Source organism: Triticum aestivum, chromosome 1D, assembly GCF_018294505.1.
Source record: "Triticum aestivum cultivar Chinese Spring chromosome 1D, IWGSC CS RefSeq v2.1, whole genome shotgun sequence".
Taxonomy (NCBI): Eukaryota; Viridiplantae; Streptophyta; class Magnoliopsida; order Poales; family Poaceae; genus Triticum; species Triticum aestivum.
In genome coordinates this window covers 278855047-278927135 of record NC_057796.1, presented here as the reverse complement: position 1 = coordinate 278927135, position 72089 = coordinate 278855047, and the positions used below count along the sequence as shown (strand labels likewise).

At 46.4% G+C, this 72089-nt stretch overlaps 1 long non-coding RNA gene across 1 annotated transcript; it reads left to right on the top strand.

Moving 5' to 3' along the window:
• Positions 1–31546: 31546 nt before the first annotated feature.
• Positions 31547–34970, top strand: LOC123181463 (uncharacterized). Its single transcript, XR_006491739.1, has 3 exons — positions 31547–31989; positions 32394–34024; positions 34124–34970. It is a non-coding gene; the product is annotated as an uncharacterized lncRNA (long non-coding RNA).
• The last annotated feature ends 37119 nt before the right edge of the window (positions 34971–72089 follow it).

Genomic DNA, 72089 nt, shown 5'->3' with positions numbered 1-72089 from the left:
ATTTTGGTGAAACTGCACAAAATGATCCGATGGTCAAAGGGTTGCAAACTTCATTTCTTTGGAACCTCCAATGTTGCCAGCAAATTAAAGCCTGGTTAGGGTTTACGGTTCAAGGGCTAGGGACTGCATGGATCATTTTTTTCTTTAGCTGTCTTTGTTCGAAAATAAGTGTCAACTTTAGTAGTACTACAACTTTGTACTAAAGTTTGCATAAAGTTGAGACACTTATTATGGAATGGAGGGAGTACATGTTGGCTATGATCTGTCAATCATTGAGATGCAATAGCATGCATGTTAGTCTCCTTTGTATTTGATGAAATGTTGCAAGGGGTAACCTTGGACGCAAGATACATGAAACAGAAGCTGGAAGCTTCATAGCATTGTACAAATTTATCTTGCTGATAAATTACAGTACGTACTATACTAGTACTATGTAAAGAGTTAGGTGTCGCACGGTGTCCAGAAAATATGGTGATAGTGTGAGGTGGGCCACGTAATCACTGAGCCTGCGTGTTCTCTCGCACTCCTTCGCTGAGAATGGAGAAAATTGTAATCTAGTAGTACCTCCTTTCGCCGACAGCGTGGGACATCCAGCAGTCCTACCACTTCAGTAATAATGACCAATGAGCCGTCAAATCACATAGACCCAGCAAGTTGGACGGACGAAGCAACCATCACTCTTGAATCCGCTTCTCCCTTCAACGCAGGCGCCAGTGAGAGGTCGCGTCCGCTCTGCCCGGGCATGAATGTGGCACCGATTCTTTGGAGCGGTGCTGGCCGTTTCGGGCGGGAAGCGCGCGCGGGCAATGGATGGGCTTTGGGTGGGCTAGGCTGGTCAGGAGCAGTCGTGGCAGCTGTCCCGCCTGTCCCGTCCGGACGCCCGGAAACGAGAGGATGCACCGACTCTCGCGGCTAAATCGTACACTACACACCATCTCTCTGTAGAAGTAGGTCGATGTGTCGCTCTCTCTAACACACACATGCTGTTAAGCACACACACACACATGCCGAGGTAAAATGAGTCTATATCTCAATTAATGAAGACTTGCATGTTACCATCCATATGTTACTACCTACTATGAAAGTACTATGACCAGCCTAGCAATGGCCAGCCCGGAAACGAGAGTAGTAACATAGACTAGTAACATATGCATGTTACTAGTCCAAGTTACTCACCACTATGACCAGCCTAGCAATGTAACCAAACGCTCCTTAATTACTCTGCCTTGTTATCTTCCCCGAAAACCCAATGCATGGAGCACAACTACGCATTGATGCATGTGAGTTAATACGTGGCCCTGCATGGTAGCTAAAATGGCATCTCTTAGTTGTTGTGATTAATTGTTGCGTTTAGAGACAGAAATCAGGGCTTTGATTGGAGGAAGGACCGGTCAAGTTTCTCCTTCTCCTCCAATTTGCTTGCACCTCGTTTCAAAAAAAATATGCTTGCACCTTGGTCCCGCTGCACCTTCTAACGTGACTTATTACACCTAGACGGAGGGAGTAGTACGAGATACGGTGGCACACTGACTTAGGTCGAATACAAGTGCCCAAAATTGTGTGCATGTTATAATATAGATTCACTTAAAATAGTACGTGAGCGAACAGAGGGATCAATTGGAGAGTGTTCACGAGCAGTAGCGAGATGTGTGAGGTAAGATACACCGCTGGCGCTTTTAATTTTTCTTATTAATTTGTTTGTTTCACCCTTTGACTGGTGGGACCCAACGTACTACGTGGAGAAAAGTAACGTGACTAAGGCTGCAATATTTCTATACTACCAACACTGCTTTGAATCCCAAAAGACCTTACCACCAAAGCCACATGACACGATTATGATTTAAATCCCAATGACTCCCACTCAAAAAAACACGGCATGCTTGTCACACGAATGCAGGAATGTATTAAAGGTTCTTTTCCTCTCGTTAAACATAACGTGGGGGTGGTGTAACGTCTCGGGTTCGATAACTACACTTGAGCATAATTTTGTTTTTGTTTGACTTCTTTCTTCCACCCAATGACAGGTAGGCCCTGCATGACGAGAGAGAAAGTGATATGGGGCGGTGCCAGGAGGATTCTTTGACTAGTCAAAATGGATGGATACGGAGCTATACGATCTCGTAATGACTGTATAATCACCTCATCACGTATACGCTGCAGCCTCGGCGCTTGTTTTCTAGGGTTTGCACTCTTCACACTCTCTCTCCAGTATATATACACGCTGGAGCCTCAGCGCTTGTAGTTGCTCTCTTCACACTCTCACACCCTCTTCAGATTTAAACAAGACTTCATTGGCCTCTCTCTCTCCCCTCACTGCTGGTCAAAGAGCCGGCGGGATCCGTCCGCCAGGAAGGGAAGGAGGCTTAACGCTGTCGCCGTCGGCGAGGGAGGGAATCCACTACCGGCGCAGCTGTTCTCTTTCACCAAGCGACGGCGCGGGAGGGCCTCCGACCCCTTCTTCCTCGCCGCCGTACATAGTGTGGGCCGAACGGCCTCCGGTCGCCCACCGAACCACGCCCCAAGAACCTTAAGGTATAATTTACTTATTCCACATGCATTGCTCTAGCTGCATGTGGGCTTTTTCTGCTTCTGCACTCGAATCTAGGTGTTGGATCAAACAGGAAAGTAGTGGGGAAAGTTGTATAGAACGAATCTAGGACGTGGTTCAAAGAGGAAAGGAAGGGGGAAAGTACTAGTACAGACTGGCTATCCAGCACCTACATTGGTCGAAAAGGGGAAACAATGACAAACGCAGTACGCACATCTGTAACGAACTGATCTTTTGTTTTGGGGGACAAGGCTGTAGAGTTTGAGCGGGACTAGATTTGCTGCGCTCACATAGGGAAAGGTGTCTAAAGATAACAAAACTGGGACCAACACAAATATGCTCCTTGGTTGTTTTTGTTCTTTGTTGCAACAGACTGTGCATCACCCCTTCATACATCGGTAGATGCACATGGTGCTGGTGCGTCCACTGTCCCGTGCAACTCTTTAGCTGTTGTTAATCTAAGGCCCTGTTTGGTTAAAAACTCCCTAGTCCCTACCTGCTTGGTTCCAGGGACTAAACATGGACTAGAGGTTATTAAATGACATGCTAAAAGACCATGTTACCCCTAGTAATGAACTAATAGAGACAAGCTGCGATGCGGGGCAGGGGCAACTGTTGGAAAAAGTCCCAAAAAGACTCTCCCTCGGGGTCTTCTTTCTTTAGTCCCTAAAAGTCCCTCCTGTTTGGTTTAGATGGGACTGACACGGACTTTTTTAGTCCCTACACCAAAATGTCCCTGTAAACAAACACCCTCTAATAATGCCGCTGGAAAATTGATGCAATGCCACAGTTAAAAGCAAATTACATGTTTAACGAATTTTATTGTTAATATAATCTCTCTGTTAATATTAATCAATGCCACCGTTTGAGAAATGCTACTGTCTTGCTTTCTTTCCCATTTAGATAAGTTAGATGCTTCTTTTTGTTGGCTTCTGTGTCATCCACCGTTATTGACCACTAGTTGTTTCCTTTGCACCTCTGTGTAAACAGGGTTATCTACTTCACCTCGTTGCTATTGTGACCTTTTGTTGCACTGCACAAAACACTTTTGTTTTAAGAGTGTTTTGTGCAGTTCAACCAAAATGTCACACCGACAATGTTGCTTGATTGCTTGATCTTAGTGGAACTGCACAAGAGGAGATCTTACTTCCTATCCGTGTTGGCAAATTTGGTTCAGATCTTCTTCTTGTGAGTTGTTTGAATTCCGCGTCATGAGAGGTCAGTACTAGCCTTCTTTCACATGATTGTGCAGTGTGCTTTCATATGTTGTGCTACTTGTACGCTAATGTTGCTTGATTTTAGGGAACTGCACAAATGGAGACAAGACTTCCAATCTGTATGTGCACCGTAATATCCCATTGAGGTAAGATAAGGATATTTCACAACTGTTGGCCTGTATTTTGCCACTTTCATCTGAAAATTAACGTCGTTGTTTAGTGCTATACTTGTGCTCCCTAATTGACATGCCAAATCTTACATTGAAGGCGAAGCTTGTCTGTTATTGAACCAAGTGATGAAGGGGAAGAACAAGCGGAAGAAAAACAAAAATCAACTCCCGGTGCTGTAATGAAGCACTGGAACTGTGATGACACAAGTAATGATATAGTTTTGCATCTTAATTTATTGCTATGGCTGGAACGAGCAATTGTTTTGCCACTGATTTGATGCCACTCTTAATGTAATATGTAATTATCTCTACTTGTGCAAACAGGGATCTTCTTTGAAGATACCATATATTTTAGTGGAACTGCACAAGAAGATGTTGGAAACATTAAACTAATTGAGGAGTATATAGTAAGCATGGCAACCACAGTAGATAACAACAGATGGTTCCGGAGAAGTGCTTGATCTGTATGCTCTACACAATAAGCCTCCTGACAAAGGTTGGTACTCGCCCACGGATTTCATCCATATGATTGAGCTTTGTCATCTCTATTGGTGTTGTGCTACTGTTTAGATACTGTCATGAGAAAGTGGTATTGTCCTTGAGAAGTGCTTCATCTGTGTTGTTTTAAATATTTCCTTTCCTTTTTTTCGAGCACACAGGGATGCTAGCATTTAGTTGTCCTCTTGTTTTTGCACAACAGGATCATCCTCCTCTAAAGAAGAATATGGAGTACGTGAAGTGCCTAGTTCCGATTATGCCAGGATAAAGAAGCCAAGCCTCTCTTCTTAAGAAGGGAGCAGTTGAAGGATGGTTACATTATTGCCCACAAGAACAAACTAACTTCAGCTCAGAAGGACTCACGGATCTCCATCTTTGTTGCTGTGATGGCCAGTACAATGTTGTTTTACAATTCCTTGCGGTGAGTTCCATTTTTCTAAATGTGTGCTCTGCTTGGATCATGTAGGTTGACTGTTTAAACTGTCAATTCATAGTATAGTTTGCTTTATACTAATCACTTTTTTGTATTGATGCAAACAGGGGTGCTCAGCTTGATTTCAATGGGAACTGCACAAAATGTTCACGAATACATCGAATATTCTTGAATCATTCATTTCCACCACAAGAAAGGAGGTGCCGATATGTTCAAGGTGTTTCAACATATAAAGGCGAAATCATACAAGCTACTCACGAATTTGGTTGATTTTGGTGGAACTGCACAAAAAGAACAGCTGGTTTATTTAGAACGAGGTGCCATGTCAATGTCCGAACTGATGGCAAACCCTGCCCATTCCACAATCGTAGGCATTTGATATTTTGGAATGGGAAAACCTTGTCAAAGTTTGCTCATTGATGTACACAAAACAACACGCATTTGACATTTTGGAATGGGGCAACCTTGTCAAATTTTGCTCATTGATGTTAGCAAGAAGACATGCGTTTGATATTTTCGAATGGGACGCCCTTTGTTGTTAGCAGCATCGATCAATTTTTCTTTATTCTTTAGTTGTGAAGTAAATATTGGCTCTGACATGTGAATCGCTGAGATGCATAATCATCGATTGTTTTGAATGTTCTCTATGAATTGCCAGGACGCTAAATTTTGTACTTCCTCTGTTCCTTTTTACTTCACATATTAGATTTCTTTCAAGTCAGTTGATTTTACATTGTGAATGTTGATACTTTTTTCTATAAGATTGGTCAAAGTAGAGATACTTTGACTTCAGACAAAACTTATATGCAGACTAAAAAGGACCGGAGGGAGTACATGTGAAACTGCTGCAAACGAGGTGATCTCCCTCGAAATAATGCTAGTATGTATTGTTTTGCATGTTTATCCAATGCCAGTGATACAAGAATTCAAACAAATCGAACTAAATTCATTCATACACTACCATGTTCTACTCTTCCTCGTTTTCTGTGTGGCGTGGCCTCGTTGGCAGCGGGGCGGTGCCTCGACGGAGCCGGCGATGTCCTCTGTCTCATTGCCGGCGGGGCGGCGCCTCGGCGGAGCGGGGGAAATCCTCCCCCTCGTTGCCGGCAGGGTGGGGCCTCGGCTGAGCCGGTGATGTCCTCTGCCTCATTGTTGGCGGGGCGGGGCCTCGGCGGAACCGGCGGTGTCCTCTGCCTCGTTGTTGGCGCCGCGGGGCCTTGGCAGAGCCGGCGGTGTCCTCTGCCTCGTTGTTGGCGCCACGGGGCCTCGACGGAGCAGGGTCTCGTCGACGCCAGCGGAGCGGGGACTCGTCGGAGCCGGCACTCTCCTCTGCCTCGTTGTTGGCGCCATGGGGCCTCAGCGGAGTAGGGCCTCGTCGACGCCAGGGGAGCGGGGACTCGTCGGAGCTGGCATTGTCCTCTGCCTCGTCCTCGGTCTCGCCAAACAGCGCCTCGCCCGCTTCAGCGCCCTCTTTGTAGGCGGCCGCAGCCTCCGCCACCCGCATGCGGTACCGCCAGCGCTCGAGGCGGCCCTCGCGGGCGGAGCGGTACGAGTCGAGCAGCGCCTCCTGCTCCGCCCGCTCCGCGGCGATCTGCTCCGCCGCCTGCAGGTGCTCCTGGAGGAGATGGTGGTTGTAGGCGGCGTCGGCCTGCGCCTCCCGGAACTGCTCCTGACGCTCCTGCCTTACCGCGTCCATGTATTGGGCACGGGCCTCGTCGATGGTCATGGTGCAATGCACCGGGGAGGATGGCGCGGAGGAGGGGGTTGGCGCCGGATCGTCGACTACCATGTTCTCCATTGGGACTCGTCGTCCTCCGGCTGCCTGCCGGCCAACCAGTCGGCAGCAATGGCTGCCATCTCCTTGTGGTCCGTCGTCCGCGCGTCCCGAAGAGCGCTGGAGCGCGAGGAAGCCATGGTGGGAGTAGTGGTGTGGACAGGAGAAAGGGAACGGAGGCGGATGACTGCGACTATGGCCGGCGCATCAGTTTATATAGCAATGGTGGGCGGCAGAGGGACGGACGTGTGGTGCCGGAGTAGCCGCCTCGGCAACCGCATATCATTAATGTGGGCGGCAGACGGACGGACGACACTTGTGTCATTTGAAGGCGGAGCAATCGCCTGCACCGGGAAGCGGGGCGGGCGGTGCTGACCGTTTCAGGCGGAAAGCGCGCGCGAGCGAGGGAGGCGGCCTGGGTGGGCCAGGGCAGTCAGACTCGTGCTTGGCAGCGGGTCGGTCCAGCAGCCAGACATGCTGGCTTGCCAGCGAGCTCGCCGAGCTGAGCGACGACAATCAGACGATGGACGTAGCTTCCGACCAGGAGCCGGCGCCACTGTCCAAGACGGTTCATGCCGTGTTCACCATAGAGCAGGTGCGGCCCACTTCGATGCCCTAATGGTGGAAGAGCTACCAGCGCAGGAGGACCTGTGCTGCAACCTTCGTCTCCTCAACGAGCACCGGTGAACAAGCGAACGACAATGCCGTCGCGGACTGTGGCCCTATGATCCTGGCTTCCCGAATGAGCAGCGGGCGTTGTATCATACCATCCGTAGGGCCCGCGAGGCCCTCTCCGTCGTCCTTCGAGTTGTTGCGCTCGCCGTGGCGCCGCTGTCTCGTGTTGTCAACATGGTCAACGACATGAGGAGTGAGGAGATGACTCTACTTGGAGAGGATGACAGTGGGGACCCACCAGGTCCATAGCCGCACGTACACAAGTGCCTCCTTATTATATACAACTGAAATATTTTTTGCTTCCTCCTGGTTTCCTGACATCGCGGTCCCACACCATTGTCAACCTATGTAGTCAATAAACGAGAGAATTGCACAAGGAGCGGCTGACAGCTAGGACCAAGCAGCTCGGGCAGTATTTGTCTTCTTGAGCGATGTTTTCGTTGTTGTTCAGAGGAGAGCAGGGTATTAACTGGGCGGGCTGTGGCCCGTCTAGCCCAGGCAGATATCCAGCCCAGATATTATTATTTTTTCAAGCTGAAAATGGCTAGCCGATCTATACTTTTTTTGAGGAATACCCAGGCAAGGTCAACTTGTTATTCTCCGCCCCGCTGGGCTGCAAATCTTTCCTAGGAGGGATGCATTAGGCTTAACAAGAAAATGGGCTTTAAGAAATAATAAATAGGATGTAATTATAAAAACTGGGCAGTAACTATAAAAAAATGCACCAAATACGTAATTACTTTATAAAATATTATTTCTGGGTTTTGAAAATTTTAATTTCATTAATTGTTGCGCGCTCAATGTTTCGTTGGATTTTTACGTAATACAAATTTATATTGAAATTGTATTTTGACTAGAAATTTCAGGATAAAAATATTTCGGATCCCATCAAAATGTGGGAAATTTTATTGAATTCTGTTTTGAACGGTTGGTTGAAATTATTAATCGTTGTCCTATCTAGAAAATGGGATGTACTTTTAACAAACTGTAAATGGGCTGTAGTAAATTCCATTAGAATTAAAAAATGGGATGTACATTCTTAAAAATCGCAAATGGGCTATAAGTTCTCTGCCACACACTTGTGAGCCTACTAAGTTGACGCGTATGCAAGGCTTTGTCAACTTATAGTCAACACACGGTTCTAGCAGCAGTGTCCGTTGGATGTCCATCCAACGGATGTCGTGCTTCTTCTTCAATCTCGGATATTCTAGCTTCGGCCGCCCAAAAAATGATTCCTCCCCCTGACATCTGGGGCACACCGTTTCGGAGGCTGACCTGTGGGCTACTAAGTTGACGCGTACCAAGGGCTTTGTCAACTTAGTCAATATAAACGATTCTAGCTGCAGTGACCGTACGATGCCCATCCAACGACCGTTGTGATTCTTCAACCTCTGGTCTTCTTGCTCCAGCCGCCCAAAGCAGCGCCAGTCGTGTCGCCTACTCCTGCCTCCCGTGGCCGGCTGTGCTGCCGCGGAGGCCTCACCTCCCCCTACCACTCCCACCGCTGGCTAGGCCCTGCGGCGACGGCATCCTCACACCAGAGCCGAACCAGTGAACCCTCGTACTCCTCTCCGCGTGGGCATCCACTGCCGCGTCTTCCCTGGCTCCACGTCGTCCCCTTCCTAGGCCTCGCCGTCGTCCACCGCCTTGGTGCTCTCGGCGCGGCGTGGTCAATGTGGTCAACGACCGACTTCCATCGAAAGAGTACTGTACGTGAAGAGGCTGACAGCTGGGTCCACGGCCGCAGCAAGGAAATGCCTCCTTATTACGCGCAAAATAATTATTCCTCCACCTGACAGCAGGGACCCACCGGACGGGCCACAGTATTTTGCGAAAAAAATATGTTTCCCCCTGACTGCTGGGACCCAGCAGCTACATCTTCGCACGCAAGGAATTGCGTCCATATTGCGGGCAAAAAAATGATTAGCCCCTGACTTCTGGGACCCACCAGCTACATCTTCGCACGCAAAGAAGAGCCTGACAGTCGGGACCCACCCGGTCGAAGCGTACGTAGCATTGTCATTCTAGTCGCGAACGTGTACGTACATACTGGTCGATCGGTCTGTCTGCAGGCTGCAGCAATGAACCGTGGCCGTGTAAGGAAGGGCACGTGTGGTAGTAGAGGCGTGCACGTGTGGTAGTAGAGGTGCGCACGTAGCATGTACACGTACGTACAGCGGCCAGGCTGCAAGAAAGAAAATACGGCCACGTACGTACATACGGGCGGGGTCTCGAACGCCTACTCGCGCATACGTACGGACATGGCTTGTGTACATGGCTGGGTCGGAACGGAGAAACTGCGTCGTCGTCGTGTTCATGGTGAGGCAACGGAATGCATCGTGTTCATCGGGAGGCAACGGAACGCGTGCTGTTCATCGGGAGCCAACCGGCTTGGACGGAACAGGCGATGGAAACGAGGCCTGGCGTACCGCAGAACGGAGGAAACGGCCTTGTGTTTGACGGGCCACGATGGAAACGGGATCCTGTTCATCGGGAGTGGTCTGGCGTACCGCAAAACGGAGGAAACGGACCTCCTACGGTCGAAACGGGGTCCTGTTTATCGGGAGGGGTGTGGCGTACCGCAAAACGGAGGAAACGGACTTGTGTTGGAGCGCTACGGTCGAAACAGGGGTCCTGTTCATCGGGAGGGGTGTGGCGTACCGCAAAATGGGACTCCACGGGATACTGTTCATCTCCACCGTCAACCTCCTCCAGCCTCCATGGGCTACTGTTCATCCACCGTCGACCTCCTCCAGCCTCCACCTGCGACTGTTCATCCACGGGCTTCTGTTCATCCAGCCTCCACCGCGCGCTCCTCCACCGGCTACTGTTCAACCAGCCCTCTCCACGGGGGTCCTGTTCAACCACCCCTCCACGGGCTACTGTTCATCCAGCCCTCCACCGGCTACTGTTCAACTAGCCCTCCACCAGCTACTGTTCAACCAGCCCTCCACGGGGTCCTGTTCAACCAGCCCTCCATGGGGTCCTGTTCATCCACCGGCTCGATCGATCGGGGTACTGTTCATCCAGCGGCAATGGCCTCTACTACCACGGGTTCCTGTTCATCCAACCCCCACCGGGAACTGTTCATCCAAACCCCCCAACAACACTCACTGTTCATCCAGAGGTAGCATCGACCGGCTTCAGTTAGCAGCAGTAGCGAAGGAATCGCGGTCGTAACAGGGATCGATCATCGGTTAGTAACGCGTAGCCTGCAGTGCAATCGCTCGGGTTTAGTTAGAGCCCAACGCCTCGCTCGGGTTCAGTTAGAGCGCAACGCCTTGCACACACGCGCGTATGCACGAGAGAAACGTGCATCGCTCAGCCCCCGACCACCCACCGTAACCGGGAACTCCCCGATATTTTCCTCGCCCTCGCTTCTACCACGGTTTTTTCCGTCATGGACGGCCCAAAGAATGTCATGCAGCTACGTCTCCGGCCCGCCCAGGACGAAAAGCCCATTTTTTGTCATGATTTTTTGTCATAGAAGTAGGACCCCACCACATCTATGATTATACCGGGTTTTGTCACAATTATCGTCATAGAAGTGTCATAAGTATGACAGAACATTTTTTCGTTCGGCCCAAAATGTCACGGATGTGTCTTTTTTTGTAGTGTATATGTGAAGTCATCACTCTCCATAAGATCATTATATAATATTTTTACTTCTTTTATTCTTTTTCTTTTTCTCAAGATCATAGCAAGAAAGCAAAGCCCTCAGATCAAAATTAATCTTTATTATATAACTCACGGACTCGATTACATAGATAGATCACAAAGCAAAACTCAAAGACTAAATCATACTAAAACTTTATTCTACTAAACCGAGATGTAACCAAAAGGATTGAACTTAGAAAAACGATAAAGGTAAAGGTGTGATGATGATACGATACCGCGACACCTCCCCCAAGCTTGGCAGTTTCCATGGGGAGCGCCCATACCCATGTATTTATATCTCTTTCTTCGGAGGTGGTGATGGTGGAGTTTATTTCGTATCCGTCAGCTTCATTAAGGCACCTCTCAGGACTTGTAATTCTTGGAGCACACGTTGGAGCATATTTGCATTCCTCTGGATTTCCTCCAAAAGATGCTTATTTTCAGGCCACCAAGAACCTTTTCCTGCATTGCTCTCACTTGGACGGGATACCTCCCAATTGGAGGGTATATGTGCACGAGGGGTGTTCTCCACCCCGTAATTATGAACCAAATTACGAAAGTTGTTCCGATGTAACCTGTGTAAGGGCCTCCTAGGGGGAAGACCTTATTGAACCTCTTTGCCTTCATGGTTGCTTGTAGTCCCTATTGCTTGGTGGGGGTTTGGAATAGTAGAGATGCCCACCAGAGTGCCTCTTTCCGAAGCCGGAGGCTGAACCTCAAGCGAATCTCCTTCATCCTCCTCCATTGTGACTCCCTCGGGATCCTCCCTCCTAAGTTCCATCTGCATCAACCAAGCGTCGTCGTCCACATTGTTGGAGGAGGGGGATGACATGATGCCTTGAAAACTCTGGCAGAAAATAGCTCAAAACAAAAACAGGGGATATTGCCGTGACACGGTGGTCAAAACCTTTGGGAGATTATATAATGAATTATTATCAACCAAAAGAAGTATTCTACAAGAAAACGGAGTCCGGAGGGCACACGAGGTGGCCACAAGCTAGGGAGGCGCGCCCGTAGAGCTTGTCGCCTCCTCGTGCACTTTCGGACTACTTTTAATTTTCCTAATTTTTTAAATATTCCAAATCGGAGTAAAGTTGCCATTGGAAAAGTTTTGGAGTCGTTTACTTACCGTACCACATACATATTCCTTTTCGGAGTCTGAAACGTTCTGGAAAGTGTCCCTTATGTACTCCTCCGGTGTTATGGTATTAATAATATTGGTTTCAACATTTATGGAGTACCTGAGATGTCATGTTTGACTCTTTGCCCGTTTACCACCTTCGGGTTTGTGCCTTCGGCATTGTTGATCTTGATATCACCGGAACGGTAAACCTCCTCGATAATGTAGGGTCCTTCCCATTTGGAGAAAAAATTTCCTACAAAAATCTTAAATGAGAATTGTATAACAAGACCTCGTCACCTACATTAAATTCACGCTTTTGAATCCTTTTATCATGCCATCTTTTAACCTTTTCTTTGAACAACTTGGCATTTTCATAGGCTCGGGTTCTCCATTCATCAAGTGAGTAATGTCAAATAACCTCTTCTCACCAGCAAGTTTGAAATCATAGTTGAGCTACTTAATTGCCCAATAAGCCTTATGTTCTAGTTCTAGAGGTAAGTGACATGCTTTTCCATAAACCATTTTATAGAGACATACCCATATGGTTTTTATAAGCAACTCTATAAGCCCATAATGCATCACCAAGTTTCTTAGACCAATTCTTTCTAGATCTATTGACAGTCTTTTGCAAAATCAACTTTATTTCTCTATTACTCAATTCTACTTGACCACTAGACTGAGGATGATAAGGAGATGCAATTCTATGATTAACATCATACTTAGCAAGAAATTTACGGAAAGCACCATGAATAAAATGTGAACCACCATCAGTCAATAAATATCTAGGGACTCCAAACCTCGGGAAAATAACTTCTTTAAGCATTTTAATAGAAGTGTTATGATCAGCACTACAAGTTGGAGTAGCTTCTACCCGCTTAGTAACGTAATCAATAGCAACTAAAATATGTGTATACCCATTAGAGGAAGGAAAAGGTCCCATATAATCAAAACCCCAAACATCGAATGGTTCAGTAACAAGTGAATAATTCCATAGGCATTTCCTAAAGTCTACTAATATTACCAATTCTTTGACATTCATCACAAGAGAAAACAAACTTACGAGCATCTTTGAAGAGAGTAGGCCAATAAAAACCAGATTGTAATACCTTGTGTGCAGTTCTATCTCCAGCATGGTGTCCTCCGTAGGCCTCGTAGTGACACTTGCGGAGGATCTGTTCTTGTTCATGCTCAGGTACACAATGTCTAATAACACCATCTACTCCTTCTTTATAAAGGTGTGGGTCATCCCAAAAGTAATGTCTTAAATCATAGAAAAACTTTTTCTTTTGCTGGTATGTGAAACTAGGTGGTATAAATTTAGCAACAATGTAATTAGCATAATCAGCATACCATGGAGCACTACGAGAAGCATTTATGACAGCTAATTGTTCATCAGGAAAGCTATCATCAATAGGTAGTGGGTCATCAAGAATATTTTCTAACCTAGACAAGTTGTCTGCTACGGGGTTCTCAGCACCCTCTCTATCAATAATATGCAAATCAAATTCTTGCAGCAAGAGAACCCATCTAATAAGTCTAGGTTTAGAATCTTTCTTTTCCATAAGATATTTAATAGCAGCATAATCGGTGTGAACAGTTACTTTGGAATCAACAATATAAGATCTGAACTTACCACAAGCAAAGACAACCGCTAAAAATTCTTTTTCAGTAGTAGCATAATTTCTTTGATCACTGTCTAGAGTTTTACTAGCATAATGAATAACATTCAACTTCTTATCAACTCTTTGTCCTAGAACAACACCAAAAGCATAACCACTAGCATAACACGTAATTTCAAAGGGTAGGTTCCAATCAGGCGATTGAAAAATAGGTGCAGAAATTAAGGCTTTCTTGAGTATTTCAAAGGCTTCTCCACAATCATCATCAAAAACAAATGGAACATCTTTTTGCAAGAGATTAGTAAGAGGCCTAGAAATTTTATAGAAGTCTTTAAAAAATCTCCTATAGAAACCAGCATGACCAAGGAAACTTCTTATAACTTTGATATCTTTAGGACACGGCATCTTTTCAAGAGCATCTACTTTAGCTTTATCAACTTCAATACATCTTTCGGAGATTTTATGCCCCAAGACAATACCTTCATTAACCATAAAGTGGCACTTCTCCTAATTCAAGACAAGATTAGTTTCTTTACATCTCTGCAAAACTTGATCAAGGTTGCTTAAGCGGTCATCAGAAGAACTACCATAAACGGAGAAATCATCCATGAAAACCTCAACAATATTTTCACAAAAGTCAGAGAATATAGCAGTCATACATCTTTGAAAGGTAGCAGGTGCATTACATAAACCAAAAGGCATACGTCTATAAGCAAAAGTACCGAAAGGGCAAGTAAAAGTAGTTTTTTATTGATTCTCTTGTGACACAGGTATTTCAGAAAAACCAGAATAACCATCTAGAAAGAAAAAGTGTGTATGTTTGGATAATCTTTCTAACATTTGATCAATAAAAGGGAGAGAGTAATGATCTTCCCTGGTAGCTTTGTTCAATTTTCTAAAATCAATTACCATCCTATAACCTGGAACAATTCTTTGTGGGATCAATTCATTCTTATCATCAGGAACAACAGTAATACCTCCCTTCTTAGGAACACAATGAACATGAATTACCCATCTACTATCAGCAACAGGATAAATTATACCTGCTTCCAGAAGCTTTAATATTTCATTTCTTACCACTTCTTTCATTAGGATTTAACCGTCGTTGGTGATCAACAACTGGTTTAGCATTAGGCTCCATATTAATTTTATGCTAACATAGAGTGGGACTAATGCCCTTAAGATCATCAAGAGTATATCCAATAGCGGCACGGTGCTTCTTCAGAGTTTTCAATAATTTCTTTTCTTCATGCTCTGAAGGGTTAGCACTAATAATAATAGGATATATCTTTTTCTCATCGAGATAAGCATATTTCAAAGTATTAGGTAATTGTTTAAGATCAAACATAGGATCACTCTTGGGTGGTAGAGGATCTCCAAGAGTCTCAACAGGCAAATTGTGTTTCAAGACAAGCATTTGTTTAAAGAATATCTTGTCGGCGTTCTGGGAACGGGGGTCCCCAGACTTGCCTGCCTGCGGCCCACGGCATGGCTCCACCCGCGGCCCAGTACGGCCCGTCTTCACCAGCAAACGCTCAAGACCCTCGCGAGGCGGACGACACAAGACCTCCTCGGGGGCAGCCTCACCAGGCTGGCTCGCGAGGGGCGGAGAGATCAAGACAAGGCGAACCTCGCGAGGTTCCAATGACGTAAGCCGTGACGACCAAGGCCAGGCGGGCGCCAGGCAGGCGCCAGCGCGCGCAGTGTCCTCGTTTCCTCTTTGGTGCCAAGGAGGCAAGCGCAGGCGAGGAGTACCGAGGCATCAGGCAAAGGTTTCCATATCGGTGCAACGAGACAAAGACCAGCAGGACGGCATGATGAAGGTCACTGTGGAGCCCAAGACAGCGTCACCACCAGAGCCTTTGGCAGGTGAAGACCACCTTTAGTCAGGATAGCTTGTACTAGCTGTCCCCCTTCAAATTGGTCGTTGTTGGCTCCCTTCCCGCTCAATATTTGGGGAGAAGACCAGGGCCTCTATAAATAGGACTAGCCACCACAGTAGGAGAAAAGGATCTGAACGGAGCCTCAACCCAACTCATCTTGAGAGAGATCATCCTCACCCACACAAGTTCACCAAGCACAAGAACACCTCTCCTCAGGAGGCTGTTCTTCCCGTAGTACTGTTCATCCTCCGCCCAAGAGGCAATCCACCATACCACACTGGAGTAGGGTATTACACCACAACGATGGCCCGAACTAGTATAAATCTCGTGTCTCTTGTGTTGTGAGTTCGTCGGGCTAGGCTTTGAGATCGCGGTGAGGCTGAGGGCGTGATTAGGTAGGGGAAATCTTTGTGCGCACCCCAGTGTTCAAACCTCAAGGGTTTTGCCGGAACCCGAAATCCGACATATCTCATCTAATTCCCTTCTTTCATTCATAAACATATCATTTTCATGGTCAAGCAAATATTGTTCTAAAGGATCAGTAGGGGGCACGACAATAGAAGCAAGACCAACAATTTCATCCTTACTAGGTAATTCTTTATCATGAGGTTGTCTACAAAATTTGGAGAAATTAAACTCGTTAGACACATCCTCAAAGCTTACACTAACAGTTTCTTTCTCACAATCTATCTTAGCATTGACAGTGTTCAAGAAGGGTCTCCCAAATATAATGGGACAAAAATCATCATGTGGGGAACCAAGAACAAGAAAATCATTAGGATATTTTATTTCCCACACAAGACTTCAACATCTCTAACAATCCCAATTGGTGAGATAGTATCTCTATTTGCAAGCTTAATAGTAACATCAATATCTTCTATCTCAGCAGGTGCAATATCATTCATAATTTCTTGATATAAGGTAAAAGCAATTGCATTCACACTAGCACCCAAATCACATAAGCCATGATAACAATGATCTCCTATCTTAACAGAAATAACAGGCATGCCAACAACAGGTCTATGTTTATCTTTATTATCGGGTCTAGCAATTCTAGCAGCTCCATCACATAAATAAATAACATGCCCATCAATATTATCAACCAAGAGATCTTTAACCATAGCAATACTAGGTTCAACTTTGATTTGTTCAGGGGGTGTAGGTGTTCTAGTATAACTCTTACGAACCACAACTGAAGCTTTAGCATGATCTTTTATCCTAACAGAGAAAGGTGGTTTCTCAATATAAGCACTAGGAATAACATGATCAACATTGTAAGTAATAGTTTCTTCCTCAGCTTTAATAGGTTCTACTACTTTCACTTCAATGGGAGGATGATATTTAAACCACTTCTCCTTGGGGAGATCAACATGAGTAGCAAATGATTCATAGAAAGAAGCTACTATCTCAGAGTCAAGTCCATATTTAGTGCTAAATTCACGAAAAGCATCGGTATCCATAAAAGATTTAACACAATCAAACTTAAGATTTATACTTGACTCCTTACCTTCGTCGAGCTCCCAATCTTCAGAGTTGCATTTAATTCTTTCCAATAAATCCCATTTGAATTAAATAGTCTTCTTCATAAAAGAACCAGTACAAGAAGTATCGAGCATGAATTGATCATTACGAGAAAGCCGAGCATAAAAATTCTGAATAATAACTTCTCTTGAGAGATCATGATTGGGGCATGAATATAACATTGACTTAAGCCTCCCTAAGATTGAGCGATACTTTCTCCTTCACGAGGCCAAATATTTTAAATATAATTCCGATCACAATGAACCAGATGCATAGGATAAAACTTCTAATGAAATTCCAATTTCAGTCGGTTATAATCCCAAGTCTCGATATCGTCGGATAGCCTATACCATGTCAATGCATTCTCCTTCAAAGATAAAGGGAAGAACTTCTTCTTGACTTCATCCTCGGTCAAACCTTCAACCTTAAATAATCGACAAACTTCATCCACATAGATTAGATGCATATCAGGATGTAATGTTCCATCTCTTGCATAAGGATTAGCTAGTAGTTTCTCTATCATACCGGAAGGAATTTCATAATAAATATTTTCAGTAGGTTCAGTAGGTTGAGGAGCAACTTCTTGCTCTATTGGTTGGGGTGAAGACACCCCAAACAATCACCTCAAAGGATTACTTTCCATAGTGATAAATGACAGTAAGTTTCAGCACGTAGTATAAATGTTTCCTTACCAAATTCCACTTACCAAAGGCGCTTCACTCCCCGGCAACGGTGCCAGAAAAGAGTCTTGATGACCCATAAGTATAGGGGATCTATCCTAGACCTTTCGATAAGTAAGAGTGTCGAACCAAACGAGGAGCGGAAGGAAATGACAAGCGGTTTTCAGCAAGGTATTTGAAGGAAATATGCCCTAGAGGCAATAATAAAGTTATTATTTATTTCCTTATATCATGATAAATGTTTATTATTCATGCTAGAATTGTACTAACCGGAAACATAATACATGTGTGAATACATAGACAAACAGAGTGTCACTAGTACGCCTGTACTTGACTAGCTCGTTGATCAAAGATGGTTATGTTCCCTAGCCATAGACATGAGTTGTCATTTGATTAACGGGATCACATCATTAGGAGAATGATGTGATTGACTTGACCCATTCCGTTAGCTTAGCACTCGATCGTTTAGTATGTTGCTATTGCTTTCTTCATGACTTATACATGTTCCTATGACTATGAGATTATGCAACTCCCATTTACCGGAGGAACACTTTGTGTGCTACCAAACGTCACAACGTAACTGGGTGATTATAAAGGTGCTCTACAGGTGTCTCCAAAGGTACTTGTTGGGTTGGCGTATTTCGAGATTAGGATTTGTCACTCCGATTGTCGGAGAGGTATCTCTGGGCCCACTCAGTAATACACATCACTATAAGCCTTGCAAGCATTGTGACTAATGAGTTAGTTGCGGGATGATGTATTACGGAACGAGTAAAGAGACTTGCCGGTAACGAGATTGAACTAGGTATCGAGATACCGACGATCGAATCTCGGGCAAGTAACATACCGATGACAAAGGGAACAACGTATGTTGTTATGCGGTCTGACCGATAAAGATCTTCGTAGAATATGTGGGAACCAATATGAGCATCCAGGTTCCGCTATTGGTTATTGACCGGAGAGGTGTCTCGGTCATGTCTACATAGTTCTCGAACCCGTAGGGTCCGCACGCTTAACGTTACGATGACAGTTATATTATGAGTTTATATGTTTTGATGTACCGAAGGTTGTTCGGAGTCCCGAATGTGATCACGTACATGATGAGGAGTTTCGAAATGGTCGAGACATAAAGATTGATATATTGGAAGCCTATGTTTGGACATCGGAAGTGTTCCGGGTGAAATCGGGATTTTTCCGGAGTACCGGGAGGTTACCGGAACCCCCCGGTAACTTAATGGGCCTTAGTGGGCCTAGGTGGAAGAGAGGAGAGGAGGCCAGGGCAGGGCCGCACGCCCCTTCCCCCCCCCCAGTCCGAATAGGACAAGGAGAGGGGGGCGGCGCCCCCCCTTCCTTCCTCCCCTCCACCTCTTCCCCCTCTCTCTCTCAGTCCAACATGGAAAAAGGGGGGGAGTCCTACTCCCGGTAGGAGTAGGACTCCTCCTAGCGCGCCTCTCCTCCTTGGACGGCGGCCTCCCCCTTGCTCCTTTATATACGGGGGCAGGGGGCACCTCTTTACACACAATTGATCAACGATCTTTTAGCCGTGTGCGGTGCCCCCTCCACCATATTACACCTTGATAATATCGTAGCGGTGCTTAGGCGAAGCCCTGCGTCGGTAGAACATCATCATCGTCACCACGCCGTCGTGCTGACGTAACTCTCCCTCGACACTCGGCTGGATCGGAGTTCAAGGGACGTCATCGAGCTGAACGTGTGCTGAACTCGGAGGTGTCGTGCGTTCGGTACTTGATCGGTCGGATCATGAAGACGTACGACTACATCAACCGTGTTGTGTTAAACGCTTCCGCTGTCGGTCTACGAGGGTACGTGGACAACACTCTCCCCTCTCGTTGCTATGCATCACCATGATCTTGCGTGTGCGTAGGAATTTTTTTGAAATTACTACGTTCCCCAACAGTATTCTCGGCAAGCACTGAAATTATCGGTAACAGATAGTTTTGTGATAAGATAATTTGTAATGGGTAATAAGTAAGAAGTGTAACTAAGGTGCAGAAAGGTGGCCCAATCCTTTTTGTAGCAAAGGACAAGCCTGGACGAACTCTTATATAAGGCAAAGAGCTCTCGAGGACACATGGGAATTACTGTCAAGCTAGTTTTCATCATGCTCATATGATTCGCGTTAGTTACTTTGATAATTTGATATGTGGGTGGACCGGTGCTTAGGTGTTGTCCTTACTTGTACAAGCCTCCCATTTATGATTAACCCCTCTCGCAAGGATTGGCAACTACGAAAGAAGAATTAAGATAAATCTAACTATAGCATGAAACATGTGGATCCAAATCATCCCTTTACGAAGCAACGCATAAACTAGGGTTTAAGATTCTGTCACTCTAGCAACCCATCATCTACTTATTACTTCCCAATGCCTTCCCCTAGGCCCAAATCATGGTGAAGTGTCATGTAGTCAACGTTCACATAACACCACTAGAGGAAAGACAACATACATCTCATCAAAATATCGAACGAATACCAAATTCACATGATTACTTATAACAAGACTTCTCCCATGTCCTCGGGGACAAACGTAACTACTCACAAGCATATTCATGTTCATAATCAGAGGGGTATTGAATATCATTAAGGATCTGAACATATGATCTTCCACCTAATAAACCAACTAGCATCAACTACAAGGAGTAATCAACACTACTAGCAACCCACAGGTACCAATCTGAGGTTTTGAGACAAAGATCAGATACAAGAGATGAACTAGGGTTTGAGAGGAGATGGTGCTGGTGAAGATGTTGATGGAGATTGACGCCCTCTCGATGAGAGGATCGTTGGTGATGACGATGACGATGGTTTCCCCCTCCGGGAGGGAAGTTTCCCCAGCAGAATAGCTCTGTTGGAGCCCTAGATTGCTTCTGCCCAGGTTCCGCCTCGAGACGGCGACGCTTCGTCCCGCAAGCTTTCTCCTGATTTTTTCCAGATCAAAAGACATCATATAGAAACCCATAATCTACTTATTACTTCCCAATGCCTTCCCCTAGGCCCAAATCATGGTGAAGTGTCATGTAGTCGATGTTCACATAACACCACTAGAGGAAAGACAACATACATCTCATCAAAATATCAAACGAATACCAAATTCACATGATCACTTATAACAAGACTTCTCCCATGTCCTCAGGAACAAACGTAACTACTCACAAAGCATATGCATGTTCATAATCAAAGGGGTATTGAATATCATTAAGGATCTGAACATATGATCTTCCATCGAATAAACCAACCAGCATCAACTACAAGGAGTAATCAACACTACTAGCAACCCACAGGTACCAATCTGAGGTTTTGAGACAAAGATCGGATACAAGAGATGAACTAGGGTTTGAGAGGAGATGGTGCTGGCGAAGATGTTGATGTTCATTGACCCCCTCTCTATGAGAGGATCGTTGGTGATGACAATGACGAGGATTTTCCCCTCCAGGAGGGAAGTTTCCCCGGCAGAACAGCTCCGGTGGTGCCCTAGATTGCTTCTGCCCAGGTTCTGCCTCGAGAGGGGGGCGCTTCGTCCCGAAAGCTTTCTCCTGATTTTTCCCAGGTCAAAAGACATCATATAGCATAAGATGGGCACCGGAGGCCTGCCAGGGGGCCCACAAGCAAGAGGGGCGCGCCCCCAGGCTTGTGGCCTCCTGGTGGGTCCCCTCTGGTATTTTCTTCGCCCAATATCTTTTATATATCCCAAAATAATTTTTCATAAATTTTCAGGACTTTCGGAGTTTTGCAGAATAGGTCTCTCAAATTTGCTCCTTTTCCAGTCCAGAATTTCAGCTGCCGGCATTCTCCCTCTTCACGTAAACCTTATAAAATAAGAGAGAAAAGGCATAAGTATTGTACCATAATGTGTAATAAGAGCCCATAATGTGATAAATATCAATATAAAAGCATGATGCAAAATGGATGTATCAGTAGCAAATGAATTTCTCTTCACAAGGGGGTTACAATACTCAAATGAATATGCTGAGAAATTCTTCGTAGATTTGTTAACATAATAGTTCAAAGAATAATGCACATATTCATCAGACCAATAATCGTTTCCATGCAAAACAGAGGCATTAATACGACTATAAGTGGGCCTGTGACCATTTGAAGACTTTGGTCCATGTCAAGAATTTTCCCCGGGGTTTTTCTTCTTCATCGATGGTGTCATGAAGACATTCGGTTGAAGATTTTCCATAAGGCTTCTGGGCACCCAGATTTTCTTCATTCGGGGACTATTCCTATAATTAGTTCCAAGAAATCCAACAAATACTTCACCATTCTGATTTATGAACAGTTTATAGTTGGAGCCAAATGACTCATTAGAGGAATATGAAGTATCACAGTTATACCAGACAAAGTGGATGGACCCACATGTGTCCCTTTTGCAGGTACCCAGATGGTTTTGGGGTACTGCTTAGGTTTCCAGTATGATCCATCAGCAATGATTTTCCTTTCAAATGCAATACCCTCTTTCCTAGGCTTCCTGTTCAAGATCTACTTCTTAAGCACACCTTTAATTTTTGTAGATGCCTGCCATATACAATTCCTTCAACCCTACATTTTTGTCAGAATCATTTGTGTCTTCCTCGGATGAGGGGTTAGTGGCCACAAAGACAGTTGAAGAAATTGCACTTTCAGAAGCATTTGAACATTCAGCTAAAGAATTTGCATTTTCACGTTAAAGGCATTTCGAGCAAGGTGGCACAAACTCTTCCGGAGTAGTACTAATCTGTTGAGCGAGCAATGAGTCATTTTATTTTTTCAAGATCATCAAGAGATGCTCTCAATTTTTTGAGAACTTAATTCCTTTGAAGAAATTCATAGGAAAGCTTCTCATGATCGCCTGAGAGGGCCACATGACGACTTTGAAGTTTGTCATACTTTGACTGAAGACTATTAAGATCGTTAGTCAAAGATTAACTTTAGTCCATTTTCTCATCCAACAGATCATCGCTTTTTTCTAGCCGTTTTTTGAATCTTTTCCATAGAAGTTTGTTGCTCAGTTGCAATTTTAGCAAGTTTCTTATAGCTAGGTTTAGATTCACATTCAGAGTCATCATCACTGGAAGTATCAAAGTCGGCATCACATGAGGATACCTTGGCACCTTTTGCCATGAAGCAATAGGTGGGACCAGAGTCGTCATCACAATCCTCAATGTTGGTGACGTGGCTATTTTCTTCACAGTTGAGGATGGACTGCTGAAAAAATCGGTAGTGAGAGCTAGGCTCGCCACACCCGATTCTAACTCCTCCTCAGATTAATCATCTTGCTCTTGATCAAATTCTTCCTCACAATACATTTCCTTGCGGATGAATGCATGTGCTCTGCTGGAACTGCTCTTCTTGTATGATGAGGACTTTGATGAAGACTTTGAGGATTTCTTCTTCTTCTCATCAGGACTATCATCCTTGCTCTTATTCTTTGAGTTCTTTGCCCAAAGAGGGTAGTCAACAATATAGTGGTCGGGCTTCTTGCATTTGTGGCAAGTTCTCTTCTTGTAGTCTCAAGTAGAAGCTTCTTTGGTGTTCTTTGATTCAGACTTTGAAGACTTTACAAAGAGGTTTCTATTTGAAAACTTCTGGAATTTCTTCACCAGCATTGCAAGTTATCTGCCAATTTCTTCGGGGCCACCGGAACTGCAGTCAGATTCTTCTTTAGATGAAGAAATTGCTCTGGCCTTTGCTTTTTTTCCTTCAGGGCGCGAGGTCTTCCATAGCTTGGACCATACATGTCTCTTTTCTTAGCCAGCAGCGGAGGAAGGACACAAACTGCGCGTGTGCACAGTCATGGAGGTTGGGAAATTCAAACAAAGGAGGTCTCAAGAAGCAAGGAAGGCCACACCCATAGTATGAAGAGTCCGGCAAAGATCTAGGGTCACGACGCCTGCGACCATCGCCATGCTTGGGGGCTATTGACAGGGCTAAGACCCGGGGTGGCTAACCAAGACAGATCAAGTGAAGGGATGGACCAAAGCCCAAGGGGCCCAACAAGGGCATACCTGACCTTGTGACGACTTGGTCCTCAAGACAAGGAGGGTGGCGTCCTAGATCGCATCTCCCCCTACAAAAACCCTAACCTCCCAAGTCTATATAAGCGGAGGTAGGGAAACTCCTAGGGCATCTCATCTAGAGAAAGACAACTCTTGGTAGCAATCTTCATCTCCATTGTAACCCCTCGCACGAGGTATTCGATGACCATGAATAACATGAAAAATAAGGAAGTATAGTATTACTCTTCGGAGGCACGAACCTAGGTAACTTGTGCATGCGAGCTCAATCCCGGTACTTCCGACCTCACCAGGAACCCTACCACGGGATCTGATGGGATTTCGTACCGTCAACTTCTCATCATTTTCACACTCTCAATCAGATTAGGTTTTGGCTTTCCAATGAACTTTGCTAGAATCAATTTTGACTCTCAGCAATTTTAGTGACTTGTGCTTCCATTCTCGTAGTTCATCCTTCTAGAGCATGCACATCATTAGTCGGCTAGAAATCTTACTTGTCAATTAACCACGTAAGTTATCATGATTCTTCAAGATATCGGTAAACATCTTATTTTGCTTGCTTTGGCTAGTAATAAAAGTTTTCATAGTTTCATCCAAAGAAATTCTATTACCATTGCATGTTCCATTAAAATTATTGGGGGCTCCACTACTATTAGGATAACATGGTCTAGGAACATACCCATTATTTTTCCAGTAGGGGTTGTAGTTATTGTGAGCAATGAAATTAACATCTTCTTTAGTAATTGCATTAACAGGTACCTCTTCTTTAAGGTTCATAGCATGGATGACCTCATCAAGTTTTGCGGTCATCTCTCTGTTCTTCTCCCCGGAGATAACACGACCTTTCTACATGCCATTGGGCATGGTTCTCTTGCATATTGTCCGGTAATTGCTTGGCTTCGTGAATTGGTCTTCCCGTAATAGTTCCACCCGCAGATGTATCAAGCATTCAACATGGGAGTAAGATCATTATAAAATATATGCGGAATTAACCATTCTTCCATCTTGTGATTAGGATAATTTCGTATAGCCTCGTTCATGCGATCCCATGCAAGTGCTAGTGGCTCACGTTCTTCCTCCTTAAATCCTATTATCTGTGAACAAAGTTGCATAATTTTTGCAGGGGAACAAAACTTAGATAAAAATTTGCTGCTACACGCAGTCCTTGAAGTTATACTATCTCTAGGCAAAGCTAGAAGCCATTCTTTAGCTTTCCTCTCAAGGAGAAAGGAAATAGGTGCAACTTCAAAGCGCTGGCTTCATAATCTTTAGTGCGTGTCATGTCATGCAACTTAGAAAAGTTGTGTGAGTGCATACCGACATCTTTTGAAGTAGAGCCTTCAAATTGGTCTTGTTGAACATTTTTATTAAGTGAGGCTTAATTTCATATAGCTCTGCTGCAACATTAGGTTGCACAATAGGTGCACACATAAAGTTCTCATTTGGAGCAGCAAAATCTCCAAGGTTTTGAGCCATAATAATATTTTGGGGGGTTACGGTAACCCGACTAGAAATCAAAATAAGAACAAGAAAAAAACTGAAATAGAAACTCTGACGCAATCACTAGTGACATGATGCCTCCCCGACAACTGTGCCAAAAAAGGTGGTTGTTGCCCTTAGAGATCCGGTTTGGATAGTGAAGGTTTCACTTCCTTTTCCCCAGGGAGTAACCCTGTGTTATCAAAACCATGAGAGAATGTGCACTACAACAAAGGCTCTAACAAGTTCTTGCAAGAGAATTAAATTCTAGTTTTTTGTAACCGAACCTTGAAAACCTTAGGAGTGTAAACACTAGAATAAAACTAACATGGGTATGAGGTCTTGTTTCTAACAACCATATGTTTATGCTCGGGATCATCATGATATTAATTTGTGCTCTAGAAAACACCCGTTAAGATGTGCTTGCAATGCAATGAAGTGGGTGTGTCCAAATTACATCTTGACCAGTGCATGACCTGCATGCCAACCACAGACACTTACTGTCTCGTGGGGTTACCCTGGTTATTAAGAATAAAATTCAGATAAAAAAACATTGGGCATTTAATGACCACACCTCATGAACCTTTATGCACTGGTGTTTAGAATAACGTTCTGTGTCCTCCCTGCTCCTAACCTCCTCATCAAAGTTCGAGATCCTGGGTACCTACAGGGTCGTAGAATGCGAAAGAGACAAGAGACAACTCCATAGCAATCAGACACATACATGACATTAATTATTCAAAGCCATTCCATCGATCCCTCATAAAAATACATCGGGTTGCAAGCCTATGCCTCAACCCATTGCCTTCTTGAATTACTCACACATGATGACCATATAGCAAGAGGAAATCATCAAAGAATATATACAGATGAATGCTTTATTGATAATATGTCTTACAATGGTTGTGGGATGCGATACACGATTACAAGTATGGCTAACTTGGAGGAGAGATGCTGCTGTGATGGAGATGGCGGCGAATATGGTGATGAGATGGGGATGGTGGCGACTAGGGTTGGAAGATGGCTTCTGTGGTGTTCTCCACGCTCTCCTCGTCATTTTGTTTTGCCTTTTTGTGATTCTGGTATGGGACCCTTAATAAATGTTGTTCGGGTCGACCTCATAGAGCTGTCATCACCTGGTACGAGCATGCGCGCTCGTACCAGACGTCGTCTTGTGCTCTGGATAGAGGACGCACCTTCAGTTTTCTTCATCCCTTCTCCATTTTCACAATTTCCTTGATGACTTACCTTCATACTTGGCCTATTTTCCCGAGGAAACTAATCAAAAGAAGATTTCACGATCTCTCACATTCATTGGTCATTAGTAGCAATATTAGAGTGATTTTTTATGGATTTCCAAGATCCGATCTGAGATGGCCTCACACTCTTCATCGCCCAAGCTCAACACCTCATCTCTGATGATGGTGCTCGGTTCCATACTCAAAGTCAGACATGAGGTAGATATCATGCTATTATCGTGAGTAGGGCTGGGCATTCGGTTCCACCGAACCGAACGGTTCGGTGCTTCGGTCCTTATACAATTTTGGTTCTTAGAAAATGCTAACCACTCGGGTAATAGAAAATCACTTGACCGACAAATCGGTGCCCCGAAAGTTTGGTTCGGCGGTCGGTTTTAACCCAAGGAAACCGAACATGTTTGATAGCAGAACTTACAGGTGATGAAAGAAAGAAAATTGACAGAAAAATTGAGCGATGGAAGAAGGGAAAATCAAATTTTCCTAGCAGTAGCATGCCTGTGTACTACTGCGGTACTCAACTTCTCATCAATGGATGAACAAAGTAACAAACAATTCCCAGTGGGTGATAAAAAGATAAAGGGAAGAAGATGCAATCCAGTGGAACAAGAAGATACGAGGGGAGGGAAGAAATAAGCTTCCTCGCGCTGGCTGCGAGGCGGTCAGGCTGTTGTGGCGCTGACGCGCTGCCGTCGTCTACTGGGGATGAGGGCAGGAAGAAGCATGGCGGCTAGGTTAGGATTGGGGAATCGGGAGTCCCTCGGTGTGTCATCCTTGTGTGCAAATACAATCCTTTTCTATGAATCCAGTACGATGCGTGTGAAGGATGTCGGCCTGCTGGGCCACTTTTCGTTGCTGGGCTTCTGGGCTCATTCACTTTTTAGCCTGCAGTTCGGTGTTTTCGGTCACTTCGGTGCATCGTGCATGGAAACCGATATCACCGAATGAAATTCGGTTTTCTCCAGTTCAGTACCGAACAGAGCATCGAATTTTCGGTTTTCGGTTTAATCGGCTTCGGTCCCGGTTTATTCGGTGCGGTTTTCGGTCCTCGGTTTTTTTTGCCCACCCCTAGTCGTGAGCTAGAATTAATTCTGAGGTCTGGATGGGTGCGTCAGTGTGGTATTCGATCTGGTTTGACACCCAACTCGAAAACGCGAGATCGCGAGAATTTGAGGTGTATTCTAGGTTCCCGAACCTGACGATTCATCCAGGAGCAAAACTTTTGCTCTAGCCGAGGTGGTCAGTCGAATCCGCATGGAGCGTGATGCTACCAAAGACAAAAAGTCATCCTGGAAAGAAGGTCAAGCCACAGCCGACGTGATCATCAATCTGGAGGCGTGCCATCGAATTGCTTCGATTACGCATAGGGACCTATGTGGGCTACCAATGTCGGAGCTAAATTCGGTAGATCTCGGGTAGGGAGACCTGATCAGGTAGCTTGGCATGATGGTAACATGAGACATGGTGTTTACCCAGGTTCAGGCTCTCCCGAAGAGATAATACCCTGTTCTTGCTTTGATTGTATTGTTGTCAATGGGGTACGAAGTATAGGTGATCTACCACGAGACCGAATGTGAATGAGTTCGGGCATCTACGACCTTCACTCTTGGTTTATATAGATACCGGGGGTGCCTAGGGTTCACATATGTCGGTTGCATCTAGGGACAAACGTGTCGGGGACTACCTCTAAATCTGGAGTATGCTCCAAGTCTTTGAGAGATTCCTTCTTGGCACTCTCGGGCTTAGACAAACAAGGCCCATCAGTTGATAACCTTAGGGGTCATCGGCCCAGTCCATGCGACTGGTGACCGACATAGTGAGTACCCCCTAATCTAGGACTCCATCAAACGGTGTGATGGGCATAAAAATATCACTCATCACGTTGTCTGAAGAAATAAGGTGAGTTGGTGGCGTTGTGGCTAATGGTGTTACAAACTCTGGCTTGTTTATAGTGATGCCAACACTCTTGGACTTCTTGGCTGGCTTCTAGACCTTTTGTGAAACCTTATTGAAAGTGCAACTAATCCCCGACTGGTTTTGGTAATTAAAAACAACATATACATCATTGATTTAACATTCATTGCAAATATATTTTAGAAAATATCAATGATTGGCATGGCAAGGACTAATGGATGTGGACCCCTAAAGACATCAAGGACAAGAATTAGCTACTCCAAGACTCTACATTTTTGGTTTAGTGATCTAAGATCACATTGAGTCCCTTAGGAAAGTCAATACTATTAAAAGAGGATGAGGTATTGTTGATGAGGCTGTTGCTCATGTGCTTTGTGGTATTGCTCCAAAAACCCTAAATCACTTTCTCAAAACACATTTGGCCAAACCCTAATTTCCTATCTCAGCCCCACCAAAATTATCCTATCCGGACCCACCGAGATGATCACTAGCAATTCGGTTTGACCGAAAAGGATATCGGTCCCACCAAGATGAATTGACCAAGTTTCTGTGATGACATTATTTCACTTCGGAATCACCGAGTTAAAACAATCAGAATTTCCGAGACAGAGTTCTGCCCTAGCGATTGCACTTTGGTCCCTCCAAGTTGTTCCACTTCGGTCCCATCGAAAAGCCCAACGTTCATACCTTTTACACTAATCGGTCTTACCGAGTTTTACATTTGGTCTCACCGATTTGGGTCAAAAGTGTATAACAGTTGGATTTGGGGTGAAGGCAATTTATACCCCTCCACCCCCACCTACTCTCTAAGAGAGCCATCAGAACGAAACACAACTTCCACCATTCATTTTCTGAGAGAGAACAACCTACTCATGTGTTGAGATCAAGAGATCCCATTCCTACCATTTTTACCTTAATTTCTAGCCTCTTCAAGTTGCTTTCTGCTCCAATCCTTCTACCCAAGCCAAATATGTGTGAGATAGATTGAGTGTTGAGGAGTCTATCATTTGAAGCACAAGAGCAAGGAGTTCATCACCAACACAACATCTATTACCTTTTGGTGAGTGGTGTCTCCTAGATTGGTTAGGTGTCACTTGGGAGCCTCCAAGATATGGAGTTGAATCAAGGAGTTTCTAAGGCAAGGAGATCGCCTACTTCATGAAGAACTACCCGTGTGAGGCTAGTCCTTCGTGGACAGAGGCCATGGTGGAACAGACAAGGTTGCTTTTTCATGGACGCTTCATGGGTGGAACCCTCCATGGACTCGCGCAACTGTTATCCTCCGTGGGTTGGAGTCTCCATCAACGTGGATGTACGATAGCACCACCTATCGGAACCACGCCAAAAATCTCCGTGTCTCCATTGCGTTTGAAATCTCCAAACCCCTCATTTTCTTACATGTACAATGTTTTACTTTGTGCTGCTATACTCTTAGAATTGCATTTGTAGGGTGATACTAGACTAGGTAAAATTGCTAAAATCTGCCCACAACTAAAACTGAGAAAACGATAGACTTTTATTCGGTCAAGTAGTCTAATCACTCCCCTCTAGACATACTTTCGTTCCTACAAGTGATATCAGAGCTTTGGTCTCCGTTGCTCTGCTCTTCGTAGCCTTGGTTTCACGACCTAGGAGAGTATGGCATCTAGTGAGGGTAATTATAATCGTTAGGTCTTTTGGCACCAATTTTTTCTGAATTTTTTGAAAAAAAAATCTCCAGATTATACTGTTCATGGTGGTATCATAAGAACTAAAACTCGGATGGACACTTTCCAACACTTTTGTCATGAATGCAAATGACATTGACATATAGGTGATGTTTTCGAAACATTTTGGTATCTTATTTGCATTTTTATAATTTAGTATAAATTGGTTATGAAGTTTTCAAAGTGATGGTCAAACGGTCAACGTGCAAAAGCATAAGAGCAGTGAAGTGACTTGGACGGAACCAATGAAATTTGGAAATTAGGGATGTAACAACCGAGTGGGACACAACTAGGGGCATAAAACAAATTATCCCATTAAAAATGTTCAATCGTATTAACAAATTTTTGTCTTATAATTGAAAAAGTTATTATTTTTAAAAATTCATCATATATTAAAAAAATCAATATCTACTTTTTTGTTATCCTTTTTGTGTTCAACATGTATCTAATTTTTTCATACACATTGTACATTTTTTCCGTATACATCAGCTTTAACATTTTTTTCAAATACATGTTTTGATGCCTAGTTTTTTCATACATATTGTACATTTTTCGAATACATCTAGAACATTTACTAATATTCTTTCAAATACTTGTTTTGAACATTTTCTTAATACACGTTGAAGCATTTATCGTATGATGTGAAGCATTATTTTTAACCTATGTGAACATTTTTATACATTGGATAATTTTTAAGAAATGTCACAAGGATTTTGTTGGAAACACTTGAACAATTTTTAACATGTTATATACAGTTTTTTGAATTGTACTAAATATATTTTTCTATTGCATGATTTGTTTACATTCATAACAGTTTTAGAAAATGTCACGTGCATTTTTTGAAATGCGAGAACATTTTCGTAATGTCACATACATTTTGTTTGAATGGTACAATCATTTTAAAAGGTTAAATAGAACATTTTTCTATACTACATTTTACAATTTTCCATTGTGTGAAGAACACTTTCATAAAAATTAGTAATTTATTTTTATAAGTATATGTATTTAGTATTTTTTATGAATAAAAAGGAAAAAAACATGCACGACGAAGCCACGTGGGCCGGCCTAATACCGGCTCCCCTGCAAGCGACTCTCGTATAGGTCTCGCTGTGGGCGGGACGTACCGCGGGCGAATCCTATACAGCGCCCTCAGCGATGAACCCCTATTTCTCGCACAGCGACTCTCGCGTCTGGGGGGAGCCGGTACATTGGCCGGCCCAGCGGCGCGGACGCAAAGCCTGTTTTTTTTTCTTCTGTTTTCTGTTCTCGCTTTTGCTTTACTTTTGTACTTTTATTTATGTTCCAAAATAGTCTATATATATATATATATATATATATATATATAGATAGATAGAAACTCTATATAGTAATTCTTCACCCTGGTCGATTGTTCGCGCCACGGTGTGGCTCAACCCAGGATGAACGAAAGTAAAGTTTTACCCAAAATTGTATCCTACCGTCGTAAGATTACTTTGACGCCGGAAGCGGTTCACTGGCCATGGTGATGAGCTAGCCTACTCCCCCGTACAGTTTTCAATTAGATGCTTACGGTTTCGACTGTGAACGGCGACTAGCGGGCGGCGATCGGCGGGTGGGCTCGATGGTGCGGTGCTCGGCGGAGGATTCACTCGCTTCCCTGTCCATCTCCATCCCGTCCTTTCGTGTGACCTGGAGGCCTACAATGGCGGCGGGGGCGGAGCGTACTACGATTTCGACTGCGGCGGCGACCCCTCCCAAATCCACCCCACTGTTGTGTCAGCGAAGGCTCCTGTGACAACCAATTTCACCGGAGAATACGTCTGTGACAGCCCTCCTCTGTAAGTACGTGTGCTCTCGCTATCCCTTTCTCTAACCCTAGTATTCCCCTTTATTTTTCCATCCATCTCGTTCTGTTGGATGCCGAGGAAGGAAACCGATGCTTTCTACTGTATTTTCTTAGGCAAAACCAGTGCTTTCAATTTCTAGGGTTCTTGCCTTTATTCCTCGATCTGGAAGCTCAGTTAATCTAGGTCTTGTTTTTGTCTTCCTCGATCTGGAAGCTCAGTTATCTAGTTCTTGTTTTTGCCTTCCTCGATCTGGAAGCTCGATTTCAAATTGGATTGTAAAAGTTCCTCCTCCGCCTCTTCTTTCAGATGCCCATGTTTTCTAAGATCTGAGATTGATAGCAATTTTATTAGCTTGACGCTTATTTGCGTGATAACAAACATGGGTACATATATGAACAGTGGCGGTACTGCAAAAAGGAGCTTCTGATGAGGGAGATCAAGAAGAGGTTGTACCTTGTCCATGGAAATGGGATGGCACCATGTCAATGGAGGAAAAGAATGCCATGTCAATGGCAAAGAGGAAGAGGAGCAAAAGGCTCCTGAGGAGGAGGAAGAACACAAGACAAGATTATCTTATTTGATCCAGCCAAGGGTGATAGCTCTGTTTCTTCTCTGCTTTTGATGAACTATTCCCTCCTTCCTTCGAGCTCCATTGTTTTGAGCAAATTGGCTTGGCCCTGCTTAATCAATTAATTTCTCATGGAAAGAAGAAAATACTGAAATTTAAATTTGTTACCCTTCCTCGATGGAGGCTGCATTATTTTCTTGAGCAGATAACTCCTATTCCATTGTAGGTTCTCTACTTGCTAGATGAGAGAAAAAATGGTTGTTCTGAAAAAAGTGTGATTAATTAGACAAGATGACTTGTTTACTTGTAGTTAGTAGCTGCTACTTTGGATGAATGATTTACTCAAATAGTTAGCTGTTGTAATTCGCTAGTTTTTCACTAGTCATTTGATAACAGAAGAAAGTTAAACTCCATGTCTCTGTATCGAAGGATGCAGGAACAGTAAGGAACCTCAGTTTACAAAGGAATACGCATGATATCAATGTGAATGCTTGATGCTTCTTTTTTGACACCGGTCAAAGCTAGCTAGCATATATAGTCATGGTCATAGCACATATTCCAAAGGTAGGCATGACTCTTAGTTGATTTCTATGGGGGGTACTTATTAATTCAAACTTTTAGCATATACTGTCTTTTCTTCTGAAGCTACATGATGCATCCTTTTTCTCCTCATTTAAGATCCAAGCTGCATAGGTGACTCATAATATAGGGCTGGATATTTTCTTGCCACTCACAACATGTCAACATACTAAACTCAGTTACGCGGTTTGTAGACATTCATTATATTAACCGCCAGTTGCCCAACCTGACACTAACAATTGATTATGTCTACTAACTTTGACACCGTAAAGGGAGATTGCCTAATTATGCTGCACTCTGTCTTTTTCTGGAAAGAATGAAGGATGGTTTTTTATTTATGGAAGTTCAGCTAATGCCATTAAAATTTAGTGATTAGTATTTAACTGCCTCTCAGATCCAGCCATTACAGTTTTTATTCAGGCTCCCTTTTCATCCAGCCATGAGAACATGTCGATGTGCTCTTGTGTCTTGATGGAAGAACATGGTATGAAGCAATGGTGTCCCCGTGCATAACAAATCAATTGGTTTAAACTACAGATCTTTCTATTAGTGCATAATGCAGAAACGATGTACGTATTGTTTTTCTGTACTTGTAAAAGAACTTGTTATGTTCCTCTGATTATTTCAGGTGTTTGCTTTTACAAGTCAATCAGTACGTATGATTTGAGGGATTATATTAGATATAGTGAATCAGAAATATGTTTAAGTTCAATTTAATTTTTAGATCATATAACTTGTCTTGTATTTCTGAAATGAGCAACCTTATTCTTCAACTTGCAGATTTCGTACCGGCTAAATGTTATTTTCTTTGGCAAGTTCTTGTACTGTTTCCTGATTTTCATGGAGATGCTGTGGTTTCTTGCTGATCCAGTTCCAAAAGAATGTATATATCTCCATCTAGTGTTGTTTCTTGCTGTGTTTTGCTTAAATATTTTTCTTCAGTTATGTAATCTGTTCTCCTTTTCCTTGTGCGGCTGACCAGTTTTTTAGAAAACAGGCACAATAAGCGCCCGACTTTAAATTATTAAAGCAAAGAACGGCCAGAGTACCACATTGTTGAAGTTGTACAGAACAAAACGGAAAAGCTGGCCATTGACACACTTGGGAAAGCTTATCATTGTTATAGATGGTCCTTCCCAGTTCTCTACGCGTGTTGTTATCTTGTTGGGCAGCAGGGCAGGGATGAAACAAGACAACAACATATTGCTTCATGTTTGATTTTATTCGACTCGCTATTTGCTTCATGTCTTAACCTCCTTTGAGCATCTGTTGGTTCCATTTTGTGCAGCTGCTGATGTAAAGGAATGCAGTGCTAAGCAAAGCGATATGATCATCATATCAAGTGGGCATCGATGCCATTATGTAGTTTCTCTTGTCAGGGTATACCACGCGCGGATTATAATTATCTCTGATTCGAATTGTATGCACACAAAGCTTCACATGTTATTACTGGTATATACAAAGACTGTACTCTATGGAGGCCTATTTGTGATGCTGCATAATTTTCTAGGCACATTAAGCCTTCTTTGCGATTCCCTTACAATCACCTCGGAACATGCTTGTTGCTAACGAAATTATGTACTATTTCGACATTAGGTATTTGCAATTCAATTAGTGGAGCAACGAGAATCTTGCAATAAGGCTTAAGTTCCTACTTTACGTGGCCTCCAAAATTCGGTACACGCTAAATCTGAAAATGGATTAGTACAGTTTCTGGAAAAGAAAATGGATTAGCGTGCCCAGCAAAAAAAATAAATGGATTAGTGTGGGACGTGCTCCTATTTTACTTTGGGCCGAGATTTCTTACCTTGCTCTCATCAAATTTCTTACGGCCGCACGCGGGCTGACTCCATGCCTGCGCTATTTTCACTTACGGAGAGGTTCAGAATCTTACGGCGGTAGTTGGAATCTTACAACTGTGATTTCAAAAGAAAAAAGGGAAATCTTACGGCGGTAGTTGGAATTCCTACGTAGCTTCCTAATGTAATCTTACGCCGTTGGTTGCAAACTTAGTTCGTGAGGGGTGTGCACGACACACGAGACGCACCAAATGGCTGGGGTGACGAATAGTGCGACCCTATATATTTTCAAACACTCTTCAAAAACACATTTAGAAAAATATTGAACAACTATTTAAGAAATGTTGAATAAGTTTAATAAAATGTTGAAGAAGTATTTGAAAAATGTTAAACAAGTATTTGAAAATTTTAAGTAAGTATTAAAATGTTGAACAAGTATTTGAAAATATTGAAAAGATATTGGAAATTGTTGAACAAATATTTGAAAAATGTTTAACAAGCATTTGAAAATGTTGAAGAAGTATTTAAAATTTTGAATGAGTATTCAAAAAATGTTGAAAAAGTATTTGAAAAACGTTGAACAAGTATTTGAAAAATGTTGGACAAGTATTTGGAAAATGTTGAACAAGTATTATAAATTTTTGAATAAGTATTAAAAATGTTGAATAAGTATTTGATAAATGTTGAATAAGTATTAAAAATTGTGGAACGAGTATTAAACAAATGTTGAACAAGTATTTGAAAATGTTCAATCAGTATTTCAAAATGTTGAATAAGTAGTAAAAAATGTTTAAAGGGTATTTGCAAAATGTTGAACATGTATTTAAAAAATGTTGAATAAGTATTAAAATGTTGGACTAGTATTTTACAAATGTTGAATAAGTCTTCAGAAACTGTTGAACGTGCAGACAAAAATACTGAGCATTATTAACAATATGTAACATATACCAAAATTTAGAGTGAAAACAAAAATAAACATAAGAAATACAAAAAAACTAAAAATGGAGAAGAAAAGGAAAACTAAACAAAAAATGAAGAGAGAAAAAGAAAACCAAACTAATATGGAGAAGAAAAAAGAAAACCAAAAAAAGATGAAGAGATGAAAATAAAACCAAACAAATGTGGAGAATAAAAAGGAAAACCAAACGAAAAACAAAGAAAACCCTGTAAAAATCAAAAACAAAAAACAAAACAAAAAACTGAAGAAAACAGCTGCAGTAGCCTCAAGTAGAATGTGCCCCTTGTTCTTATCATGATGGGAATTGGTGTAGTGGTTAGGGTGGAGTGCGTTACGCGTGGACATCCGGGTTCGATCCCTTGTTCTCGTGCACTGCTTGCGCGTGAATGGGCCGGCCCAATTTTACGCGAGGGAGGAAAAAGCTTCAGCGATTGAAGATACTTGTATCGCTTAAGGCGATAAATAGTCGTCGCGCCCTCAGCGCCCTTTTCTCCAGTTCACACGGGCGCACACCCTCCCTCCGCGATGGGCCGGCCCATTTTCATTTTTCCCATTTTCGGAATGGCTGCAAAAAAGCACATGAGGGGGAATCAAACCCACGTCGCGGGGTTCTTTCATTATTTTTCTTTCCTTATTTATTTTTTTCAAACTCGCTAGTTTTTTTTTCAAAATCAATGAACTTTTTTTCAATTTGATGAACTTTCTTTCAAATTTGATGAAGTTTTCTTTAAAATCGATGATTTTTTTAATTTAGTGCACTTTTTTCAAAATGATGAACTTCTCTTCGAAATTCCATGAACTTTTTCCAAATTAGATAAACTTTTTACTAAATCAATAAAAAAATTCCAAATTCAATGGACTTTTTTGAAAATCAATGAAATTTTTTCAAATTCGATGAACTTTTTTCGAATTGGATCATCTTTTTTCAAATTCGGTAAAATTCTTTTCAAATTCGAAGAACTTTTTTTTACAAATTCATGAACTTTTTCTGAAGTCTGTGAATATGTTTTCAAAGTTCGTGAACATTTTTGAATTCATGATTTTTCTTCAATTTTTTGTGTTCTTTATCGCTTTTTTATTATTATTATTATTTTGAAAAGTCAACTGGTCAACACGACTGGTCAAACAGTGCTCGAGCGACTAGGGGTGGGAACGGATGAATCGATCGAACAATTGCCTTACCTGGGCCGGCCCATGAGCAATGGCGCGTGGGCGCCCGTTCATCCTAGTGGCGCTTAAGGCGCCTGGCCCAATACCCTAACTGTGGGCTTCAACTAGTCCAGCAAATGCAAGTGAACGACTTAGCTTGGCCTAGATTTCTATTGTTAGGGTTTCTCGTGGCACCGCCGCCGTCATTTGAGAAATTTAGGTCCCCTCGCCTCCAGCTGCGATCTTGGTGCTGAGAGGTGGGGGGACCTCGGATCTTCAAGACCTCTATGTTCTTCACCATCGTCTATTGATCATCATAGTTTTGTAAGAATAAATTTGATTTTGTTCTTTAGGCGGTACCATGAGATTAGAGAGTTTTCTGTCCTCGCAGATCCGATTATTTAGATTTGAGTTCTTGTTGCTATGCCAAGCCTTTTTTGTTGGTCTGATTCTTTGTGGAGGTGAAACCTTTCATCAACATCATGGTGAAGATATAGTGATTCGATGACCTGCACTTCTAGGGGATCATCTCCAGCCCAAGTACGTTCATCGATCAAGACTTCCCATCTTTTTGGATGTGTGACTCAAGGCGCTTTCAAAAACCATTATTGGTAATGTTCGGGTGAAAGAGTGACAATATCATTGCTTCAGTCCAATTGCAGCCTCTTTACCGAAGTCTTTGAAGTATTTCTTCGAGCAGAGATTGACGCCGCGAAGAAGGTGTTTTCAAGAGATTTTATTATAATTCTTAGTCATATGAGTTACTTTGTATTTTCTTGGATCTTAGGTCCAAATCAATGTACCTGTAACTGTTATGAATATAAATAAAGTTACAGGTGTTTCTAAAATAATAATATTAGCTTGAGTTACAGGTGTAATTCTTAGCCGAGCTCCAAAAGGGATTACCGCTTGAGGAGAGAGGCGTTTTGGAGGCCTTTATTTTTGAAAAATTCAAATTCAAACTTTTGTGGTTCAAAAAATTCTGAAAAAATATATGCGTGTACGTAAGGATGTAACCCACATGTGTGTAAACATTCATGATGAAATACCTTGAGTTACGACCTGTAAAAAAAGACAAATTCATGACCTGAGAAGATAAATAGTATCATGTGTTAAACAGCCCCAGGTTTGTCTTTTTTACACCGCCTTCATTTTAATGTATTTTGAACTGAAAATTTACACACATGTGTATTATGCCTTCATGTATGTGTGTATTTTTTTAGAATTTTTTGAAATGTAAAAATATGAATTTCGATGAAATTTTAAATTTGAATTTGGAGGCCTCACCGGAGCCCGAGCTCCAAAAGGGATTTCCGCTTGAGTTCACCCTTTCTAAGAAGAAAGCAGAAACAACTTGCTTCCACTCAATCATGCGTTGTAAGAGCATCTCCACTCATTCGCCCCCTAGCGCATAGGCCGGCGCTCTTTCGGGGGCTTACCCGGCGATTTTTAGGCCCTAGGGGCGATCTACGTCCTAGCCACGCCCCCAGGTGCCGCCCCAAGGCGTCGCAAATTCAAAGTTGGTCCGTTTCCCGCTCCCAAAAAAGCCACCAGCCGGCGATCAGCGCCACAGTTCGGCGATCACGTTGCCACAATCAGGCGATCAAATAACAAGTTCGGCTTGCAAAAGAAAGGACGAACGCGTTGCATTGAGCTCAAATGACGGTGTCGGCCTCCGGCGTCAGTGGATTCGGCTTGCGAGGGCTGGTCGGCGTCGGCGCTGGGCGTCGTCGAGGCATCATCGCTCGGGCTTGGCGGCGTCGTAGGCGTCGGCGCCGCGGTCGACGGCATCTGGTTTAGGATGAGGCCACGCTCAGCCAGGTACCACGCCTTGACCTGCTCGTCCATCGCCGACATGTCCACGCCGCCCATCAGGAAAGCCAGGTCGGTGTTCCTCTTCTTGGCGGCGACGTTGGTACGGAGCAGGTCGAGCTTGACGGCGTTGCTCGTCATCAACGCCGACCACCGCCCCTTGGTTTCCTCTTCCTGCATGGACTCTTGCACACGCACGTTGGTACGGATTTGGGGTTTGGGCATCGGCGATGCAATGCTCGATGGACTCTTGCACACGCACTGTGGCCGACTCGGCGTGTTTCCCCTTCTTGGCCCCTTTGTTGCCGTCCAGGCGCTCGTCGGACGCGCCCGACATCGGTGTGTCCAGCTTGTATGTCTCCTTGGCCTTGGCGAGGGTGCGCCTGGTATCCTCCCACTTCTCGCACTTCTGGATCCGCTTTTGAAGTAGGGGTCGACGAGCTTGCGCTCGTCGAACTCGGCCTTGATGCGCTCCCAATGACATGTCGATGCTCTTGTTCGTGCCGGTGATCGGGTCGAGGCAGACGACTTTCCACGCTTCGGCGAGGCACTCGTCCTCCTTGGACGCCCACTTGATGCGCAGCTCGCCGGTCCTGGCCGCCTGCTTCTTCTTCTTCCCTTTCCTCGCCGGAGCAGACGCTGGCTCCTCGTCGTCGTCGTCCTCCTCCTCTGGCTCCTCCTCGCCGTAGTCGAGCTCGCCGTCCATGTCGCCGTTGAGGTCCATTGTGCCCTCTTGGGTAGTGAACCCGGGGGAGGCGGCGGCGGCGGCCGAGCCGGTCATGATGATGTCGTCCATGTCGGCCTCCGTCGCGTCGGTGTCGCCGAAATGCGACGAGGAGGCTTGTGAGAAGAGCAGCACGCCACGGCAGAGAGGTGACGTCGGGGAGGCTGCGTAGGCCGGCGGTGAGTAGTTGTACGGAGGGTACTGCATGCCGGCGAAGGCGGGTGAGGGCGTGCGCTGGGTCGGGTGACCATGGGGGAAGGTGATGTTGGGGTTGAACCCGTCGTGCGCGTCGCCGTCGGCGTAGCCTGGCGACGGCGTGCACCCCCAGGGTTGTGGCGACGACGAGAAGCCGGCCGGAGACCCGACGCTTTGCTGGCTCCAGGACGCGTACGGGCCGTGGCCGCCGGGTGGATTCATCATCCCCGCGCGAGCCGCCTCGGCCTGTTCGGCCGAGCGCTCTTGCTCCGCCACTGCCGCAGCCGCGAGCGCCGCCCTGTCCCGGGCCTTCTTGGTGTTCGCCCTGTTCCGTCGGTCGATGGTGACAGCCTCCCGGCGCTGAACTTCCGCCCTCCAGTCGGCGTTAGACATGCCCGGGGGCTTGGACGACAGCGCCCTCTGCTTCCTCTGCTTCGGCTGGGCAGCGGTGGCGGTGGCATCCGTTGCGGCGCGGGGACCATGTACTTCTTCGGCGGCATGGCGGCCGGCTGGGAGGGGAGGAGGAGGAGATTGGCGGGAAGAATGGAGAATGAGGGAAGCCGGGGGGGGGGGGAGCGGGAGGAAATGGCGGGAAAAGGGCCTCCTCTCGCCGACAGAGCGGCCCCACGCCCTTTTTCGCTTCTGCCGGCGCCCCCAGGCGACCCCAGGCGCTTGGGTTCGGCTCGGGTGCGCCGGCTGTTATTTCGGCTCAAACCGGTGCCAAATGAGATCTTGAGGCGTGACTGGGCCGATTTTCGTCCGCCGACGCTAAAAAATCGATTGGAGGGGCCTGTTGAGGACGTGGCTGGAGATGCTCTGACTACAAAAGGAGCGAGTCCCTAAAAAAACGACAGAAGGAGCGAGGGTGCAGCTGGCTCACACCTCGCAGGTCCTGAACACTAGCTTCCCTGAGAAAATCTTCTTTCCTTTGACTCCTTGAAGCATACGTGCTCTCAACTTGAACAGTACTGTACTATAAAGAAAAATTGAACTCCATGTTGCCTGTATTGATGGTGTAGAAAAAGACGCGAGACAGTAGAAATTTCTGCCTTCTACGTATATTTATAAAGTTTTGGGTTTTTATGTATACGAAGTCAGAAAAAAAAAATGGTCTGCACTGCACAAAAGGATAATCGTGCAATTGAAAGGCGCAACCCTCGATGCCGATGCCGATGCCAAAGTACACTTGCCATCCAGCCTAGCTAGCTAGCTCACGCAAAAGCAGCATGCACGGTTGTTGACGGAAACGGAGGCGTAGGGTCGAGCTAAGCTAAGGGCAGAGAGATTCCCACTCCCCTTCCGTTCCGTTTGAGGCAGGCAGGCGTCCGAATTCTGATTCCCAAACAGCATTCCCTCTCCCGCGTGCACGCCCGGTTTGGTCTGATTTGTCATCCACAAAAGCAGCTCCACCCGATTAATTTAACCTATCATCATCACCATCATTTATTCGTACGCTACTTCGGTTACTAGTTTATCTGGACTTAGTTCCAGCAGAGGAAGCTAAACTGATGAAGCCACTCCGATTGATAATTATCATCATCCATGAAACCGAAAGAATAGAATAGCATCTAGTATCAGTTATCGCATCGACACTATAGACAGCCCAACCAACGGCCACGAAAGATTCCCTGCCTTTCCCTTCACCTTCCACCATCATCGAACCGTGACAGGAATGTGCTTCCGCTAGGGCTAGTCACAAACAACCCTCTCAACTTTCCCATCGATCACACTACTGCTACTACCACTGACTCACAAATCAATCTACTAGTGCTACCTGATGAACGAACTTGCAAAAGATGCAAAAGGAATTCAGCAAGGAGAGGCCGGCAACCACTGCACTGCATTGCATGCTCTGTTGCGCCCTGAAGGTGGCCCTGCAAAAGTCAAAAGACAGAGACTCCAAGTAAACCATATCATATGTACTACCCTACTATATCCCTGACCTCACGGCAAGGTCAGTATGCGTCTAGTATGATAATACTGCGACAGTACATACTGATGTGTACAGATCACCTATATGTATGTATGTATGTATAATTAAGCAGCAGCTCAGCTGCCTGTAATATACTACTCCTGTATGACCATTAGTGTAAGGATTTTAAGACCTAGCTTGTTCCAAACTTGTACTCCTAATTCTCTCCGCGAGTTCTCGCGACAGTTTTAAAAGGGTAACCCATGCTTTCGCCCTATCTGTACTCCTTGTTGGGGTCCTTGGTTGTCTATAGGAGTTCACTACTACAGCTGTTTCATTATTAGAAAAGATAAAACAAGAATGAATACACCTCTCAAGGACCAATTATTGGTGCGCTCATCGATAAACAAGACGAGGTTATCTCTTGATCCAAGTAAAGTAGCGGAATACTAGTCCTTACAATATTATTTGTTAGAGGACTTTGTAGTGACCCTGGCTCCATTTCATTAATGAAACCAAATACTTCCTCGGTCACATAATACAAGACGTCTTACATTATGGAACGGAGGAAGTAGTTCACAACTTATTCACCCGCAGAAGACAGTATACGCAACTGCTTCAGAGTCTGCTACTCAAAGTTCAACCGAAAAGAAAATTACATAGATCAAACCAGAAGCGTCTCCACCATTAGCTGCACACGAACAAATGATCATCGATGCTCCAGGGTAGCAGGCTGGCGGCGAAGAGTGATCTAAGTACTGGAACACCCAGTCGCACCAAAAGACATTAGCAAGAGTGAGGCCACAAGTCAAAGGCTGTGTAATTATTCATTTTCCTTCTACGCGCTTGCAACCGAGCGGCCTAGCTCCCTCCTCGCTCCGCGCCGCTGGCCACTCCGGCCGCGGCGGCCACATCTCCGCCCCTCGCGCCGCTGGCCACTCCGGCTGCGGCGACCACATCTCAGCTCTAGCGTCTAGCAGCATGGGTGCGCCATGCTCCCCGCGCTCTGGATCCAGCTGTGGATCGGTCGGCGGAGGGGGGAAGGGCTTCTTCCCCTAGTCCGTCCGCTGCACCACCGCCCCCTCCAGATCCGCCTTTCCCGTCGCGGCTGCTGCTCCGTGGAGAATGCTCAAGGGATGGGGAGGCAGTTAGTGCATCGGATCTGAGGGTGCATCCATCCCATCGGCCAGTCCATCATCGTAGGTCCTGCGTCCGGCACAACGGTCTCTCCATTGTCCCCACCCCATTGCCTGCAGTCCATCATCATCGCTCCGCCCCACGCGGATACTCTTTCCTCTTCCGGCATGGACAGCGGTTGGACGGAGGTCTCCTCCAAGAAGAACCGTGGGCGCCGCTCCGATCCGCCGGTCCGTAGCGGACTCTCTCCGCCTCCTCGCCGGGATCGCCGGCCCGCGTTCAATGCGGCAGATGGCCGCGACGCCTTTTTAAGCCGCTTCAGAGGCCACTGCTTCAGATGCCTCAGCAAGTTTCACCGCCGGAAAGATTGCCGCGATCCTCTCCACTGCATAATCTGCGAGCGCCCTGGCCATGTCGGCCGTGAGTGTCCTCAAAATCCAAAAAATGGCCCGGGCGGCCCTGCTGCAGCTAGGCTAGGACCGCTCGCCCCGCGCATCCCCATTGCCTCACGCCTGCTGTTCCCGCCCCTGCCTGCTGTTTCCTCGCCGGCTCCCGCCGCCCCTCCCATGGCGGAGCTCAGCCTCGCCTGTCACGCCCAAGATGCGACCCTATCCTAAAGGAACACGAAGGTCCCACCAAGGATAGAAGCGCATCTTGAAGACGCTTTTGCAAGGTGGATATCATTACATCAACATTACATAATATTTGGGGATACATACAAGGCATACCAATGCCGCAAGAATACATCAATACATCATACAAGAGATCAACATACGACTACGGATGAAACATAAACAGAAACTCAAACGACATCCACCCTGCTAGCCCATGCTGCCGACCTGGAACCTAACCCCTGATCGAAGCAGAAGAAGAACTCCAAAACAAGCAAACATCGCTCTCGCGTCATGATCATCGCAAAACCTGTACCTGCAACTGGTGGTGTAGTAATCTGTGAGCCACGAGGACTCAGCAATCCCATTACCATGGGTATCAAGACTAGCAAAGCTTAATGGGAAAGGAGGGGTAAAGTGGTGAGGTTGCAGCAGCGTCTAAGCATGTATGGTGGCTAACTTACGCAAATAAGAGCGAGAAGAGAAGCAAAGGAACGGTCGTGAATCTAGCAATGATCAAGAAGTGATCCTGAACTCCTACTTACGTCAAACATAACCCAGAAACCGTGTTCACTTCCCGGACTCCGCCGAGAAGAGACCATCACGGCTACACACGCGGTTGATGCGTTTTAATTAAGGTCAAGTGTCAAGTTCTCTACAACCGGATATTAACAAATTCCCATCTGCCACATAACCGTGGGCACGGCTTTCGAAAGATAATACCCTGCAGGGGTGTCCCAACTTAGCCCATGATAAGCTCTCACGGTCAACGAAGGATATTCCTTCTCCCGGGAAGACCCGATCAGTCTCGGAATCCCGGTTACAAGACATTTCGACAATGGTAAAACAAAACCAGCAAAGCCGCCCGATGCGCCGACATCCTGATGGGAGCTGCACATATCTCGTTCTCAGGGCAACACCGGATGAGACATCCTACGAGTAAAACCAGACCTCGAGTTTCCACGAGGGGGCCCCGCAGTCTACTCAGTTCGGACCAACACTTAGAGAAGCACTGGCCCGGGGGGGTTAAAATAAGATGACCCTCGAGAGAGCGACTCCCTAGGGAAAAGAAATAGGCTGGACAAATGGTAAAACCAAGGTTGGGCCTTGCTGGAAGAGTTTTATTCAAGGCGAACTGTCAAGGGGGTCTCATAAATCACCCAACCGTGTGAGGGACACAAAATCAAGGAACATAACACCGGTATGACAGAAACTAGGGCGGCAAGAGTGGAACAAAACACCAGGCAAAAGGCCGAGCCTTCCACCCTTTACCAAATATATAGATGCATTAATAATATAAGAGATATTGTGATATCCCAACATAAACATAATCCAACATGGAGCAATCTTCATCTTCACCTGCAGCTAGCAATGGTATAAGAGGGGCTGAGCAAAGCGGTGACATAGCCAAACAACGGTTTGCTAGGAATGGTGACAAAGGTTAGAGGTTCATGGCAATTTGGGAGGCTTGAAGGACAAGTGAATAGGTAGTGCAGCAAAGCGATAGAACGAAGCAACTAGCATAGCAATGATAGTAATGAGATCCAAAGTGACGGTCATCTTGCCTAAAATCCCGCTAGGAAGAAGAACGAATCCATGAAGAAGATGAAGCCACGAAGACGAACGAATCCTCACGATCGCAACGACACGGGAACTATCGAGAAGAAGCACACAACAAGGTAAACACACCACGCATGAACAAGGCATGATGCTCAACCAAGAATGATGCATGACAAGGCAATAAGAAGCTACTCATGACAAAAGATGATGCATACAAGAACAACACATCAAGGCAAATTTAAATGAGGCCGGAAACAACATATAACAATTCCGGTAAGTCCTCATATGCATATTTCGAAATTGGTCCAGAACTGAATAAACCTTATGTTCAAGTTGTTAAACAGCAAGTTAAAGAGCACCATGATGATCTACACGAAATTCTAGTCAAGTTACATATAAAGTTCTTTAGATTCGGAGCTACGGCCTAGAAGATATGGGCAAGACAAGATAAACATGGCATTGATGAAAAATGCATACAAACATCAAGCAAACACCTCAAAACAAGGATGCAACATGATAATATGAAACTACACGCAAATCTAAGCAAGTTACATATAGAGCATGCTCAAAACGGAGCAACGGTGCAACACATACGCTCCAAACAATACATAGCAACAATCTGACAAAAACAGCAACTAGGCATATGACAAGCATCAAAACAATATGCTACAGCAACTCAACAAGAAAACAAAAGGCATGGACATGATGTACAGGTAAAGCACAACAAAACATGAACACTGAGCTATCTCCAGAAATCACTAGAACATGCTCAAAAGGACATGGCAAGATTGCAAAATAATAACAGGTTCACAGACTTACAAGGGCAGGAATGGATCAATTACAACAATAGCTACCAAACATCCTTACTGAACATCTCCAAAATATGCATGGATCTCTCTGTAGCATCAAGTTTACATGGCAACAAAATTACAGCAGACAAGGACTCAGAGAAATCACCGTCTCTGAAATCAGAAATATTACGGTGCCTACTTTGCATGCTTATGCTAGTCACCACAGAGATCACCAAAATACATGGACTACACCACTGGAAAGATGGCATGGCATACTACAAAACACATGTAGAGCTCATGCTCAAAAGATGCACAGATTAAATGATACAAAAATGACAAATCTCCAAGTTCTGTTAAAAACCAGAGAATAACAGCAACTAGCCCTCTTGCAACGATGATTAGGGCGTCAAGATGGACTCAAATGAACATGGTGCAATTGAACAAAATGTAGGGCATCACGAGGCGAACAATTTGACATATTACACGCGCGAATCGGAGCTACATGCAAGAAGTTACACACAGTTGAACATGCACACATAATAACAAAATCTGGGGACTTACGAATATTTCGGGGGTGAGGGAAAAAGTCAACTACCGAGAGGTGGCGGCGGATCTCGCCGGAGAGCTCGCCGGAGCAGACGAGGAAGGCGCGGGGAGGCGGATCTGGGGAGGGGGAGACCTCCTCCGGCCGGATCTCGCCGGATCCGGCACGGGGCGGCGCGGGAACGACGAGGAGGCGGAGGCCATGGCGCGGGGGCGGCCCGGAGCTCGGGATGGCCGGCGGAGGCCAGCCGGCCGGCGGGCTCGGGCGTCACCGGCGAGCGCGGACGCAGAGGGCGCGGCGGCGGGGTCCGGCGCTGGAGACGGGGCTCGCGGCGGCGGGCGCGCGCGGCACCGGCGAGGCGCGCGGTGGCCGGCGGGATCGGACGGCGGGCGGCGGCGGGGCACGCGGGCCTGGGCGGGCCGCGCCTGGGCCGCGGCGGGCCACGGGCGGCGGGGAGGAGAGAGAGGGTGGCGGGGCTGACATGGCGCGACGCCATTGGCCGGGAGCGGCGGCGCGGTGTGTCCGGCGACGAAGGCGGACATGTCCGGCAGCGGGGAGGAGGAAAATTAGGGTTTCGACTGCGAATTTCGGGGAAGAGGCATATTTATAGGTAGAGGGAGCTAGGAGAGTCCAAACGGGGTGCGGTTTTCGCCCACACGATCGTGATCGAACGACCGAGAGCATGGCGGAGACTTAGAGGGGTTTTGGGACTGTTTGAAAGGGGGGTTTGCTGCAATACCAAAACGGACTTCGCGGATGCCCGGTTAACCATTGGAGTACCAAACGACCTTCAAATGGAACGAAACTGGACCGGTGGTTTCCGGGTGGTATACTAGGGCCACTTGACAAGCCTCGGTCCATTCCGAGAAAGTTTGACACACGCACACGAAAGAAAACAAGAGGGGTGCACCGGAGGAGATAGGAGCGCCGGATTGCAAAACGGACAACGGGGAAAATGCTCGGATGCAAGAGACGAACACGTATGCAAATGCAAAGCACATGATGACATGATATGAAATGCAGATGATGACATGGCAAAGTGCAACACGCAAGCAAATGACATGGCAACGACAGCGAATAACTGGCAGACACCTGGCGCATCGGATCCGGGGCGTTACAACACTCCTCCACTAACAAGAGATCTCGTCCCGAGATCTTAGGACCGAGACGGAAGGGAAAAAGGGGATGAGGTGAAATAAGAACAAAAGAGAGAGGATGAACAAAGTCAAGAACACTCGAGTAGGAAAAAGGAATGTTGAATGAGACAAGAAGCAAAAGCTCAAGGAATAAGCCTGAATTTGAAACCACTCCGGTTGGGAGAAGACAGAAAAAGGAATAAGAACGCAAGAGGAATTCAAAGGATCGAGAGCACTCGAGAAGAAAAGGAACGACGAGAAAGACGAGAATCGAATGCTCACAGAATCAGGTAGACTCTGAAGCCACTCCGGTTAGAACGAGATAAGAAACCAATAAGACTGAAAAGATTTAGGCAGCACTCCGGCTGAACAAGGAGAGGATCGAACATGAACTAGAGAAGATGAAATGATACTTGATGAAGACACGATACAAACCTCCGGAAAAAATTGAAAGAGTTGAATGAAAATAACGGAGAAGAAAATGACACTTGTGCCATGAATGGAATAGAAAGCAACCTTAGAAGAAAGGATTGAACGGAGTTGTTGGAATTTCGACAAGAAGAGAATAAGCTTGTTGTGGACTTATAGGTAACATCTCAAGATCATAAGGTGATAGCCGGCCACAAACGGAAATGATTGGATAGCTGAGAAGAACGAAGAAATGCAGAACTCCACTTCAAAAGAATACGGAGAATTTAATTGCACTTCGAAAAGCAAGAAGGAAAATACTTGAGCTCCTTCGATAATAACCTTGATGAACACTTGAGAAAAGAATTAAATCATGACGAACCATCGTGAAGAAACTCCGGTACCAAAAAGGATGACGAGATAAAATTGAAGGATGAAAGGGGTAAGATTAAATCCTTGCGATTATTCCGATGGAGGTTCCGACGAAATCGGCGAGAAGCTTAGAACTCCGGAAAGAAAAGATGAAAACACTTGGAACTAGAATTTATTCATCAAGAACAAACTCTGAAGAAAAGGAAATTCTTGGCGACGATGAAATAATAATAAGAATTACGTTATGCTTATCCTCATCAAATTTAATTGATGACAGCCGGATCTTGCATTCAACTTATTCTTGTTGGAAAAATTAAGGGGAAAAGATATAGCGCCAAAACTTGCGGAAGTCTTCATGAACCACCGGTAGGATTTGGAAAGAACGACTTAATTGATATGATAGCGACAGAAAGAATCTTAACGAACCACCGTTAGCATTCAAAACTGACTGACGAAGGAGGATGACTCACCGGGAAAAAATAGGAAAAGCACGAATATACATGAGGGAATCAAGATGCAATTGAAAGAAGGGATCGCGAACTGATTGAAGCATACTTGAACGCAGCACCGGAAGAATAAGGAGACAAACGAGAAAGGCATGAATATAGAATAACCGGAGAACCGATTAGAAAAACTTGGGACGAAGAAATCTTCTGAACAGATGGCCTCCGGATAATTGAGAAGGAAAACAACTCCTGAAATACTCCGGATGGGTGAAAAATAATTGCACGAGTTGTAACGATTTGATAGGATAACATCGAGTTAGCACTGCGAATCACCGGGAGAGCGGACAAGATTTAAGAGAAATTCTTCGCGGTCTTCGAATGTTGAGAAAGATGACGAGAAACAAAACCAAAATTGTTGAGATACTCCGGGAGAAAAAGGTTGGCCCGAACATGAAAGAATTTGAAAGCGATCTTGAAGAAACATCTGACTGATGAAATTCATACTTACGTCAAACTTCGACAAGAATTTGAGAATAACTCCGGGAAAATTAGAAGAGTCAGGTAAGATCCTGGGAAAAGACCTGTGGGTTAGGGCCCACTAAAAGAAACACCGTTGAGAAAGGATTGTTGAGGAGATAGATGATGCATCGGAATAATTGAAATATTTGAATGAGGTGACAACCTCGAATTAATTCGAACACAGACGAAACTCCTGAGATGTCTTCATCACTCCGGAACGATTAAATGACGAGAGGGGAACGAGAAACGGGAAACATTTGAGCCGAGGAAAGAATATAATCACTACCGAAAAGTTGGAACTGAATCCACCGGAGAAGAAAAAGAGATGAAGAATGTCGAGCGAGGCAAAAATTCACCGGTAGAAATAATTGAGGGAAGACTGAAGATACTTCGCACAAATGAAATAGATGCTCAAATAGCAGCTCAGACTCCGGGAATAAAAGGGTGGGAGGGTGGGATAAACAACGACAACTTGGAAGGGAAAACGACGAATAACTTTGAAGAGAAAAGCACCGGTTGAAATAATTGAGGAGAGAATGCAAAGATTTCGCACGAGTAGAATGGATACTCGATTACAGACTCCGGTTCCGAGAAGAAAAAAGGGTGGGTGGGTGGGAAAAACAAGGACAACTTCGGACAAGGAAAACAACATCGGAAGAGAAAAAAAAACTAAGGACTGATCTCGCAAAAGATGACGAGGATCGAAAACACTCGAAGAGAAATGCGCCGGATTGGAAAGAGGATGGACAACGAACGAAACTAACCACGTGATCCTGAAGAAAAATTTGAAGGGGAAGAGGAATAATTCAAAACACCTACGTCAAGATTTCTCACCAGAGCGACGAAGGGGCGGAGGAGTAAAAAGAATTCCTACACTCCGATATAACTAGACTCAGAAAAAGTTTTCTTCTAGACTCGACAACGGCCAAACTACACGATCAAACAAGGGGGGCTCCTAGGGTCGGTCGAGGCTCTGATACCAACTTGTCACGCCCAAGATGCGACCCTATCCTAAAGGAACACGAAGGTCCCACCAAGGATAGAAGCGCATCTTGAAGACGCTTTTGCAAGGTGGATATCATTACATCAACATTACATAATATTTGGGGATACATACAAGGCATACCAATGCCGCAAGAATACATCAATACATCATACAAGAGATCAACATCCGACTACGGATGAAACATAAACAGAAACTCAAACGACATCCACCCTGCTAGCCCAGGCTGCCGACCTGGAACCTATGCCCTGATCGAAGGAGAAGAAGAACTCCAAAACAAGCAAACATCGCTCTCGCGTCATGATCATCGCAAAACCTGTACCTGCAACTGGTGGTGTAGTAATCTGTGAGCCACGAGGACTCAGCAATCCCATTACCATGGGTATCAAGACTAGCAAAGCTTAATGGGAAAGGAAAGGGTAAAGTGGTGAGGTTGCAGCAGCGTCTAAGCATGTATGGTGGCTAACTTACGCAAATAAGAGCGAGAAGAGAAGCAAAGGAACGGTCGTGAATCTAGCAATGATCAAGAAGTGATCCTGAACTCCTACTTACGTCAAACATAACCCAGAAACCGTGTTCACTTCCCGGACTCCGCCGAGAAGAGACCATCACGGCTACACACGCGGTTGATGCGTTTTAATTAAGGTCAAGTGTCAAGTTCTCTACAACCGGATATTAACAAATTCCCATCTGCCACATAACCGTGGGCACGACTTTCGAAAGATAATACCCTGCAGGGGTGTCCCAACTTAGCCCATGATAAGCTCTCACGGTCAACGAAGGATATTCCTTCTCCCGGGAAGACCCGATCAGTCTCGGAATCCCGGTTACAAGACATTTCGACAATGGTAAAACAAAACCAGCAAAGCCGCCCGATGCGCCGACATCCTGATGGGAGCTGCACATATCTCGTTCTCAGGGCAACACCGGATGAGACATCCTACGAGTAAAACCAGACCTCGAGTTTCCACGAGGGGGCCCCGCAGTCTACTCAGTTCGGACCAACACTTAGAGAAGCACTGGCCCGGGGGGGTTAAAATAAGATGACCCTCGAGAGAGCGACTCCCTAGGGAAAAGAAATAGGCTGGACAAATGGTAAAACCAAGGTTGGGCCTTGCTGGAAGAGTTTTATTCAAGGCGAACTGTCAAGGGGGTCCCATAAATCACCCAACCGTGTGAGGGACGCAAAATCAAGGAACATAACACCGGTATGACAGAAACTAGGGCGGCAAGAGTGAAACAAAACACCAGGCAAAAGGCCGAGCCTTCCACCCTTTACCAAGTATATAGATGCATTAATAATATAAGAGATATTGTGATATCCCAACATAAACATAATCCAACATGGAGCAATCTTCATCTTCACCTGCAGCTAGCAACGCTATAAGAGGGGCTGAGCAAAGCGGTAACATAGCCAAACAACGGTTTGCTAGGAATGGTGACAAAGGTTAGAGGTTCATGGCAATTTGGGAGGCTTGAAGGACAAGTGAATAGGTAGTGCAGCAAAGCGATAGAACGAAGCAACTAGCATAGCAATGATAGTAATGAGATCCAAAGTGACGGTCATCTTGCCTAAAATCCCGCTAGGAAGAAGAACGAATCCATGAAGAAGATGAAGCCACGAAGACGAACGAATCCTCACGATCGCAACGACACGGGAACTATCGAGAAGAAGCACACAACAAGGTAAACACACCACGCATGAACAAGGCATGATGCTCAACCAAGAATGATGCATGACAAGGCAATAAGAAGCTACTCATGACAAAAGATGATGCATACAAGAACAACACATCAAGGCAAATTTAAATGAGGCCGGAAACAACATATAACAATTCCGGTAAGTCCTCATATGCATATTTCGAAATTGGTCCAGAACTGAATAAACCTTATGTTCAAGTTGTTAAACAGCAAGTTAAAGAGCACCATGATGATCTACACGAAATTCTAGTCAAGTTACATATAAAGTTCTTTAGATTCGGAGCTACGGCCTAGAAGATATGGGCAAGACAAGATAAACATGGCATTGATGAAAAATGCATACAAACATCAAGCAAACACCTCAAAACAAGGATGCAACATGATAATATGAAACTACACGCAAATCTAAGCAAGTTACATATAGAGCATGCTCAAAACGGAGCAACGGTGCAACACATACGCTCCAAACAATACATAGCAACAATCTGACAAAAACAGCAACTAGGCATATGACAAGCATCAAAACAATATGCTACAGCAACTCAACAAGAAAACAAAAGGCATGGACATGATGTACAGGTAAAGCACAACAAAACATGAACACTGAGCTATCTCCAGAAATCACTAGAACATGCTCAAAAGGACATGGCAAGATTGCAAAATAATAACAGGTTCACAGACTTACAAGGGCAGGAATGGATCAATTACAACAATAGCTACCAAACATCCTTACTGAACATCTCCAAAATATGCATGGATCTCTCTGTAGCATCAAGTTTACATGGCAACAAAATTACAGCAGACAAGGACTCAGAGAAATCACCGTCTCTGAAATCAGAAATATTACGGTGCCTACTTTGCATGCTTATGCTAGTCACCACAGAGATCACCAAAATACATGGACTACACCACTGGAAAGATGGCATGGCATACTACAAAACACATGTAGAGCTCATGCTCAAAAGATGCACAGATTAAATGATACAAAAATGACAAATCTCCAAGTTCTGTTAAAAACCAGAGAATAACAGCAACTAGCCCTCTTGCAACGATGATTAGGGCGTCAAGATGGACTCAAATGAACATGGTGCAATTGAACAAAATGTAGGGCATCACGAGGCGAACAATTTGACATATTACACGCGCGAATCGGAGCTACATGCAAGAAGTTACACACAGTTGAACATGCACACATAATAACAAAATCTGGGGACTTACGAATATTTCGGGGGTGAGGGAAAAAGTCAACTACCGAGAGGTGGCGGCGGATCTCGCCGGAGAGCTCGCCGGAGCAGACGAGGAAGGCGCGGGGAGGCGGATCTGGGGAGGGGGAGACCTCCTCCGGCCGGATCTCGCCGGATCCGGCACGGGGCGGCGCGGGAACGACGAGGAGGCGGAGGCCATGGCGCGGGGGCGGCCCGGAGCTCGGGATGGCCGGCGGAGGCCAGCCGGCCGGCGGGCTCGGGCGTCACCGGCGAGCGCGGACGCAGAGGGCGCGGCGGCGGGGTCCGGCGCTGGAGACGGGGCTCGCGGCGGCGGGCGCGCGCGGCACCGGCGAGGCGCGCGGTGGCCGGCGGGATCGGACGGCGGGCGGCGGCGGGGCACGCGGGCCTGGGCGGGCCGCGCCTGGGCCGCGGCGGGCCACGGGCGGCGGGGAGGAGAGAGAGGGTGGCGGGGCTGACATGGCGCGACGCCATTGGAAAGATGGCATGGACTACACCACTGGAAAGATGGCATGGCATACTACAAAACACATGTAGAGCTCATGCTCAAAAGATGCACAGATTAAATGATACAAAAATGACAAATCTCCAAGTTCTGTTAAAAACCAGAGAATAACAGCAACTAGCCCTCTTGCAACGATGATTAGGGCGTCAAGATGGACTCAAATGAACATGGTGCAATTGAACAAAATGTAGGGCATCACGAGGCGAACAATTTGACATATTACACGCACGAATCGGAGCTACATGCAATAAGTTACACACAGTTGAACATGCACACATAATAACAAAATCTGGGGACTTGGGAATATTTCGGGGGTGAGGGAGCGGCGGCGCGGTGTGTCGGGCGACGAAGGCGGACATGTCCGGCAGCGGGGAGGAGGAAAATTAGGGTTTCGACTGCGAATTTCGGGGAAGAGGCATATTTATAGGTAGAGGGAGCTAGGAGAGTCCAAACGGGGTGCGGTTTTCGCCCACGCAATCGTGATCGAACGACCGAGAGCATGGCAGAGACTTAGAGGGGTTTTGGGACTGTTTGAAAGGGGGGTTTGCTGCAATACCAAAACGGACTTCGCGGATGCCCGGTTAACCGTTGGAGTACCAAACGACCTCCAAATGGAACGAAACTTGACCGGTGGTTTCCGGGTGGTATACTAGGGCCACTTGACAAGTCTCGGTCCATTCCGAGAAAGTTTGACACACGCACACGAAAGAAAACAAGAGGGGTGCACCGGAGGAGATAGGAGCGCCGGATTGCAAAATGGACAACGGGGAAAATGCTCGGATGCAAGAGACGAACACGTATGCAAATGCAAAGCACATGATGACATGATATGAAATGCAGATGATGACATGGCAAAGTGCAACACGCAAGCAAATGACATGGCAACGACAGCGAATAACTGGCAAACACCTGGCGCATCGGATCCGGGGCGTTACATCGGCGATCCGGCGCGCCGTCCACGCACCAACCACAAGGTCGGCGTCTCCACGCTGGAGGTGGAGCGGGCGGTCTTGTTCCTCATGCAGCATGCGGTCACGCTGCGCGCCTTCGAGGGAGTGGCGGCCACGTCGCCCATGGCTGTTGGGCGCGCCCTGGAAGCCCAGCTCTGCGTCCCGCCCCACCAGCTCCGGGTGACGGTGCACTACCCCGAGGACTTCCTCGTCGTCTTCACCCAGCCGGCCCACCACGCCAACGCCGTGCGCCGCGGTACGCTCCGCGTCGACAACGCCAACTTCACCATCCTGCCGTGGCGCGAAGACGACCATGCCGGTTTCGCCACCTTCAACCTGCACGTCCGCTGCGTCATCGAGCATATGCCCATGCAGTACTGGTCCATCGAGGGGGCACAGGAGGTGCTCGGCGACAAGGTGTGAGTCGACCGCCTCGACAGCCGCACCCTGGAGCGCGACCACACCAAGACCTTCGCGTGCTGGGTCTGGGTGTGGGACATGGCGTTCATCCCGACAAGGCACACCTACTGGAAGCTGCCCCGTGGCGCGGGGCGCGTCGAGGAGATGGACGGCTTTTCGCCGCTGGATCGCCGGGTAACTCCTCCTCCGGGCGCGACGCGGTACGATCTTCTCATCCACGTCGACCGCATTGAAGACTGGTCGCCGCGGTCGCCGCGCTCCTAGCACTCAGCGCAGAGCGGCTTGCCCTCCTCAGGCTCCGACGACGATGATGCACTGCCGCGCACTTATCCGGGGACCTGGACCATGCACGTCGAGGATGGACAGCGCGAAGAGCACCACAAGCGCCAGGTGTCACATCCCTAGCTTCTGGTGTTGCCTAGTGTTTGCATCTTGCTTGCATCATGTTTAAATTTTTGAAAGTTGAATTAAGGATAGTTGAAACCCTCACAAATCACTCCAGAAATAATCAACAATAAAATCCCTTCAAAAAAGTCCAAGGAAATGTTCCTATTACTCTGTGAAAATATTGGTAAGAGGTAAAATTCAAACCAATATTTTTGGAATCACAGAAATATTTATTTGGGGCCTTTGAATTAAATCAATGACATATTTGAGTTGGATTTATTTCTTTTATATAAGAAATAAAGTTCAAATATTTTTGTAAGTTTGCATGTGACCTTGGACTACCTCCCTGAGCTCACATAAAAATTTACAGAAAGTTTTAAAATGGTTTGGTTTGTAAATCAAATCAAAACAAAGAAAAAAAATAGAAAACAGAAACAAATAAAAGAGAGAGGGACTTATCTGGGCCTTACCTGGCTCACCCAGGTCCTGTGCAGCCCAGCTGTGGCCCAGCACTGTAGCTGGCCCAGCCCAGCCGCCCCACCGTCTTCAACCTCCTGCCAGTAGGCAGGAGGGCGTGTGCTCGCCGCGCGCGCGCCACCTCCACCCTGCCTGGCTGTCCTCCCGTCGCCTTGGACCTTCCCTCGCGTCGCCACGCACCTCCCTCGACGCCCTGCGTCTCTCCCCTCTCTCTGGATCCCCTCCCCCTTCTCCGCTCGCTTCCGAACGGAGCCCGTCACCGCTTTTCGCCATAGCCGCAGCCACCGCCTCCCTCTCGCCTCCCCGACGTGCCCCAGGGATCCACCTCGTCGCCTTCGTCCTCCTCGCCGAGTCACGCAACGCTGGGTGCCCGGGAACGCCGCCACCACCGTCGTGTTCAACTCCGGCCTCCGAGATCGCCGGCAATGCCCCGACGTCGTCCGACCTTCCCCGGGCCACTGAGCTTCTCTACGTGACCGATGTGAGCTCCTGATTCGTTTCCCCTATTAACGCACTCGATAGCGCCCCCTAGCCGCGTCTGTCGCAGAACCCGAGAGCTCATCGTCGCCGGCCATGCTGCCGCTATCGTTGCAGCCGCTGAAGCTCACGTATGAGCGCGTAATAGTGCTCAGTATGCCCCCAGGATCCTAACACACTCATCCGCTGCTCCTGCCGCATGCTACATCGCCGTAGCCATCGACAGCCGAACTCTGGCCGCCGCGGATGAGCTCGCCGCCGCCCACTTAGGCCACCTCCGACGAAACCAAGGGCACCAGAGGATGCGCGCGTGCACCAGCTTCACGTAGGACCAAACCGCAGTCGATTTGGTCGACTGTGGACGATTTTCCGAGCCGACCCGCAGCCACAGACCTCGCCGGCGGCGAACCCCCAGCGAGTTTGACCCGAGTTTGACCACTGTTTGACTCCTCGTGAGTCACTAACATGCGGGCCCAGCCCGGCTAATTAACCTAGTTTAGGTTTAAACCTAATTAGTTTAGTCTATGATTAGTACTAATTAATCCGGGATAGTTTAGTTAGTAACTGACACGCGGGACCCCCTGGTCAGTTTGACCTGGGCCGCTCCGTTGACCGTGGACGTCAGCGTGCATCATGCTGATGCAGTAAATCATTTACTGGATTTTGTTTAATTCTAAATAACCAGAAAAATATAGTAAATGATTTGAACTTCAAAAAATCATAGAAAATAATCTGTAACTCCAAATAAAATAAGTTATATATGAAAAATGATCAGAAAAATCCAATCTATCCATCTGTACCATTTCCATGCATGTTTGAGAAACCTAAAGCTGATGTATGTGACAATTTGAATTAATGGCATTTGAAATGCCTTATGTGGAGTTTGAATTTGAACCTTGGGTTCAAACCAACTTCATTTAAATTGTTGCTAGCTACATTAGCTCAAATCACAGCATATTGCCATGTCACATTCCTGCATCATATTGTTGCATTGCATTGATTGTGTTCCTTCTCTGTTTGCCGGTGTTGTTCCCTCTCAGTGGATGTTGTTTCGACGTTGTGATCGTTGACACCGATGAAGAGCTATACTATCTTCAGAAGTGCCAGGCAAGCAAAACCCCCTTGTTCATTCTTATACAATCCCACTCTCTCGCTCCTGCTCTCTTTTACTGCATTAGGACAACAACGATTCAACTGTTACATGCTGCGGTAGTTGAACCCCTTTTCCTGTGCATGACATGTCATTGCCACAGTAAATAGATGAAACCCACTAGCATGAGTAGGAGTTGTTTGAGCCCTGATGTGCCTACTCATTCATGCTTGGTGTCATGCCTGCTACTGCTTAGAGTTGAGTCAGGTCTGATTCATCGGGGATGAATTGGAATGTGGTGAACATGTCCTACTATTGAGAGCTAAGTGTGTGAACACGATTTGATAAAGGTAGCGGTGAGAGGCCATGTAGGAGTACATGGTGGGTATTCTCATTGCAGCCGTCCTCAGGAACTGAGTTCTGTGTTTGTGATCCATGAACAGCTACTACCACGCATTGGAATGCTTAAGTGCCCCTCTCGACTTATTAATCAACCTGATCTCTGTCCAGGAGTTGCAACTAGTTTCTGGTGTTTTTAGGTTGTGTTAGTAGTCTACCAAGTGGTACCCGGTACAAGTGGGCTTGGGCCAGACTAGGCACCGTGGCACGGTGTACCAAGCGTAGATCCATCCGTCGAGGTGGGCTTGGGAACCCTGCACACATCGTTTGGGGCCGTGAGCGACACCCCAGCCGGATCTCCTTGCGGATGGAACCCGAATAGGCGATAAACCTGGACTAGAGACTTGTGTGGTTAGTCAGGTCGTGGCTGACTCCCTCGCCAGGCTTCCGCTTGAAGGTTGCTGAGATACACGACGTGTACATGGTGGTAAGTGGCAAGAGCGTCTGTGAAGAAGTACACCCCTGCAGGGTTAACATGATCTATTCGAATAGCCGTGTCCGCGGTAAAGGACTTCTGGGTTGCCTGTATAGTTCATAGGCAAGTGAAAGTGGATACTCTAAAATGCGCAAGATAAGCGTGAGTGCTATGGATGGCATTCTCGTAGGGAGACGGGAGCGGATCCATAGTGGTGTATTGATATGGTGAATATGTGGACTCGTGTGCGTCACCTCAAAAGAGTTACTTGCAGTCGTAGTTTAGGATAGCCACCGAGTCAAAGCTGGCTTGCTGCAGTTTAACTCCACCACCCCTTTGTTGATACCGATGCATATGTAGTTAGTTCTGATGTAAGTCTTACTGGGTACATTTGTACTCACGTTTGCTTATTTTATGTTTTTGCAGAGAGACTTCAGTCTCTCTAGTATTTCCGCGTGGACTCCGACGTTTAGCTTGTTACGTCAGCTACGATCTTGTGCCCTCGGCAGGGTCTCGTAGATAGTCAGGCTTCTCAGCCTTTTCTTTTGTAGTTGTCTGTACTCAGACAAGTTAAGCTTCCGCATGTGCTTGTTGCTTGTATGCTCTGTATGTTGGGTCATGAGACCCATGTTTGTAATACTTGGCTCCTTGGAGCCTAATGAATAAATACTCTGAGTCATAGAGTCTTTTTGTGATGCCATGTTGTATTCCACATATTGAGCATATTGTGTGTATGATTGAGATGCTTGGTATGTGTGGGATCCGACAACCTAGTTGTTTACCCTTGGTAGCCTCTCTTATGGGGAAATGTAGTCTTGTGCTTCCATGAGCCATAGTAGTCTGCTACAGCCCGGTTCACCGAAGTCCTGCTAGCCCAGCACTACTGCTCCGGAACACTTGACTGGCCGGCATGTGATTCACTTCGTTCCTGTGTCTGTCCCTTCGGGGAAATGTCACGCGGTGACATCCGGAGTCCTGCCTAGCCTGCTACATCCCGGTTCACCGGAGTCCTGTTAGCCCAGTGCTACAGCCCGGATTCACACGCTGCTGACGGACATGCTCGATGTTGATTCATGTATGCATGTCCCCGTAAGTTAGTGCCACTTTGGGTTCACGACTAGTCATGTCAGCCCGGGTTCTCTGTCATATGGATGCTAGCGACACTATCATATACGTGAGCCAAAAGGCGCAAACGGTCCCGGGCCATGGTAAGGCGACACCCGTGGGAATACCGTACGTGAGGCCGCAAAGCGATATGAGGTGTTACCGGCTAGATCGATGTGACTTGGAATCGCGGTCCTGACAGCTTTGGTATCAGAGCCTGTCTGCCTGTAGGATTACCAAGCCAAACTGGTCGAAGTCGAGTCTAGAAATGCTTTAGTTATATAAGGGAATTGATTGTGGAAGGGAACGTAAGGCTCTTTTACTCCTTATACCCTATGTCCTTCTGATCTGAGTCATCCTCTTCTCTTCTACGGGGATTAAGAACTAGGCCTTCTCATCTATCCATCAGGATCACGTGTTACTAATCCGTGGACTCTTAGGATTGTTGGTCTCAAGCCCCAGTTCAGTTTCTACTACTCCAGTGTGTTGTTAGTTGGACTTGGAACCTTGATATGATGTTGTTGAGTGGTTATGCCACCATTTTGCATGATGTCTCAAATCTTTTTGAGCATTTACAGCCGTTATGCTGTCCGAGTCATCCCAGGTTTCTAAATAGTCTGATGCATTTGGAAATCCCTTCTTTCTGTTCCCGATGTTCCTTTGGGCCAGATTAGGCACACTAAACGGTCTGTTGAGGTACTTCATTGCCTCGACATATATGTTGGAGCTATTATTATGACCCTAGGTGTCTTAGAGAACCACTCAGTAATCTAGCCATGTTTTGTGTTCCCGGTGTGATGATTCTGGCCACCATTCTCGAAAGCATCTCGTGATGCCATTTAGTAGTAGGTATTCTACTCTTGGGTTCTTGACCCAAGATTCACTCTACTTACCTCGTGTTGATAGTGTTGCTTGTACCTTTAGGATATTAGTAACCTTTGCGATAGTCCTCGAGGTCCGTGGTATTTCCTTCTTCCAAATACCATGAACTGCCTATGGCAGAAGTTCTTTTGAACCAAAAGATCACAACCAGAGTGCTCTTGATGAGTTATAGATTCTATGCTGTGACTCTGTTAGTTCTACCTTCTCTGCATGGGTTATCCGGAAGAAACCTGTTGAACTTGGTTCGATATACTAATCTATGCATCCACAACTCATAAAGTTATGTGTTCCTTTGAGTTGTCCCTCTGTAGTTGTATTGCGATCCTTGTCTATCAGTTGATAGTCAAGTTTATGTCGTGCATTCGTGTTCTTCGATGCGTACTATTCTTGTGGTCCGTCAAGCCATTATATTTTAGAATGAATAGGAGAAACAAACTCCAGTACCCTATCCTTTTCTAGGATTGGATCAAAGTAGTTGTATTCCGCAGATCAAATGCCAATCCAGCTTTGATTCTATTCTACCCTGAAGTATTGACCTCTTGATGTCAGGAATGTCATGATAATTGCACCAACCCTTATGAATTCTTGATGCAGTGATACTTCTCGCCATCATCATTCGCTCCTTGGTTCCATGTTGTTGCAACTGGAATACCGACAAGTGAACCGTGATGTGTGAAATCAATACTCCTAGCAACTAGTTGCTTGGTAGTAAATGGACAATAATTTCATTCTTAGCGTGCCGGTTATTGAATCATTATTCTAAGATTGATTGTGCTACTTGGTCCATATTCTTGGTGCACCCTTCGATCAATGAGTTAGGATTGTATCAATCCCTCGCTCTTTTGTTCATATCAACTTGCCTGGAAAGCAAGATTGTTCTCGAGCTTAATAACATATCGGTGGTTCGTGATTTTCCGGATATCTTCTCGGAAGTATTACCAGGTTTTCCCCTGACTGTTATGTTGAGCTCGTGATCAAGTTGGTGTTCTTATAAACCACCCCTTCTTCAAGAATCTGTGTTGGATACCCTGAGCTAGCTGGTTAAGCTAAACAACAACTTGGAGAGTTGGAAGATAAAATCTTGCCTAACTTAGTTCATTTACAGGGATGTCTTGTGTTGTGTGTGTGTTGAAGAAAGATGATATCTTCATCGATTGGTCCTCGGGATCAATTGTTGGAGCTATTGTCTTGTCCAGGCTTTGATTTGAGCATGGGCTATCGTCAAGTCAAATCAGAACCAACGATGTTCATAATGTTGTCTTACTCGTGGTTGATCCCTCGAGCATACACCATTACATCTTTTGGTCTGACCAATGCTATCACCGTGTTCACATGATGGTGGAAGTCCAGTGATATGGAAATTCCGATGAGTTGTTGTTGAGCCCATCAGCAACATTTTGTCTCCCCCATGATTCATGTTGAACATCAACCTAGTGTTGAAAACTTTGTAAGCAATGCCTTCGTGTTCCGTTCATGAAGCTTATGCTTGGATGGAAGAAGTGACTTCCTCGAATTCATGTGCATTTGGTGCAAGTTGCCGCCGTGAGTTCGAGAAAGATTGTTTTTGCTTCCTCTGGAATCATCCCAAGTTAGTCACGCATACGTGCGACGTACTCTATGGTTTGATAGGTTGGCCGCCTCCATTCTATATGTGTTTCCTAGCACACCAAGCCACTGGCTGGTTTGTTCAGGGAAAAGAAGTTTCTTCATAAGAGCTAATCATATGACTTATGCAAGGGCTTGGATATCCTTGATATGGTTCCCAACTAGGACTCGGCAGTGTTTTATTATAAGACTACTACGTGGTCATGCTTGTCTGGGACAACATGTTCACATGTGTGTAGCAGAACCAGCTCATGTTTTGGAGCTTACTACTGTAGTCCATTTCCTGAGAATCTTGCAACGTCATCTCGTAGATTTGTGTTGCAATTCTTATTTTCGGACATGTTGAGTCTGAAGTATCCTGTTACTAACCATATCTGAATCTCAGGCAGATATGATGGTTGGAACATTCCAACATTTGCATTTTGTTCCTAGCTTGCACCGCCATTGTGCCATTTTCCCATGGGCTGCCCTTCTTAGTAATTGCTGTTCAGGATCATCTTCAAAAGTGGTCCTACCATGGGTCCCATCCATTTCCGATGATAAGCAAAAATCATCCATTGCTTTGTCTTCAACAAGGTAGTCCACATCATCCATTCTAGTCTGAGTATGTCATTCCTTCGAACTCCTTCAAACGATCGATTGTGATTGCCTTAGGCTGGTATAAAGAGTTTCAACGATCTATGTACCAAAAGTAATTGTTTTTGCCACTTAAGGGAATAATTCCACGAGTCACCTTTCCTGAGGTGCCCCGTTATGGAATCATGGCAATTTTTCCTTGCTACTTTGAAACCCTCGTCAAATTGTGTCTTCCGTCCCTCCTGATGCATGTTTTGCCTCTCAGCTCCAGAGATGTTTCTATGTCTCATTCCATGAGTTGATGTTGTGATCATTAAGATGATCCTAGGTTGCTCGAACCTCATGAAGATCGATTCTTCTTAAATTCTCCCTTTCTACTCGTTGTCATGTTGGATGTAGTTCTCAAAGCAAGACATCGAGATCAAGGTGATGCAATGAATCAACATCCTCGAGAAAGACATCTGGATTGTGAAGATTGTGTTAGCTTGTGTCCCTCTGTCTTCTTACCTCACGACTTCAATCTCGGGACGAGATTCTTGTTTAGTAGGGGTGAGCTGTCACATCCCTAGCTTCTGGTGCTGCCTAGTGTTTGCATCTTGCTTGCATCATGTTTAGATTTCTGAAAGTTGAATTGAGGATAGTTGAAACCCTCACAAATCACTCCAGAAATAATCAACAATAAAATCCCTTCAAAGAAGTCCAAGGAAATGTTCCTGTTACTCTGTGAAAATATTGGTAAGAGGTAAAATTCAAACCAATATTTTTGGAATCACAGAAATATTTATTTGGGGCCTTTGAATTAAATCAATGACATATTTGAGTTGGATTTATTTCTGTTATATAAGAAATAAAGTTCAAATATTTTTGTAAATTTGCATGTGACCTTGGACTACCTCCCTGAGCTCACATAAAAATTTACAGAAAGTTTTAAAATGGTTTGGTTTGTAAATCAAATCAAAACAAAGAAAGAAAATAGAAAACAGAAACAAATAAAAGAGAGAGGGACTTATCTGGGCCTTACCTGGCTGACCCAGGTCCTGTGCAGCCCAGCTGTGGCCCAGCACTGTAGCTGGCCCAGCCCAGCCGCCCCGCCATCTTCAACCTCCTGCCAGTAGGCAGGAGGGCGTGTGCTCGCCGCGCGCGCGCCACCTTCACCCTGCCTGGCTGTCCTTCCGTCGCCCTGGACCTTCCCTCGCGTTGCCACGCACCTCCCTCGACCCCCTACGTTTCTCCCCTCTCTCTCTGGACCCCTCCCCTTCTCCGCTCGCTTCCAAACGGAGCCCGTCACCGCCATTCGCCATAGCCGCAGCCACCGCCTCCCTCTCGCCTCCCCGACGTGCCCCAGGAATCCGCCTCGTCGCCTTCGTACTCCTCGCCGAGTCACGCAATGCCGGGTGCCCAGGAACGCCGCCACCACCGTCGTCTTCAACTCCGGCCTCCGAGATCGCCGGCAATGCCCCGACGTCGTCCGACCTTCCCCGAGCCACTGAGCTTCTCTACGTGGCCGATGTGAGCTCCTGATTCGTTTCCCCCTATTAACGCACTTGATAGCGCCCCCTAGCCGCGTCTGTCGCCTAACCCGAGAGCTCGCCATCGCCGGCCATGCTGCCGCTGTCGTTGCAGCCGCTGAAGCTCGCGTATGAGCGTGTAATAGTGCTCATTATGCTCCCAGGATCCTAACACACTCATCTATTGCTCCTGCCGCATGCTGCATCGCCGTAGCCATCGACAGCCAAACTCCGGCCGCCGCGGATGAGCTCGCCGCCGCCCACTTAGGCCACCTCCGACGAAACCAAGGGCACCAGAGGATGCGCGCGTGCACCAACTTCACGTAGGACCAAACCGCAGTCGATTTGGTCGTCTGTGGATGATTTTCCGAGCCGGCCCGCAGCCACAGACCTCGCTGGCGGCGAACCCCCAGCGAGTTTGACCCGAGTTTGACCCTGGTTTGACCACTGTTTGACTCCTCGTGAGTCACTGACATGCGGGACCAACCCGGCTAATTAACCTAGTTTAGGTTTAAACCTAATTAGTTTAATCTATGATTAGTAGTAATTAAACCGGGATAGTTTAGTTAGTAACTAACACACGGGACCCACTGGTCAGTTTGACCTGGGCCGCTCCGTTGACCGCTGACGTCAGCATGCGTCATGCTGATGCAGTAAATCATCTACTGCATTTTGTTTAATTCTAAATAACTAGAAAAATCCAGAAAATGATATGAACTTCAAAAAATCATAGAAAATAATCTGTAACTCCAAATAAAATAAGTTATATATGAAAAATGATCAGAAAAATCCAATCTATCCATCTGTACCATTTCCATGCATGTTTGGGCGACCTAAAGCTACTGTATGTGACAATTTGAATTAATGGCATTTGAAATGCCTTATGTGGAGTTTGAATTTGAACCTTGGGTTCAAACCAACTTCATTTAAATTGTTGCTAGCTACATTAGCTCAAATCACAGCATATTGCCATGTCACATTCATGCATCATATTGTTGCATTGCATTGATTTTGTTCCTTCTCTGTTTGCCGGTGTTGTTCCCTCTCATTGGATGTTGTTTCGACGTTGTGATCATTGACACTAATGAAGAGCTATACTATCTTCAGAAGTGCCAGGCAAGCAAAACCCCCTTGTTAATTCCGATACAATCTCACTCTCTCGCTCCTGCTCTCTTTTACTGCATTAGGACAACAACGATTCAACTGTTACATGCTGCGGTAGTTGAACCCCTTTTCCTCTGCATGACCTGTCATTTCCACAGTAAATAGATGTAACCCACTAGCATGAGTAGGAGTTGTTTGAGCCCTGATGTGCCTACTCATTCATGCTTGTTGTCATGCCTGCTACTGCTTAGAGTTGAGTCAGGTCTGATTCATCGGGGATGAATTGGAATGTGGTGAACATGTCCTACTGTTGAGAGCTAAGTGTGTGAACACGATTTGATAAAGGTAGCGGTGAGAGGCCATGTAGGAGTACATGGTGGGTTGTCTCATTGCAGCCGTCCTCAGGAACTGAGTTCTGTGTTTGTGATCCATGAACAGCTACTACCACGCATTGGAATGCTTAAGTGCCATTCTCGACTTATTAATCAACCTGATCTCTGTCCAGGAGTTGCAACTAGTTTCTGGTGTTTGTAGGTTGTGTTAGTAGTCTACCAAGTGGTACCCAGTACAGGTGGGCTTGGGACAGACTAGGCATCGTGGCACGGTGTACCAAGCGTAGATCCATCCGTCAAGGTGGGCTTGGGAACCCTGCACACATCGTTTGGAGCCGTAAGCGATACCCTGGCCGGATCTCCATGCGGATGGAACCCGAATAGGCGATAAACCTGGACTAGAGACTTGTGTGGTTAGTCAGGTCGTGGCTGACTCCCTCGCCAGTCTTCCGCTTGAAGGTTGCCGAGATACACGACGTGTACATGGTGGTAAGTGGCGAGAGCGTGTGTGAAGAAGTACACCCCCGCAGGGTTACCATGATCTATTCGAATAGCCTTGTCCGCGGTAAAGGACTTCTGGGTTGCCTGTACAGTTCATAGACAAGTGAAAGTGGATACTCTAAAATGCGCAAGATAAGCATGAGTGCTATGGATGGCGTTCTCGTAGGGAGACGGGAGCGGATCCATAGTGGTGTATTGATATGGTGAATATGTGGACTTGTGTGCGCCACCTCAAAAGAGTTACTTGTAGTCGTAGTTTAGGATAGCCACCGAGTCAAAGCTGGCTTGCTGCAGTTTAACTCCACCACCCCTTTGTTGATACCGATGCATATGTAGTTAGTTCTGATGTAAGTCTTGCTAGGTACATTTGTACTCACGTTTGCTTATTTTATGTTTTTGGAGAGAGACTTCAGTCTCGCTAGTATTTCCGCATGGACTCCGACGTTTAGCTTGTTACCTCAGCTACGATCTTGCGGCCTCGGCAGGGTCTCGTAGATAGTCAGGCTTCTCAGCCTTTTCTTTTGTAGTTGTCTGTACTCAGACAAGTTAAGCTTCCGCATGTGATTGTTGCTTGTATGCTCTGTATGTTGGGTCATGAGACCCATGTTTGTAATACTTGGCTCCTCGGAGCCTAATGAATAAATACTCTGAGTCGTAGAGTCTTTTTGTGATGCCATGTTGTATTGCACATATTGAGCATATTGTGTGTATGATTGAAATGCTTGGTATGTGTGGGATCCGACAACCTAGTTGTTTATCCTTGGTAGCCTCTCTTATTTGGAAATGTAGTCTTGTGCTTCCATGAGCCATAGTAGTCCGCTACAGCCCGGTTCACCGGAGTCCTGCTAGGCCAGCACTACTGCTCCGGAACACTTGACTGGCCGGCATGTGATTCACTTCGTTCCTGTGTCTGTCCCTTCGGGGAAATGTCACGCGGTGACATCCGGAGTCGTGCCTAGCCTGCTACAGCCCGGTTCACCGGAGTCCTATTAGCCCAGTGCTACAGCCCGGATTCGCACGCTGCTGACCGACATGCTCAATGTTGATTCATGTATGCCTGTCCCCGTAAGTTAGTTCCACTTTGGGTTCACGACTAGTCATGTCGGCCCGAGTTCTCTGTCATATGGATGCTAGCGAAACTATCATAAACGTGAGCCAAAAGGCGCAAATGGTCCCGGGCCATGGTAAGGCGACACCCGTGGGAATACCGTGCGTGAGGCCACAAAGTGATATGAGGTGTTACCGGCTAGATCGATATGACTTGGAATCCGGGTCCTGACACCAGGACCGTGCCCCAGTGGCAGACACGGGTTGCCATGGCATGCCCCTTGGCGGTCCTAGGCGCGACCACGACAACGATGGAGCGGGAAGGAGATCCTGGAAGGACACGCTGCTGGGGCGCGGCCGTGGCCACCATGAGCGAGGCGAGGCTTCATCTAACGACTGCCCAAACCGCAGCCGCCCCCCCGGCGCGCCATTGCTCAAGTAGCTCCAAGGGCAACAGGCGGCACGGCGCGCACCACGGTAGAAAGAGGGGGGAGGGCACAAATGTGCAAGGTGCCCCCCCTTGAACCTCTGCCCGCTCTGCCCTCCACTCAAGTGCGTGACGACGACATCGAGCAGTTCTTCTCCAACGCAAAGAAGCCGATCATGCCCATGGGCCGGGGCCGCGCTGAGGAAGCGGCCATCGATGCAGAGATAGAAGCTACGCTGGCTGCGCCACTCGACTTCGCTGACAAGGGGAAGGCAGCAGAGGGTGTCACCAAGGAGGCAACCCTAGACATCTTCGGCCCCACCCTCGCCAGGCCAAACCCGGTGAACTTCAACTGCCGCACGCCCACTGCTGCATCCATGGTGGCGCTGCAACTGGGAGAAGTGACCGAGAAAGTCTGCCATCTGGAGTTAGAAGAACCCGCTACCGCACCCCACCGCCTCTTCACCGCCCCCTCGGCGCTCCTGCCCTGCCACCCGCCAAACGCAACTCTGCTCCGCCCAAGACCCGTGCGACATCAGTGCCACCACCCCGTCAGAGCGCACGCCAGGCTGCACAGAAGAATGCAACCCCGGTGGCCGAGCGCGCCATGCTGGGGTTGGTGAAGGGACTGGGACTGCTGGGGCCCAAGGAAAAGATGACGGCCAAACCGGCGGAGGCCCTCATCCGCAGGTTCGACGAGCCCCTCACCGAAGACGACATCAGCATCATCGCCAAGCTGACCAGGCTGAACAAGGATGCGCTCCGCGTTGCCGTGGGGATGGCGGGACCTGACGCTGCTGCCGAGGAGGCCGTCGTGTAGTCATGTTAGGTCGCCATTGTTGTTTCTGTTTCGTCTGTAGTTTCCGACAGCGGCTGCGATTAGGGTGGCTCGAGCTAGGTTTAGTCCTTCTCTGTATCAGTAGTGGTAGGAGGCATGGCTGGCGCCGTCGAGAGTTGGGGCCTATTGGTGGTCGACGGCGCCCCCCGACGAGCCCGGATGTGTATCAGTTTGTACTTCAGTCTGGTAATGCAAGTGTTACCTGTAGGAACGGAAGTGCTTGCTGCTGGATCTTGTGTTTGCCGTCGATGGAGAAAATGTGTGTGCCCAATGAATAGCACAACACCTGCAATTTTGAGCTGGAATGTACGAGGGCTGAACTCGTCGGCAAAGAGAACTGCAGTGCGCCAAGTTGCTGAAGCGCAGCACGTATCCATCCTCTGTCTTCAGGAAACTAAGCTGGAGGGCTGGCAACAATCCACCGTCAGAGAGCTGGGAGGAAACATATTAGAAGGCTGCGCTGTCCTCCCAGCCATGGGCACTAGAGGAGGGGCTGCCATTCTATGGAACAAGAGGAGCGTTAGCTTTGTCTCTCAAGCAGTTGGATGTTTCTCGATCACAGGCAGAGTCACAGTGCTGCACGACGGCTCTTGGTTCTGGTTGACAACAGTTTATGGCCCAGTGGATGATACACACAAAGATGCTTTTCTTGCTGAACTTGCCCATGCAGCGCCACCCTCTGGCGAGCCGTGGTTGATCAATGGGGATTTTAACATCATTTATGAAGCTCATGATAAAAACAACCTCAATTTGAATCGGAGGATTATGGGCATGTTCAGAACAACTATTGACAGGGCAGGCCTCAGAGAAATTAAGTGCAAAAACAGAAGATTTACCTCGTCAAATGAGAGGGAAAATCCAACTTTGGTCAGTATTGACAAAGTGTTCTGCAACCTGGAATGGGAGGCCCTCTTCCCTTCATACATTCTGATGGCAGAATCAACAGCCTGCTCGGATCACTGTCCCCTACTCCTGGCAAACACTGCTGCTCCGCATAGAAAGCCGGTTTTCTGTTTTGAAAACTTCTGGCCAATTTTCCCACATTTCCAGGAGACTGTTGCTCGGGCTTGGCAACGGCCGGTCAACCACAGCTGCCCGTTCATCAGGTTGCAGAAGAAGATGAAGAGGACATCAGCTGATTTGAAAATTTGGGCAAAAGCACACTTCAGCGATGCAAAACTCCAGTTCCACCTGGCCTACCAAGTTATTCTTCGACTTGATATTGCACAAGAGAGCAGAAGATTGTCAGAGAGCGAATTCCTCCTGAGAAAGCAACTTAAAATGAGAACTCTTGGACTGGCGGCCGTGGAAAGAGCTAGGAAAAGGCAGGCCTCTAGGATTTCTTGGCTCAAAGCCGGAGATGCACGCACGGCCTTTTTCAAGCAAAGATCAATTCAAGGAGAAGGAAGAACTTCATTCACTCATTGCAAACTGATACGATCACTGCCACTGCCCATGAAGATAAAGCTTCAGTTATCCACAGCCACTTCACTAACCTGCTGGGCAACAAGGAGAACAGAGGAGGAACACTCAATTGGGAAGAGCTTGACATGCCAACGCTGCAAAATGAAGGACTGGACAACCCTTTCTCTGCGCAGGAGGTTTGGGCTGGAATTCAGGCCTCCCCAGCAGAAAAAGCGCCAGGCCCCGATGGATTCTCGGGCACTTTTTACCGATCATGCTGGGCCACGATCAAAGACGTTGTCATGGCAGTTTTTGACAGTTTCTATAGGCTCGCTGATGGAAACTTCGCCGAGCTCAACACAGCCATGATCGCTCTTCTCCCAAAAAAAGATGGGGCAACTAGAATTTCTGACTTTAGGCCCATCAGCCTCATCCATTCTGTAGCAAAGCTGATCACCAAGGTTTTATCCATGAGATTAGCTGCTGTCATCGACCGGATCATCTCCCCTGTGCAAACTGCTTTTCAGAGGAAGAAATGTATACATGACAGTTACTTGTATGTTCAGAATACGATCTGGGCACTTCATAGAACTAGAACTCCGGCCCTCCTCCTCAAGCTTGACATTGCCAAGGCTTTCGATAGTGTATCATGGGAGTATTTGATAGAACTTCTTCAGAAATTAGGTTTCTCGCTTCGATGGATAGACTGGATAGCGCTCCTTTTGTCAACTTCCTCCTCGGCCTGCCTATTGAACGGCGTCCCAGGCAACTGTTTCTTGCACATGCGAGGACTACGGCAGGGAGACCCACTCTCGCCGCTGCTCTTCATCCTCTGCATCGACTCCCTCCACCGGCTGCTGGAGGCCGCTACCAGGTCAGGCGCGCTGAGCATCATCCCCGGTGCGGCGGCGCGGATGCGCACAAGTCTATACGCCGACGATGCCATCATTTTCATAAACCCCGCTCGGGCAGAAATAGATAGCCTCCTAGAACTCCTACAACTGTTCGGCGATGCGACAGGGCTGCGTGTTAATCTGTCAAAATCTTTTGCGATCCCCATTAGATGCGACGACATAAAACATTCAGGATGTTCTGCAAAATTTCGCTGGCGCAACGGCGGCGTTCCCATTTAGATACCTAGGGCTTCCTGTAACGATAGGGCGCATCAAGTTAGCTCACCTTCAGGTCATCCTAAACAGAATTAGAGCGAGGCTTGCGGGCTGGAAAGGGGAGCTCTTGCCGCTGGCAGGCCGCCGCGTTCTCGTATGCTGCGTGCTCTCAGTCATGCTAACCTTCGCGTTCACGGTGCTGCGAATACCAAAGAAGTTCATAAAGGAGATCGACAAGTCAAGACGGTGCTTCCTCTGGGCAGGAGACGAAGAAATCACATGGGGAAAATGCAAGGTTGGATGGGCATCAGTGACCAAGCCAGAGCAACTGGGCGGGCTGGGCATTCCTGACCTTAGCCGTTTCGCCCAGGCTCTACGATTGCGCTGGCTTTGGCTCTCCTGGAGGCAGCCAACCAGGTCCTGGGTTGGCACCGGGACGCTGTGTGACGCAGCTGATCGGGCTCTATTCGCAGCCTCCACGGTGGTGACCATCTAGAACGGGACTACTGCGTCTTTCTGGTCATGATCTTGGCTGGGAGGGCGGCAACTCAGCTTGGCATACCATGACTTGTTCGCCCGATCCATCCGCAAGAACAGAAGCGTAAAGGAAGCCTTGACTGCTGATCGGTGGATCCTCGACCTCCGCAACAGCGACTACAACAACATTGTACATCAAGTGGTGCAGCTGGCAAGAGAGATCAGGCAAGCTCAAATCAATCTGGAGCCGGAGGCCCCGGACACGATCAAATGGAAGCTCTGCAGCTCAGGAAACTACTCGACAAGCTCGGCGTACAATGCACAATTCGAAGGTAATCAGCCATGCAGTTTCAAAAATATCATTTGGAAGATTTGGGCTCCGGGGAAAGTGAAAATGTTCCTCTGGCTTTTGCACCTCGACAGACTCTGGTGCAACGACCGTCTTCAGAGGAGAGGATGGCCAAATGGCTATTTTTGCTCCATGTGCCTGCGCAACCTGGAGACCTTGCTGCATTTGGTCTGGGAATGCCCAATGGAAATGCAGGCCTGGAACACCGCGGCCTCCTGGACGGGGTGCAACTCATTGAACCAGCAAGTGTGGAGTAGAGCTGCAACGACAACGGACAAAGTTTAGAAGATTGTGGCTGCCATAGCCACAGAACACAGGAAGGGCACGAAGACCATGATCGCCCTCATTTCCTGGCACATCTGGCTGGAAAGAAATGCTTGCATTTTCGGGGGCAAACACGCAGATGCTAGGCACATCATCAAAGCATGCCAGAGCAACATGGAGCAATGGCGACTCGCCGGCGCAAGATGCATCCAGCAGCCCTTTGGGGACGTGACGTGAGATATCTCCCTGTGCGTCGTTTAGCTTAGTTTTCCAGATGGCCTGATCTTTGGAGCCCAAAGTA